Consider the following 71,233-nt stretch of genomic DNA (forward strand, 5'->3'; position numbering starts at 1 on the left):
AAATTTAACCAAAGAGGTGAAACACCTACACAGTGAAAACTTAAGACATTACTGGAAGAAATCAAAGAAGACATAAAGAAATGGAAAGATATTCTGTGCTCATGGATCAGAAGAATAAACATAGTTAAAATGTTTACATTACCTAAAGTGACCTACAGAGTCAACACAATCTCAATCAGAATCCCAATGGCATTCTTTACAAAAGTAGAACAAAGAATCCTAAAATTTACATGGAATGACAAAAGAGCTCACCTAGCCAAAGTAATCCTGAGAAAAAAGAACGAAGTTGGAGGTATCACACTCCCCTAATTCAAAATACAAATTACAAAGCTATAGTAATCTAAACAGCACGGTACTGACAGAAAAACAAACACACAGATCAATGACACAGAATCAAGAACCCAGAAATAAAACCACACATCTATAAACAGCTAATCCTCAACAAAAGATGAGAACATACAATGGAGAAAGGAGACTCTCTTCAATAAATGGTGCTGGGAAAACTGGACAGCCACGTGCAAAAGAATGAAAGTAGACCATTATTTTACACCATACACAAAAATTAACTCAAAATGGATTAAGGACTTTAATGTAAGACCTGAAACCATGAAATTTCTAGAAGAAAACATAAGCAGTAGGCTCTTTGACATCAGTCTTAGCAGTATCTTTTCGAATACCATGTCTACTCAGTCAAGGGAAACAAAAGAAAAAATAAATGAATGGGACTACATTAGACTAAAAAGCTTCTGCACAGCAAAGGAAAACATTAATGAAAAGACAACACACTAACTGGGAGAAAATATTTGCAAATCATATGTCTGACAAGAGGTTTAATTTTCAACATATATAAAGAACTCATATGACTCAACAACAAAATCAACAACTTAAGGAAAAAATGGGCAGAGGATATGAACATTTTTCCCAAAGAAGATATACAGATGGTCAACAGTTATTTGAAAAGATGTTCAAAATCATTAATTCTTTGGGAAATGCAAGTCAAAACTACAATGAGATATCACCTAACATCTGTCAGAATGGCTATAATTAACAAGACAAGAAATAACAAGTGTTGGAGAGGATGTGGAGAAAAAGGAACCCTCACACACTGCTGGTGGGAGTGCAAACTGGTTCAGTCACTGTAGAGAACAGTATGGAGATTCCTCAAAAGATTAAAAATAGAAATACCATATGATGCAGCTATTCCACTATGGGGTACTTATCCAAAAAATATTACTTCAATAATTCAAAAGGATATATGCACCCGTATGTTCATCACAGCATTATTCACAATAGCCAAGACTTGGAAGCAACCCAGGTGCCCATCAACGAATGAGTGGATAAAGATGTGGTATATATACACAATGGAATACTATTCAGCCATAGAAAAGGACAAAATCGTGCCATGTGACAACATGGGTGAACCTTGAGGTTACTATGCTAAGCAAAATAAGTCAGACAGAGAAAGGCAATCACGGTGTGATTTCACTCATATGTGGAAGATAAACACACCTGTAGATAAGGAGAACAGATTAGTGGTTACCAGAAGGGCAGAGGGTGGACAGAGGGTGAAAGGGGTCATGGGGCGTAAATGTCTGGTGATGGATAAAATCTAGAGTATTGGTACAACAATGTAAACTATTATGAACTCAATAAAAGAAAAAAAAAAAGGAAGCTAGGAGAGAGACCCGGAACAGAGCCTTCCCTAGAGCTTTCAGAGGGATCATGGCCTTGTGACAGTTTGACTCAGACTTTTGGTCTCTGGACTACGAGAGAATACATTTCTGTTATTTTATGCCAAAATAAATAAATAAATAAAATAAAATAAAAGAAGAGAAAAAACCCAACTAGACTATTGGTGGTGAACACGATGCAGTCTATACAGAAACTGAAGTATAGTAATGTACACCTGAAATTTACACAATGTTATAAGCCAGTATGACCTCGATAAAATAATTTTTTTAAAAAGCCAACAGCAACGTTCTTCATTATTATTCTGGACTTATGTTCTTTGAATTCTACTCCATGCAGACACCAGACCTCAGTGGCCCTGGCAATTTACTGGGGTTACAAATGATGGCCTCTGGGATGTCTTCCAAATGTAGTATTCAATGAGTGTATGCTTTCTAGAGAACAAAGCTAGGACCACACAAGCAGATAAGCAAAGAATGGAGACCTTTATCTGTATATATAAAGCCCCTCAAATTCTGCTCTGGAAAGAGAGCGGTGCATTGAACAGTCTAGATTAGACCATGACATCAGCAGTCTCTCACTTCACTGTTTGCTATTTTCATGAATAAGCATCAATTTTTTCTCTTTCTTTTGGCTTGGCCATTAGCAGGGGATGATGGGAGCTGGTGATCTGAGCCCTCAAAGCATCCATTGGTTCCTCCTGGAACCTGGATTCCTCCCGAGAGTCTCTCCGCCCCACCCCCGGATGTTTGCTGACGCTCAGTAGGAACCAGGGCTTGTCTCCCACTTCCCTGTGTAATGGGCCCCAGAAGTCCTCCTTTCCTTCGACGCCTTTTTTTTTTTTTTTCCATCATTTCTTACACTGTTAAACACGCGAGAGACAAATCTCACCACATTTTGTATTTTGGGCCCTTTTCCCTCAACTTAGAGATAAGTCACACCCCTTACTGCGATTAAATGTTGAGTCATCCGTTCCTCTCACCCCCTCCTTCCCAGACTTCATAAGGTTCATGTTGCAAAGGGGTTCCCGTGGAGCCTGAACAGGCTGGGTGATCTTCCAGGGCTCCCCAGCAGTGTTTTCCCAGCGTCACTGAAATGAAGTGTGAGAAACGCTGGAAGCACCTCAGGCCGTCTCCAATCTGATCCCAATACAGCTTTCTAGTCTTGTTTCCCCCACTGCTTGTCCACTTTGTAAATGTCTATCAAGCAAGTACTAGGTGCCAGGCATTGGGCTATGTTCTTAGGTGCCAGTCAGCAAAAGCAACAAAGTCTCTGCCTCATGAAGCTCACAGCCCAGTGGGAGAAACAAACACTAAACGCTGAATTACATAAATAATCGATTTCAGTGGTGAAAGTGCTATAAGAACTGTGATGTGATAAAAACGATATATGGCTTTTGTCCCAGTTTCTGCCACAGAGTTTCAAAAACTCTAGGAATTTCCTTCAGTGACAGGAGTGTTTTTGTTATGCTAATGAAGGGACTCATGGGCGGCCCCTATACAGCTTCAGGGTGGAGGCTGGTGACCAGCAAGACCAGCCACATGATCAGAGGGTTGGAACTGCCTGACGTCCAGGCAAGGGAGGGGGTCTGGAGATTGAGTTCAGTTGTCCAGCCAATGATTTAATCAGCCATGCTGTGTAATAAAACCCCAGCAAAAATTCTGGACACCAAGGCGACGAGGCTCCGTGGAGCTTCCTGGCTGGTGAACACATTGACATGCTGGCAGGGTGTGGGGGGCTGGGATTCCCAGGGGAGAGGGCAAGCTCTGCACACTCCTGCCCGCATCCTCACCCTCAGCATCTCTTCATTTGGCTGGTCCTGATATGCATCCTTTATAATAAAACTATAATTATAAGTACAGCACTCTCCTGAGTTCTGTTAGTCCTTCTAGCAAATTATGAAGCCTGAAGGGAGGTTGTGGGAGCCCCTGAATTTGTAGCCAAGTCAGACAGAAGTGCAGCTGTCCTGGGGACCGCCAAAGTGTAGCTGCCCTCTAAAGTGAGGGCAGTCCTGTTGACACTGTGTCCTTTAACTTGCGGAAGCTGATGCTAACTCCAGGTAGTCAGTGTCATAGTTAACTCAATTGCCAGACACCTAGTTGGTGTCGGAGAATTGGCATCAGGACACACCAGCATAGAACCAGAGGCACTGGCCTGATGGAGCGGTCAGGAAAGGCTTGAGATGGGGCATTTAAGTGGAGACCTGTGGATGAGCTGGGGAGGTCTGGGGATACCTACCTCCTCAGTGCTCACCCACTCAGGTGTTGCACCTGGAATTCCTATTCCCCTCCGTCTAACTCCCACCCGCCTCCCCCAGACCCAGCTCAGACTCACCTTCCACATGCTTCCCCTGGCCCAGCTTGAGCCCCAGAGTTCCCACCCTCACCTCAGCTTCCAGAGCTCTCCCTGTCTGCTTCACCCATTTGGTCCCAACAGGTTGTTGTTCCTTTGCTGATGTGTCAGTTTTGTTCAAAGGGCAAGCAACTTGGATTCGAAAGCCGTGCCTTCCACACGGTAATGATGACAACAGTTACAGCAAGATACGTGGCTAGCACATGCCGAGTGTGTAACCTGTACCAGGCCCTATCTTCTCCATTGATGGCCTCATTTCATCCACACAATAAGTTATAAGGTGGACATCAGTATTCCCATTTCAGAGGGAAGGACACTGAAGCCGGGAGAGGCTAAGTGAGCAGGTTTCCATAGCTAGTGAGAGGAAATCTCAGCTACCGGGCGCCCATGCACACTCCTGAGAGATGGGAGGGTTCTGCAGCTGTGCGCAGAGTTACTTTTCTCATCCTTGCAGCACCTTTCTTGACCACGGATGTTGCATGAAGGCAGTCAATGAAAATCTAAAACTTCTCCTTCCAGTCGACAGGTCACAGAGCTAACGGAAGAAGAAGCTGCTAAATGTCAGCCGTTCTTTTCACACAGTGAAGCCACCCGTCACAACACCAGAACCCTCTGGGCCCGATGCAGGTGTGAGTTAGCGTGCACTGGCCCCAGGGTGGGGTGACGGCCCCACACCCAGCTGCTGAAGCCTTCCTGCAACCAGCCGCTCCTCATGCAACAGGTCTGTGGTAAGGGCCTTCTGTATGCTGGGGGTGAAAACGCAGGCTAGGCAAAACACAGCCTCGGCCCATGAGAAGCTGAGGGTCTCGCAGGAGAGCAGGACAAGCGAATGAAAAACTACAGACGTAGTGGTAATTGCTACACGATGGTAATGACGGGGCACTAATGCAGGAGCCCTGAGCCCACTTGGTGCCTTCCTGTGAGCTAGGAAAAGGGACCCCTCCGAGTGGGCCCAGGGCTTGTCAGGCAGGACTTGTGGAGGGAAGAGGCCCCTTATCTTTGGGATCCTGCATCCCCTGGCCCTTCAGGACAGAACAGGGCTGAGTTAGCCCTGCTCAGGCCCTCCATGCCTGCCTTAGAGCAGAGCTCTGGTTCTACAGGAGCATGGAGGCACCCGCTGCCAGACACACCCCAGGAAGGTTTAGGGGAGAAGACAGGTCAGGGGGCTGGAGCAGGGCCCTGGACTCACAGCTGGGCTGCGGCTCCAATCCTGCTACTGTGTGACCTTGAGTGAGCAAATTCGTGACTGAGTTCATTTTTTCTTCTTCCAAAAATGAAGAAGAAAAAAGATGATGAGATAATGATGACGATAACGATATTGTCCCACTATAAGGGTTGTTTTGAGGATTAAATGAAAAAATCCTTGTAAAGCCCTTGGTACTGGTCGCATTCTTAATACACGTTAGTTCTCATTGTGTTTAATAAGCTGAGACCTGAAGAGTTGAAGACACCTGAAGGACACCCAGGAGAAGAATGGGGAGAGAGTGGAAGGGGCTCTAAGGAGCAGCCGGCCTTTCACTCCACCACCGCCCGTGGCGGCTTGCCTGTGAGCAGCCCAACTCTTCTGAGAGCCGCTTTCTGGTGCTCACCTCACACCAGGCTCTTCCAGGAAGGGCTGGAGCCACAGCGCCTGCCGTCTTGTCTTCCATGGGTCGCTGGGAAATTCATCCCTCTCCCTCTCAGCCCCAACATGACGACGGCCAGGAATCAGCCCACCCACAGACTGAGCTCAGCTGAGCTGATCCTGAGAGACCCAAAAAGCAGAGCCAAGAGCACCAGGGTAGAGAGAGCCTGCACCACCCCGTTCCTCCAGGGCCTGTCCCTCCAGCTGCCTCAGAACTCCCTCCAGGCTCCAGGGCATTTTTCTGAATTAAAAAAAAAAAACAGAGAGAAACTCCAAAACACATCTGCTGAGCATGCGTATGTCTGTGTGAGTGTATGTCTGTGTGTCTGCGTGTGTGTGTGTCCGTGTGTGTTTACAGAAAGAGCAGGGTCTGAAGTGAGGTGGGAATCATTTATTCAGACACATTTTCTCCAGCTCTTCCAGGCGTTACCATCCCTGGAGAAATAGCAAACTAACAATCCCGCGTGTGGGGGCAGGAGGAGGTGGGTGTCTTGACGAATATCGAGCAGGCCCCCCCAGCCCCAGGGTTAACAGCCCTTCAGATGAGGGCCTTCCTGCTCCTCCAGTTTCTCCTTTCCCCACATCGTGACGAAAAGAGTGCAGGAAAGAGATGGTAGTGGCTTGGACTGGCAGGTGGCAGCGAGGATGGAGGGAAGTGGATGGATGCAAGATATAATGTGAAGGTAGAATCTTCAGGATTTCGCCATGGCACGAATGTCGGGGAGGTAGAGGGGGGCGAGTGTCAAGATGGGTTCCCAAGTTTCCAGATGGAGCGCATGGGTAGTTGAAGGTGCCATTCACCAAGATGGCGATCACTGGGAAAATGAGGTTTGGAGAAGGAAAGACAAAGAGAAGCTGCTTTGGACATGTTAAGCCAGAGGAAGATGTGAAATCAAGGGAGGTGTTTGTTTCTCTTTTTTTTTGTGGTGGTGGTAAACACTCCACTGCATTTGTACGCAATAGATAGAGAGGTTGAAGAGGGTGAGAGAGGAAACAGCAAAGGGAATAAAATTGTTGAGAGACTGAGAAGGGATGGGATCAAGGACTCCAGCTCCAAAAGAATGAATGACAAGACAAGGGTGGAGGCAACAGATCTGTGGACTCAGTAGACAGAGCTGCCATCTGACCGCTTCTGTGTTTCTGGTGGACTGTGAAGCAAGGCCACCTGCCGAGGGCGGGTGTGGAGAGGTGAAGCTTGGGAGAATGCTCAGGTGAGAAATAATCATTTTGGAGAGTGGAAAAGCCAGCTTACTGGAAGAAATAGTAGGATTGTAGGGCAGGGCTGAGTATTTGATTGTGTTAATGATTATGAATGTGTAGTGATACAGTCTGCCCTGTTTTCTCCAGAAATATTCTACTGAAATAAGAGGATTAAATGAGTGGTTCATATAAAGTGCTTACAACTGTGCCGGGCTCCAAGCCAGCAATCAATGTGGATCAGCTGTCGTTGTCAGAGGAGAGTCTCGGCGGCAGGGCGGAGATACTACCACAGTAGGGCATTAGTGCAGGCAGGGAGAAGGCAGACAGCGGGGTACCCAAGCTTGAGTGACAGAGAGACAGAGGGGCAAGGGAGTTGAGAATGTTTGCAGGAAGGCAGTGATAATGATGGACCGTGGAAAAGAACTTGAATAAGAGGGTTGATGGATTGGAAGAACTCTGTAAGTCAAAAAACTGCACAAATAGAAAATCCCATCTTAAAATTTAAACGGAATCTCAAGGGACTCCGAATAGCAAAGACAACCTTGAAAAAGACCAAAGTTGAAGGTTTCACACTTCTTGATTTTAAGGCTTACAAAGCTATAGTAATTAACACATAAACACTGATACACAGATTCATGGAATAGAGAGCCCAGAGACAGACCCTCACACAGATAGTCAAATGATTCTTGACAAGGGTGCCAAGACCATTCAGTGGGGAAAGGACAATTTTTTTCAACAAATGGTGCTGAGAAAACTGAGTATTCATGCAAAAGAATGAAATTGAACCCTTACCTTACACCGTCTACAAAAATCAACTCAACATGGATTAAAGACCTAAACATAAGAGCTAAACTATAAAACTCAGAAGAAAACACAGGGGAAAAGCTTCGTGACATTGGATTTAGCAATGATTTCTTGGATATGACACCAAAAGCACAGGCAACAAAATAAAAGTAGATAACTAGGACTTGATCAAAATGAAAAATTTTGGTACATCCAAGGATACTGTCAACAAAGTGAAAAGGAACCCACAGAATGGGAGAAAATATTGAAAATCATATATCTGATAAGGGATTAATATCCACAATATATTTTTAAAAACCCTACAATCCAACAACAACAAAAAGAAACCCAATTAAAAAATAGCCAAAGAAGATATACAAGCAATGGCCAGTAAGCACATGAAAAGATGCTCAACCTCACTAGCCATTAGGGAAACGCAAATCAAAACCATTAGGGTGGCTATTATTAAAACCAGAAAAAATAAAGGGAAAATAACAAGTGTTGGTGAGGATGTGGACAGATTGGAACCCTTGTGCATTATTGGTGAGAATGCAAAATGGCTGTGTAAAAGCAGGAAAAAGTTAAACAGAAAATTTTCTTCCTCAAAAAGTTAAACATAGAATTACCATATGACCTAGCAATTCCACTCCCAGGTATGTACCCAAAATAACTGAAAGCAGAGATTCAGACAGGTACATGTACACTCACGTTCATAGGAGCATTACTCACAATAGCCAAGAAGTAGAAGCAACCCGTGTCCATCAACTGATGAATGGACAAACAAAATGGGGGTACATGCATATAATGGAATATTATTCAGCCTGAAAAAGGAAGGGAGTTCTGACACATGCTGCCACTTGGATGAACCTTGAAGACATTTTGCTAAGTGAAATAAGCCAGACGTTAAAAGGACAAACACTGTATGATTCCACTTATACGAGGTCCCTTGAGTAATCAAATTCATAGAGACAGAAAGCAGGATAGGGGTTTCCAAGGCTTGGGGCGCAGGGGCAACCGGGAGTTAGTGTTTACTGGAGACAGAGCATCAGTTTGCAAGATGAAGAGTTCTGGACGTGGTTGGTTGTGATGGTTGCACAGTAGTGTGATTATACTGAATGCTGCTGAACTTGACACCTAACAATGGTTTATTTAAAACATTCTTTCTTCTTCTTCTCCCCAAAGCCCCCCAGTACATAGTTGTATATTCTAGTTATGAGCGCCTCTGACTGTGCTATGTGGGACGCTGCCTCACCTTAGCCTGATGGGGGGTGCCATGGCCGCCCTGGGATCCGAACCAGCGAAACGCTGGGCAGCCAAAGCGGAGCACTCAAACTGCTCCGCCAGGGGGCCGGCCCCTAAATTTTTTATTGAATGGATTTGATATGTAACGTTGTGTAAGTTTAAGGCGTATAGCATGTTATTTTGATATGTTTATGCATTATATATTGTAATATGATTACCAATGTAGCGAGATTTATCACATTACATAATTATAGTACAATGTTATTGTCTATATTAACTATATAGTGCCTTAGATCTCTTTAAAATGGTTTAAATGGTAAATTTTCTGTTGTATATATTTTACGACAATAATTTTTTTTTAACAGTGAGAATCAATAAGCCAGTGAGCTAGAAAGAATAGGAGGTTGCGGCCAGATGTTGGCGTTTGGTTTTATTATTTTGGAGCTGGTACAGTTTCAGATCATTAAAGTCTAGAGTGTGGCCATGGGAATGGGTGGCTGAGGGGGCACAGAAGAAAATGTTACCGAGGGAAAGATCAAGGAGCTAAGGCTACATGGTTAACATCCACGCCAGGGAGGAGAGGAGAGGGATGCGGAGGAAGATGGACGGCCCTGGAGGACAGGCATGACCGTGGAGGGGGAGGGGAGCCAGCCTCCTCGCAGCGGGGGCGGGAGTGTAGCGTCTGCTGGAGGTAACTGCAAACCTGGGTACACACTGTAGCGGAACGAGCAGCCTCCACTGACAGGGGCGCAAGGGCTCTCTCAGGTGAGGAGGTGAAGCCGGGCAGGGGAGAGGCTGCTCTGGCCACCCATCCCGCCGGGATATCGCAGAAGACCCCGGCCACCCCGTCAGCGGAAGGAGTCCACATTCGTTTTGGGATTGAGTTCCTTGTCCTCAGTTCTGCCAGCTTTCAACGTCACGCACTCTACACTGGAACAAGAATTTGTGCCAAAGATCTGTTTCATGACTGCTCACGAGCACATTTCACAGCAAACGATCAAGAATGCAAACGTAAGAAATCTCGGCAGAGCTACCACCCATTTGAGATCACATACAATCTGGCCCCAGGAGCCACGCGCTGAGGACGGAGTCTCACCACGGCTCTCCTCCCTGTCCGGAAAGGATGGGCAAGGCCACTCCTCACACCAGCAGAGAGCCGCGCCGAAGTCCGTGTAAGTCACCCCTGCACGAACGCCTCTGCCCATCCACGGATTGAATCACCCAGGAGACAGCGGGCCTTGTCTCTCCCGCCAAACGCCGTTCACACAGCCTCCTGTTTACTAGTAACCGCCCCCCTGCACGTGCCAATTCATGGTCTTGAATAATTAATCCAGCACGTATGAATAATTAAGGCTCAGTTGAGAGCTATAACTGAGAAATCTTACAGTCATTTGGCTTTTTCATGCAGTGTGGTGGAAGGAACCAAGAATTCTTGGACAAAGATATCATGACAAGAGTAGAGAATGTTCATCCAGGTAGCCAGTCCCACAGAAGAGGCCACAGCCACCTGCTACCACCCGTTGGCTAAGTTACACAGTTCCACTCCCTTATCATTTTACAGGCCAGTCCTTCTGGAGCTGGTAGTTCATCCCGCTGTGTGGGGCTTCTGGCTTCCTGTTGCTGCAAAATTTTCTAAGTTCCATAACCTTCACTCTTTGTAAGGGGAGCAAAATTCACCAGGCTTAACAAGAAGGTGGGTACTCACAGTCCTTGGAAAGAAGAGAGAACCACGTGTCAGTGCTGTGCAAGTTTCAGTTTCCTTTCACTCATCCCTCCTGAACAATTTTGGGAAGAAGCTGGTAAACAGAAGTATGCCCAATGGCTCAGGGTCAAGCTCCTTCCTGCTCAGGGGCTTTCCTCATGCTGTTCCCTCCACGGGGCTGCTCTTCCCTACCACCCACCCCCTCATTTATCCTCCCTCCACATTTCGGCTTACCCGCCACCCACTCAGGAAAGCCCACCCAGACTCCCTGGGCCACATGGGGATTCTCCGTGGTCCATGCTTCTGCTGGACCCCAGCCCCGTTGGAATGAACGATGCGATGCTCAGCAGGCTCGGGGCATCGCCGCCTGCTGAGGCTGGCAGCCCGGCCTGGCACAGAACAGCTGCCCCCCACACGGATGGGACGACTGGACGCGGGCGGAGCGCGGATGGAACGCCTCTGTAGGACTGCGGAGCCCGGCGCTCCAGGCACAGGAGCAGCGGGAGGGTCCTTCCAAGGTCGTGAGGCAGCCAGCCACACGAGGGCTTCCTAGAAGCTAAAGTCGTAGTGTCCTCCTGAAAACTTGCAAAGGCTGCGGGCTGGAGGTGGTGGTGGTGGCGGGAGGGCTTCCCTGGCGCGCGCGCCCCACAGTCAAGCGCAGTCGTCGGGGAAATGGGTTTTTCACGAGCCCTGAGGCAAAGCTTGTCGTCCAGTCAGGGCTTCTCTAGGACAGCTCCAGGCTGTGTGTCAGGGTCAGCTGCTGGGTGGGGCCGTGACACAGAGTCCCCCTCCTCCCCTGCTCACAGACGGAGCCCTGAAGTTCTCCCATCAGAGCCTCTTCGCTTTGGTTGGAGGTTTGGATCCCTGATAGAACTTTCGATCCCCGCGGAAAGGATGGCTCCTCATGGTGTCATCTGGCTGGCACGCAGGGTAAACCAGCGGTCCCATCGGAGAGCAGGTTTCACGGGCGAAGGGGAGCGCGGAGGCTTTGTGGGGAGTGGCGGTGCCGTGAGCGGTGTGCGGGACGTGGGGCGGAGCGCAGACGGCTCCTGGGATGCACAGAAGGCGCGGCCAGCGGTCACCGCGAGGCCGTCCCCCGCCGCCGACGGCCTTTCCTGTGAGTGTGAGCAGTGATGAAGGAGGGTGTTAACCTAGGACAGAGGCCTTCACCGCCTCTCTCCACCAGTTTCCTCCTGTTCCTCGAGCACATTCCTGAGACACACGTGAGTGTTCTCGCCTGAATTACGCATGAACGCCTAAGGAACGCCCGCTCAGTCAGGGGCTGATCCATCCGGCCCCCGTCACCAGCGCAGAGCCCCGGGGACCCGCGCCCTCGGGAGGCACGTTTGTCCCATACTCAGAAACCAGCAGCCTCTTGTGCCCATGTTCTCAGCTTCCCTCTGAAACCACTTGTAGATATGCAAACCACAAATCGTTCTAACCCTTCTTATTCTCATTTACAAATATAAATTTGCATTTATAAATATGAACAGCCTACGCCATCTTTAAGGAAACAAATATGTTGTTCTAGACCAAACTCTGATATAAATTGCTCCAAAAATAAATGTCTAGGAACAGAATCTATCATCGATTAAGTACATATTATTTTCTAGACACTGCGCTAAGAGTTTCACAGCCCTTCCTTCATCTAATTCTAATAACAAACCTGTAAAGTAGTTTTTATTATCCCCGTTTCTTACTGAGTAACCTGAGGCTCAGAGAGGTCGTGTGACAGGCTCAGCATTCCGTGGCTGTTCAGGGGTGTAGCTGAGACTTGAACCCAGGTCTGTGCCGCTCCAAAGACTATACACTACTATGCTCTCCGCTCTCCTGCTGCCTTCGAACTTTATCACAGCAAATTTTACGCTTGGCGGTAGCACGTAACTATGAGCCAAGAACTATAGTAATAACTGCTTCAGCACTAAAGTATAGCAACAGTCACAAACCCCGCCTAGGTGACAATGGAAGAGCACTTGAAATAATCAGGAAGGAGAGTGAGAATAGGAGAGTGGGCCTGCCAACATTGTGTGCGAAAAGGAAGCAGGCCAGGCTCAAGAAAGAAGCGGTGGTCTCCCAGCATCAGGCTGCTCACAGATCCACCCAGACCTGCGTAAGCGTGGCCCTACTCAAAGCAAATTTTTAAAATTATCAAAAAGAGAAAGTAAATGGTGAAGTCTAATCAAGCCTCTTAGGTTTTAAGAAAAGATTTGTGAAAATAGAATTTCTTAGGGGTGTTTTATTTAATTCATCACCCAAACTGGTTTTTCCCTCAGCATGACAGAGCCAGCCGCACAGAATGGATTTTGTGGGCTCTAAGCTGTGGGTTTGGGGGCTGGGGGACACAGGTGTGTAAACAAAGCATATGAAGTAATAAATCTACTGGAAATCAGAAGCGATCAGAACTCATGGCGATGCAGGGTTGTGATTGTGGTGGAGGAGAGTCCTACAGCTGTGGGCTGTGGGGTTGCAGAGGGCAACGGGCCATGGTGTGACTTGTGGCAACAGGTGCCCGGCAGGAGAAAGGCAGGCCAGTGGGGAACCACCAGGAACAAGCTGGATTCAGGAAAGGCCCCACCTTGTCTGGACCCTGGATGTTCCAGCAAACCCCGACTGAAGTCCAGCCTCCCCATTGAACGAGTGCAGGAGGGGCTGAGCAAGCGCAGCTCCCTGGCCCATGGGTCCTCCTGGGCACCCAGTCACAGCCCACCTGCTGCTAGGGAGGAGCTCCTGATGTCCCGCTGCTCCCCCAGGAAGAGCAAGAGTTCCTTGCTTCTGATGACCCAAGAAGGCAAATGTCATCATCAAGTCCCCAGGACAGCACACCCGGGGCCCTTGTCATCCTCAGGTGCCAGACCCAACTGTTCTCCTTCAGCCGATAAGCCAGACACAAAGAAAGGATCATTTACACTTCCTCATTTTTTTCTTCTTATTTTCTTTCTGGTGAGTGAGAGGAGAAATTCTTTCTGATGAGGGACCGGTACAAGTTCCTCTCTATCCCTTCACCCCTCACTGGCACTATTGCAGATCAAGTTGAGCCAGATTCCCAGAGAGAATAAATACTCCTTGGGGACACTGTGGGTGTTTTGGGAAAAGAGATTAACTGGTTCGGGCCACAGTGACATGTTCTCTCAATATAGCATTGTTAGTGCCTTGCACGTGCACCGTGTCTTTGTGGGCTGGAATGATGGTGGCGAGCAGGACACATTAGGTCCCTGATCTCATTTAATCAGATCCCAGGGGCCCTGAAAGAGGTCCTGGGACTTTCAAACTGCTCAACTTCTGTCTGGATGCCAATCACGTACCAGGAGAGTCTAGCTCTAAAGAAAGAAGCTCCGGGCCATGTAACTCCAGCTCTCAAACCTGAGCTGGGAGCACAGGCCAGCCTAAAGGATGAAGACCACACAACCTGTGAGTCCCACCCTGCAGTCAGGAGTGGATTTAAGGCTCACGCTGGTCCGTGAGCTGACTGCTACCTGGAAGCTAACCGGAGACTGAAAGAGTCAGGGGCTCTTTCTAGAGCGGTTACAGGAAACATTCAAATGCCCTCCCTTCTCCTCCTCCGTCTCCTTTTCCTCCTTCACACTATGTTCTCTTTTGTGTTTTCATGTGCTAGCTCAGGACGGAGACAGCATCTTACACATCTCCGTACACTCAGTGCCTGGGGCAGTCCCTCGGACATAGCAGGTAAGCAATAAATGTTACTTCTCTTTCTCCCCCTCTTTCTGTTCCTGTCAAGGGCCCTCCTTGGTTTCTCAGGCCTGGATGTGGGTGACAACAGTCATGTCACATCAACACTCATGCCTCAGGGGCTGGGAAGTCATTGTCAGCTGTCTGCCTAGACTCTCAGAGGACTAATTTCATGGATTTTGTTCCAGGCTTCTCTCGCCAGAACAGCAGACTCCCAGACTGACTCAATCAAGTCAACTCCACTCATAAAGTCAAAAAAATAGATTGGGTTGGAGATAAGGGTCAATCAGACTATTCTCAACAAGTCAAAATTTCAAGTCACTGGGGAAGTTTTTAATCCAGTAATCCCACTGCTCCAGTGAGTTTCTGAAAGCCTTAGTTTTGGTGTTGTCTGTTTCCATTTAAACACATTAGCATCTGAAATTGGCAAAAATCAAACCCCTCCTACTGGGTTGTGTGGAATACCAGAGGGATACCTGTCATTAAGCTCCCTTTGAGAGAAGGAAAGCAAACTATTCATAAAATAAAAATGTATTTTCCAAACCACAAAAATTAGGTGCATCCCACGCTGGGCAGCAGCCCTGCCCCTGGGACTCAGGTGCCATCACTCTCGCTAGATCTTTCTCTCCAGAAGAAATGAACTCCCATGGAAAGAAGCTCGTCTTCTAGACCTGAAACTGTGTGACCAGCTGCTTGACACTCAATCAAGGGCGTGGAGACCATAATTTATTTACCTCCCATCCTAGCACAGAGCCTTGCTTTATCAATAGAAGGGACTAGAGCGATAATCTTAAATATTTAAAACAAAGAATTAAGATTAGCCTTTAAGGGATGTGCTAGACTGATGGCAATTGTGGCCCCAACCTGTTCATACCTCCCTGTACCCATGCCCTTGGTAGAGTCTTCCCACATTGACTCTGGGTTTAAGTCCATGGGACAGTAACAAATGTGATGGAAGCAGACTGGAAAAGTACTTGCACCTTGGGGCTTGTCCTCTTTCTGCCCTTGACTCATGAGTTGCATGTGAAAAAGCCCAGGCCAGCCAGCTGGGGGATGAGGGAGCCCGTGGAGCAGAGACAATGAGCCATCCCGCTGAGCTGTCCTATACCAGCTATACCGAGTGAGCCCAGCCAAGAACAGCCTCACCTGGTCCCAAACAGCAGAACCACCCTGTTAAGCATGATCAACATGCCTGGCCCACAGAACTGGAAGCTAAATAAATAGCTATTCAGCCTTTAGCTTTGGAGCTAGTGTTATGCAGCAAAAGCTGGTACAAAAGCTAATTTTCTTCACAAAAAGAACTCCTACACATCTTTCACATCCCAAAACTCTTCCAAATCAATAAGGACCTTAGTCTACAAATACATTCTCATTCATGAGCAATTTTGTATGCTCAGATGTATGCTTTCTTCTTCTTTTGCAATGTCACAATATTTGAACAATCTCCATGACTCCTGCTGTGCTAACACCCAGGTTCTTTTCTCCGTCGTCGCCGTACTTGATTATCAGGAACACTGGACACACTTGATCCTTTTCTGCTCCTTGAAATACTCTGTCTGGCTTCAGGACCCCACATTCTCTTGTTTCTCTCTACCTTACTGGCCCTTCTCCCTCTCCTATGCTGGTTCCTTCTCTTCTCTCTCTCTCTTAATGTTGGAGAGCTGCCAGCCTCAATTCTCAGAACGCTTTCTGTCTATACCCACTCTTGTGGTGATCGAATCCAGTCCGGCGGCTTTAAAAAAAGCTTCTCTTTTATTTTGATAATTCACAAATCTCCACCCTCAGATCTAGTCTCTCTCCTAAACTTTAAAGGTAAATAATAGTAATAATCATCTCAAATTTAATATATCCAAAACAGATTTCCTGCCCTTCCTTTCTAAAACCTCTCTGCTGTCGGCATTTCAGTTGAGGAAGACCAAATGATCTGGTGCTGAGGCCCAAAATCTTATAGTCACCCTTGAGTCCTCTCCTCTCACACCCATGGCCAATCCGACCCTGCTCACTGCTTCCCGTGTTACCACGTGGTCTTCTCTTATCGCCTGCCCACATTACTGCAACACCTCCTCACTGGTCTCCCCACTTCCGCTCTGGACCCTCAAGCCTGTTCTCCACCTGGCAGCCAGAATGAGCTTTCTATGTGTCATATCCTTTCACTCTCTGCTCAAGACCCTCCAGTGGTCCCCATCTCAGAGTAAAGCCAATGCCTTATAATGGCTTTCAAGGTTCTCATGGTCGACCCTAAGATGTCCACATGGCTTGTTCCCTCACCTTTGTTCAAATTTCACCTTCTCAGGTGCACCTGCCCGGCCACCTTCAACCACCGTCAAACTCTTCATCTCTGCTTTTTTTTTCTCCAGATTCCTTCCAGCAAACATTCTGTATAATTTACTTATTTTGTCTATCGCTGGCCCCTCTACAAGGAATTAGCTTCTTTGTTCACTGCTGTATTCCTAGCATCTAGAACAGTGGCACGTGGTAGGTGCTCAGTAAGTATTTCTTGAATGAATAGTCAGTGGGCAAATGGACCAATAATATTTTGAAATATGTGAATGGTTTACCTATGTACAAAATTAAAAGAGAAACAAAAAGAGGGGTGGTTTTATGGGGAAATTAAAGAAAAAGAAAACAGTTGCTTAGCTAAATAAATGCATTTAGGTAAAAAGAATGAGATAGCTCCATGAATAATCTCCAAACTAAATCATTAAGTGAAAAAGTCAGGTGCATACATTTAAAAAAATTATATTCATATATGCTTCTGGAGTGTATCCAAAAACCTGGTTATAATGGTTGTCCCTAGGTTGGGGAACTGGGTAGCCAGGGACAAGGGTGGGCAGCAACTGCTTCTCAAGGAGCACCCTTTTGTATTCTTTTGAATTTTGTACCATATGTAAACAATACCTGCTTAAAAAGTACAATAATAACAAAAGATAGCCACTGTGAGTTATACTCCAAAATTAACACAACTGATTAGAACTGGGTTATCCAAGTTTTCCTTGGATAAGAAGAATAGATCCCAAGACTTTGCTGTAAGTCGTGTCTGAGCGTATTAAGGTGTCTGAAGAGGGAATGCATCTGGGAGAAGGGCAGTGAGCTACAGCCTTGCAGAGCAAACTTGTTCAGTGCACCGGCCAGTGGAGAAATCTTGACCAAACCAACCAACTTTGAGTTCTTGGTCCAGTAGCAAGCGATAGTTGTTCCATCCAAAAGGACGTAGAGGATGGAAACATATGTGCCCCATCCTCCCACTAACACACTTCCTGGAGAAGGGTCCCCTGCTGAGAAAGGATGCTGCATGACCAAGAGGGTCTTTCCTCCCACAACTCAATCTGAACATTTGAGTCACAGCTGCCACTAGGCAAGGCCACCCTGACACTGGAGGTGCTCCTGCTTGGATTCCCATTGGTGAGGTCATCCCTGTTGTCTCTTCATTCATCTCTGGAGTTCCCAATAAACTCATTGTGTGTCTATAACAAGTTTTCACTTGGCCATAGAGAAATGAGAAAAACACAGAATAGTCACTTTTTTAAACTATTAATTTGTTGACTTTTTGTGCTGTCAAAATGGCTTCCATAAAATTCTAAGGCTTGGTACCAATGATATTTCTTGTGGTATTTAATCAATTCCTTCTCTTCCAATTTCCATATTCACAGAGCCTGCTTAAGAGTGTTATTTGACTTTTCCTATGCGTAAGGAGTGAATGCACCGGCCAGTCATGACATCTAAGTATTCTGATTTCTGGGTCAGTTGCTTCTATTGTAAATAAGTAAATGTTCTGGCATTGTGGTGTTTGGACATCTGCCTCAAGATCGTTTGATGTGCATATGCCCACAGGAGAGAGATTTGCTCTCAGAGTTTACCGTCCGTAAGACCAGGAGCAGCCCCCAGCTTGTGGAAAACTTACAACCCTCTGCCAACTCCACTACTCCTAGGCTCACCCCCACCCTCAAAACAGACGGGAGCAAATAATAGAAAGTCTATCACTGTGCCCAGAAGTCTAATAAAATCTACCGTGTCTAAGATATGATACGCTGCACATCAGCCAAGCCTTTACTCATTCACACTTTCTGATTAGAAGCAAAACTTAGCAAGTTTGAGCAGATCTTCTATTTCTGAAGACACATTATTATTGACCGTGAATGCTAAATTATACAGACTCCAGAAGAATTATTTTAGTCATTGTCTAAAAAGTATATGGACATATTTGTTTGGCATTTGCATAAAGAAATATTAGAGGGAAACACTAGAAACTATTCAAGCTGAGAGGGACAGGATGGGGACAGGAACAGGAGTGATACTTCCTGTGGAAAACCTTTTAAATCATTTTGGTTTTTGGACCACAGGAATATAGTTCCCATTCAAATAAGAAAATGTAACGTCTATATCTATGTGGAGAGTTGGAAGCTTTTTGCATGAGGCATTAAGAGATGCCACAGTTTTGGTTTTCTGTGTGCCCTCAGCAGGCGACAAAATCAGATCCCTGCCTAGATCAAGGAGTCCTGGGCATTAGTATTTGTAATAACCGTGTCTTCCAGTTCTGTATTTGATGCTTCAGCATCTTGGGGCCTTGCTGACCTTGGAGGGGATGCCCCTCCCAGGATTAGCCAGTTCTTGGAGATAGTAAACAACCCGCCTTTGAGTGTGCCTTTCATATGCAAACCAGCCAATCCAGAGCCCACACCCCACCACCTCCTTTATGGGTCTCACACTCTGGCCACTGTCCATCTGCCCTCATCTCTCCAGGGCCAGTAGCTGACAGCTAGGGCAGCCCCTGTGCCCCAGCACCCACTGAAATTACTCAGCCTTACCCTGCCTCATCTGTTTCTCCCCGTAGAAACCACAATAGAGGCTCTTGCCCACAGTTCCTCCCGCTCCCTCTGCTTCCTTATTGGCCCTGGTGCTTCCCCATGTGGCCCTGCATGGTGTGATGTGCCCCCTCCTCTTGAGATCTGTGAGTAACAAAGCATGTTTTCAATGGCAATCATCTCCTGACTTGCTGGCCTTGCCATACTTGAATAACAAAAAAATACACATTTTAAAACAGTATGAGCCTAGAGTAAAATACTGGTCTGCTGGAGGTACTTTAGCACAGCCAACCTGGGACAGAAATTTCACTTGCAATAAAAATGCCTGTAATTTGACAGGACACCTCCTTAAATGAAGACCAAAAATGCATTCTGTTCTCAGGAGGAGAACGTGGCAAAGGTTAGGATACTCTGCTCAGGGCAGTCTGGCTGCCAACATCCCTGCATGTATTTCTATTAATGAATGTCAGAGCCACGAGAACTGTGGGTTTGTTAATGAGCCCCCAGGCTGCTCAATTACCAGGTAGCTTGTGCTTGTCTGCTGTCCCACAATGAGGGCAAGCACCGCCCAGCAGGTCAGTTCTCCAGGCACCATCAGAGGGCAGATCTACATCAGGTCCACACTGTGCATCTTGCACTTCCAGCAAGCCTCGTATGTGAAATCCAGCATCTATTTATGAAATAATCAGAGAGGGGACAATTCCTCTGCCTACAAACAGCATTTGCCGAATGTTCCTTTCGAGTAGAAAACCTAAGCGATTTAAATTATTTGATTTGCCAAAAAAATTGTTTTGGTTGCCTACCACTTTGCAGGAGCCTGTCTAATGTAGTAAGTGAGTTTCACGACCATAGTCCTCACACAACTGTCACTAATAAAGGGGAGCGTCTGCCAAGGGTCCCCTGGTTGCCAGAGCAGCATGAGGGACATGTCACCGAGCAAATAAGGAGAGAAGCAGTTGTTCTCAAGCAGTCTCTGGAGAAACGTGCGGGCCAGCCTGCAAACTTCACGCATGCCCCGCAACTCCTCTGCTTTGGCTCTCTAGACTGATGGTCCAGGGGCTGAAGAGTCCTGATTCTCTTACTTGGTCAAGTTTCTTGTTTTGTTTTTTGCAACACTCAAAATTGGGATGTTTCCCATAAAAAGTCAGATTTCTAGCTAGTTATTGAAAAACTGGGCCATCTGGCCACAGTGGGCCCCCATTACCAGGTGAAATGACCAGCTAAACCGAGCAGCAGTAACTGCTCCCTTACACAGCACATGAGCTCACCATCTGCCTCAGTCCCCACTGCTCCATACTGGCCTTCTCACCGTGAGGCTGAGTGCTAGTGATGAATAAATAAAAAGCAATAACATATGCTGTAGAATATGAGGAAGCCATTTGATTTAAAACTAATTTAGCCTGATCTTGTTTTTCCAGAAAGGCCTGATGTAGTCTGTTGAGCATGGCTTGTACATCTGCTTTAACATTTACAGTGTCCCAAAGCCAAGAATGATGCCCTTAAAATAGGGATGTATGAACAACTAAATAAATAAAGATAATTTTGAACAGTGAAAAAAAAATGGGGATGTATGCCTCCCCCATATCATCATTTCTTTAAAGATAAGCATTTCTTCCCAGAAACTAAGGGTTAATTACTGGCCTGTTGTGCTCATCGTGTGACCATGGACCTGCCGTGCTAGGAAAGCATCTTGTGACTGGAGTAAGAGATATTCCTGTCGTATGTGATATATGTTCCTGGTTCCAGGACCGCACACCACCACTCTGTACACCCTGCTTCTTCAGAGCGCTTCCTCCCTTGAAGGTCGTTCTCTCCTGGGCTACAGTCCTCAAAACGGGCTCATATAAGAAACTCACCCCCATGTTGATTTATAGATTGATTATGGATTGTTTGTGTCGACACTAGTAACCATTTATTACTGCACTTAATGAAATATTTGTCTGTACTTATTGTTCTTTCAAATGTGGGAACATGAAGAACAGGCCTAGAAGACCATGTGTCTCCAGAGAAAAATGGAAGCTAGAGAGCGTTTTGACGTGTACTCTGGGAACGCAAACGTTCAATGACCTGACCCCTTGTTTAGAGATCCCGCCATGCAGTCATGGGACGTGAGGCTGCTCAAGTGGAAGTGAAGGGGGCCGGGAGCCCACTTTGGGTCCTGATGGGGAGACACAGCCCAAGTAGGCAGATGAGCTCGGGAAGCTGCCATCACAGCGGCCTGACAGCTGGGGAGAAGCCCCTCTGCGGAACATGGGTAATGAGGACAACCCGGGAATCCACGACAGACCTCGTATGGTAATTAACTGAACAGGGCACTGGACTCCAACCTTAGCTGCCAGGCAAGAAGCCCGATCCTGCACAGAACCCCATCTCACCCTTCGAGAGAAGAAAGGTGACTGGCCAACCCCCGTCAGCCACCTGCTGGCCTGTGTGAAGGCAGGATGCATGACACTGAACACAGCTGCAAGCAAGAAAGGAAACGCAAGATCCACGGGCACCCCAGCCATGCAGCGGGTCACAGCAGGGGTTCCTGTGGCTGCTGAGGAGGAACACAGAGACGGGAAAACCCTCAGTGAAAACAGCAGCCCAGGCTGTCTGGTCACTTTTCAGTTTGGGCAGATTACTCCCTGGAGTGAGAACAGAACACGTTCCCTAAATAACTATAAGGCAAGATGCTCAGCGCCAGCCCTGAGGGGGAGTGTCTAGTCTCCACCCCTCCCCAGCCACACCTCTATACAGGAACACCTTAGACTGACAAAAGTAGAGTAATATATTTTATTTAATTAAAATAGATTAAAAAACAGGCTGTGTAAAAGAATTAGGATTCTCAATAATTTACTATTATTTACACTAGCAAATGTGGGTCGTTAGTAGACACTGGGAGAGACAAACGGGCAGGACGCAGACCCTCCCCCAGGACCCAGGGAGCCCGCGGAGACTCAGGCTCCCTCCTGATCTGTCCTCTCGGGGCACTATGGCAGCCGCACCAGTGAAGCTGGGTGGACAGCAGAGGGGCGAGCCTCAGACGGCCCGGGGACCACTCTGGAGGCTGCAGGGATGCGGGCGGGCCAGGCAGGAATTCTGTTCCTCTTGAGGAGAATCATTGCCTCTCAGTCTGGGCTCAATGGGCCCCTGACCCCGGGGCCCCACTCCCCATTCACGACTAACCTTCTGTAAACACTCCCTTAGGCTGACACAAAGCCCAGAGTTTCCAGATAGAAGATGAAAAACAGAAACGAAAGCCACATATCCTGGTTCCCAGGGAAATCCGGATTACCTAACATGCCCTGCCCACGGGTCCAGAACCTGGCAACTCATCAAAATCGCCCCAAAGTGTTTTGTGCGCTTGTGGTGTGAGGGAACGGTGGGGAGGGAGGGGAGGCCAGCGATCCTGGGCCACGGTACCAAGAGGAAGGCTCCTCCCCAGGAAGCAGTGACAGCGAAGGAGGACCCAGGAGAGGCCCTGGGGGTCCTGCAGGCACTTGCGGCTCCACACACGGTGGGGAGCGAGTCTCAGGAACGCAGAAACAGGCTGGTTGCGCCAGTGGAGATGGAAGGCCACTCCGAAGCAGCAGGCCATGTGGGGACTCCCATGACCTGATCTGGCTACTGGAAACCTTGGGGTCAGCCCTGACCCTGGAGACCCCTGCTGTGCCACTCACAGGACACAGGACACGCGGGCCTCCTGGGTGCAGGCTGCCGGGTGCGGCCTGGGAGCAGAGCCCGGCTGGCCCCTGCAGGCACCGCCAGACCGAGGCCCGGGACAGAAGCTCTGGCCTTTGGAGCTGGTGCAGTGGACAGCAGCAGAAGCAGCAGTCGAGGGCTGCAGATGTGGGGCCCACTGGCGATTCAATCCAAAATGTCCGTCTCAAAGGGGACCAGGTGGTAATAGGACAGGTTGGTGACATAAGCTGCTGGGTCATCGCCATCCTCCAGTTCTGAGGTAAACTCACTGCCGTTCTCAAACCTGAAACGGGAAAAGACAGAGGTGAGGGCTGGAGCTGCTCACTGACCCTTGACCCCACCAAAGTGGAGAAAGAAAGGGCAAAAGGTCATTGGCAGGAGGGCACTTAGGGATCAACGCCAAGCACAACGGAAGGGCTTTCCAGGATGCGGTCACACTGCGCAGGCCCAGTGGACGCACGGTCTCGTCAGTGTGCATTTAGGAAGGACGTGATTACACGTTAGGTGAAATGAACCCAATGCCAAACTGTCATGGCTCCGGCTTCCAGGGCCTCAGAGGCTGCTCTCCATGCTCATTGCCCATCATTTACTGAGGCGCTCATTGCTTCATTCACAGGGTGATTCCTTCTCTCTAGGGGCGGCTGTGTGTCGAGTCTGGGACACACCTGAACAAGCCAGGCAGGGCCTGTCTTTGGGAGCAGACACCTCCCTGTGCTGGCCCTGCAGACAACGGCAGAGATGGGCGGGAAGCTACTGCACCCGCTCACCCCCCAACTGCCCCCTGTGCGCTGACGAGGGGGCTGGCGCAGGGGCAGGCAGAGGGCCGGCAGGGGTCAGCGGAGGGAGGGTTCCTTTGGGGGGTGGGCACCCTAGTTTGGGTCCATGTATTCAGTGAGGGGAGTTTACACGGGGGAGGGGAGGCAGGAAGAGCTCAGGGAATAACACGTACCCCAAATGTAAGGTGACACAAATATCTTCCTGGTCTTGATTCCCCCATGAACTGAAAACATCTCCACCCCGTCTAACCCAGACGTGGCCTCCTAAGCTAGAAAAGACTCCAAATTTTTAAAAATGCATAACAGAGAGAGAAATGTGCTTTTTCCGTTTTCCTTGACTGAGCATCAGTCTGAACAAAATAGGCCAGTGGGGTGGGGAAGGAACTGCTCTCCCAGGATGGGGGGAGCCCTTGGGCCCCAGCGCCCATGTTCCTGCCTTGATTCCTGGCGTTCAAAGTGTCGCTGACCAGTCAACAGTTGTCGGAGCTCAACTACACCTAGAAAGCTCTGGAGTGACGGAAAAGGACACAAACTGACCAGCAGCCCAGCAACGAGCGTCTGACTGGGCTTCCCCAGCCAGGGAGCCGCCAGAGGCAGCGCCGCCCCTGCATCAAGAGCGCACAGTGAGAATCCCACTGACTCCAAACGCGCTCCAAGGGGCACGCTTCCTCCAGGTCCAGGCTGCAGGTTCAAAGTCGAGCATGAGCTGATCACGGCTTTGAAACTGGACAGAAACGGCCAGAGGTGGGTCTCCCTTTAACTCCACAGTGAGGCGTGTGTGTGGAGATGCAGGGGCCTTGACATCTGTGCCCTCAGGAGAGAGCTCAGGGCCCAACTCCCCTCCCCATGCTCCCTGCCCTGGTGGCACCAGGTTGCCGAGAAAGACAAGGAACTGTGGACAGAAAAGTGTGTGCAGCCTGCGAGGCAGCGGGTCTCACGGAGACAAGACCAGCTCTCCAACTTTACACAGGCTGTTACATCTCTTCCCTCAGCCAGCGCTGGCCTGAAACCACAGGGGTCTCGCGGGTGTGGGGCAAGGCTCAAGGCGGGCAAGGGCCAGGCCAAATGCACCGCAGATGGCTTCCTGCCCCTGCTCCTCCTCCTGTCCTCGGATCAGATGACCCTGAGACCCTAGGGGGGAAAGGGCAGCTAGGATGCTTAGGAAACGCGTCACCAGGCTGAGTCCAGGGTCCTCATCCATCCCCCACAACCCTCGGCAGGCTTGGCAAATACCTCTGCTCCTGAGCTGTGGGGACAGTGTGGGGGCTCGCCTCAGCACTGGGGTGGACGTCTCGGAGCCTGGTGACCCCTCCAGCCAGCCAGGATCTTCCCCAGGCAGAAACCTCGCTGTCCACTGACCCATATCGCCGTCCGGCACACTCCCATTCCCCGAGTGCAGGGGGTCTGTGGTCCTGGGTGCTGGTCCCTGCCCTCCCCAGGGACAGCATGGGGACTGCCTGCTCGGCTCCGTGGCACATGTCCTGACGGCAGGCCCGAGAGCACTGAATTCACAGCCTCGAGGCCAGTTACCCTTGAGTACCTCTGAGGACAGCTGCGGCCAGGAAGTGAAGCCTCCGGCTACTTAAGGGTCATCTCTCCATGACCTGGCCCCGTCGCCTCCCCGCCCCCTCCTGACAGCCCTGAGGAGTGTGCACACAGATGGCTCCTGAAGGACAGACAGCAGCAGGCCTCGCTCGCTGCCCTCGATCAGATGCCCAGTGGGCTGCCGGCCAAGTCAGCAATCCTCTGACTGCTCCCAAGCGCGTAGGGGCGACGGGTCTCGGTGGGGCTTTCCTGGGGTCGCAGAGGTATTCCCCTGCTTGCTCTCCCGGCCTGCAGGCGGCCAGGAGCAGGCAGCTGTGCACCAAGGATGTCTCCCCGTCCACACAGAGCCCCGGCTCGAGGGGAACTTGTGCTTCCATCCCGGCTTTCTCTCCGCGTGTCTCTCAGCAAAACTGTTCACAGTGGAACTGACTTCTCAAGTCTGACCTCATGCCAGGCTGCAGAAGGCCCCTCGAGGCCTCGTGGAGAGGTAAAGGGTCTGAGAAGACTGGGAGCCAGAGCCAGGACCTGCAGCAACTGGTGACGAGGCAGAGTCTGCCTGTCTTCTCCACCAAGACCAGCAACCCCTCCCACGAGGTAAAGGACTTCTCCTTCCAGTCGCCATTTAACACACATCGACCTTGCACTGCCACGTGCCAGCCCGTGTTAGCACGGAGGACCCTTGGGTCATGAACGACTGAGCTATCTGGACACACATGACGGGTACGGCGCCACATGGAGTCACAGCAGGGCAGCATTTCAGAGGTGGGCCGGCCCTCCGCCTTGCCAGCACATCCATACACCCCCGTTTCATGACTCCTCCACTGTGAAAGCTTCTGTGCCATCCACCTAAGGGACACCTAAGAAACTGAGCAAGTGGGGGCTGCTGGCTGGGGCTCGCTCCACGGGCCGAGAGGCTCCCACCGAGCTTCAACACAGAGTGGGGTCCAGCACAGGAGGCTCGAGCTGCCTGCCGGAGCCCAGGCACACCCTGGGGTCATGCCCTGGCCCGCAGCTGACTGGCCCAGATGTGTGTCCAGGCACGTGGGTCTGTCTTCGTCCATTTTTATTTGTGGCTGATTGGGTGGCGTGGGACATGGGACTAAGGAGGCCCCTTGATCCCTGGGTTATGCTGCTCATGTGCCACAGGGAGACTGCACATTCAGAGCTGCACACTTGGCGTCTGAGTTTTTCACAAGGACCTGCAAGGGCGTCTTGGTCCCCCGTGAGGATAAGAGAAGCGGGGAGGTCAGTCACTTCCCGACGCTCACACAGCCAGCAAGAGCCCTGGGCTGGGCCTCGACAGTCACAGAAGCCGCCGTGTGACATCCCCTCAAGCTGCCGCCTGATGCCTCCCAAGGAGACGACCCGGAAGTGCCCCAAGGATGAGGGCGGCTGTGCCTCATGGGGCCTAGGGTTCGGGCTTTCCTGGAGCACTTCTCATGGTCAGAAGTGTTCCTCTCAGAGGGAGGAAGACCGGAGAAGGCAGTGGCGTGTGGCTGTCCCACCTTCACTCATCAGACACGTCCTCCCTCCCTCGAAACAGTGCAGCCCGCTGGGCCAGGCGCTGCCGTGAGCCACACGGAGCCCACCTGGGCATCAGGAGAACTTCAGCCCTGCGATGTGAGGCTGATGTGCAGGTGGCACTTCTCCCCTCCCAGGAGAACAGGCCCTTTGAGCCAGGAGGCTTGTGGCCCCCACAGCCCTCAGCGCCCGGCACAGACCAGTCCCTGAAGGCTGGCCACCTCTCCTCAAGGCCCCTTGCAGCCGTCACTCAGCCGGAGGAACTCTGCTCCCACAGGTTTAAGAATCGAGGTGTCACTCCTCTAGGAAAGGCTGACACCCTAAATCAGTATCCAAATACCGATGGGGGCTCGGCGTTCCGGCCATATCTGTCTCCTTGCTACAGAGTCCCTGAAGTGAAGCCCCTGGCACCCACCGACAGCTCGGGGTCCTTCTATAAAACTATGCAAATCACTGTACTTACAGATGCTCAGCTGGGTCCACAGCCAGGCGCTGGTCTTTTCCGTTTGGTATACTGTGGTCAATAACGATTGTTTCTGTATTTGCTAAACAAAATCCATTGGACCTCATGATTTCTGGAAACGAAAGGAGTAAGGTAACTATTCAGAAGGGGTCAGATTTTAAAGTTGTGAGGTTTGTACCGATCTCCCTACTTCCCTCTCCACTCCTGCCCCCCTGCTCCCCTACTTTAAGAGAATGCTCTGCTCCCCCAAGGCCCAGTCTGGAGTGCTGCCACACAGATTCAGGAGGCACAGGAGCCACACCTGCTGACCCATGCAGGCCGAGAGGCGCATCTCTCCCCACGGCAGGATGCTTCGGCTATCCGAGCGCCCTCCCCACACGCCCTTCCCCATGGGTTCAAAGCTGGGCTGAAAGGGTACTGGGCTCGCGTCTATCAGTCTGAGTTGCGTCTAGGTCCCTCGCACACTGCCATGGGGCTTTGCATAGGTTACCCCATCTTCTAAGCTCCCACTCGTGTCTGAGACACAGGGGATATAACACCATCGACACCCTGGGTTGCTGGGAGGATCAAATGAGATCAGCATGCATTTTAAACCAAATGGGTGACTTCACTTTTGTACTTTATATAATTCTGTATATAAACTGATAATCTAATGAAAAGCATGAATGGTGGTAATTTAAAAAGACCAACAAGAAAATGTCTTCGTATGTCTACGTGGGCTCTGTGGTGTTAGCTTTCAAGGGTGGAAGTCTGGTGCTCATGCAGTGCTGGAAGAGGTGGGACCTGGGTGCCTGAGAGTGTGGCAGCTGAAACTCCCAGGTTGGGAACTTGGACCCCGCAGCTCAGCCCAAAAAGGAGAGCCATGACCCTGGGACTCAGCATCCTCAACTGGAAAATTCCACAATTGTATGGGATTATCTCCAGGGATCCTTCCAAATCTAAAGTCCCATGACTCCCCGTTCTACCATGCCCTCTGGCCCATTTAAGTATAAGTAGCAAGTGCAGCTCGACCCACTTCTAACATCTGGTGTAGCTTTCATTTCTATTTCCCGAGCAGACGACAGACACTCCAAGAACAGATCTGGAGCCATGACACTCCTCCCAGGTGTTGCCGTTCTGCAGCTCCCTGAGAGGCTGCTCAGCTCCTGACCTCAGCTCTCAGTCAGCTCACGCTGTGACCCTTGTTTGTCCTCCCAGGTCAGGCCCTCTACTTACTCATCTTAAAAAACATGCTTAAAATACACTCCAAATTCCTGGTGCATTCTCAGATCCAAAGGATTATTACCCTTCATTCAGGGCCTGACACACGGGGACACACAGCTCACTCGAGCCCGTCCTCGCCTCCCTATGCAGATCAGGCGACAGGCACACTCCTCCCGGCCTCTCAGTGGGCATCTGACGCTACGGCAGTCTGTGGGGCTGTCTTCTTTACTTTATCTCTTACATTTTACCACAATTTAGATTATTTTATTCCCATGTATGGATTGTCATTTTTTATAATGAAATTAATCTTCTGCTTATTTTTAATCTTTCTAGGTATTTGGTTCTCAGTTCTTGGAATTTCTCTCCATATGAAGAGAATTAGGGAAATTACACAAAAATGAAGAGAGAAAAACGGAAGATTTCCTCCTCACCCCACAGGATTAAAATGACTGTTCATCAACCAAACTTGCCAAGTAACTGCTGAAATTTCCACTTGACTTTCTGGAGAAATGACAGCTCATGTTTCATTGGTCTTTCAGCTGCACCAGCCCAGTTAGTCACCCTCTGTGTGACATGAGCACACGCTGTCTCCTGCCCTGCCCTCCCTGGTGGAGCCCCCAGGCCCCTCTTCCCTGATGGAGAACCAGCACGGAGGGCCTGCTGTGACAAGAAGGAGCAGAGAACCAACGAGAAGTCAGAGCCTGGACCCTCCGGGGTGGACGACATTTCCAGTGCAAGAAAGACAAAGAGAAGATGTTCACTGAAGCCTGAGTGGACAGACAGACTCTGAAGCTGACCCACCTGAAGGGAAGAGAAAGATGCCCTCGCCTCTCGGATTAAAATGCAGGCAGCACAGAACCACTTTCTTTAATGCTGTCAAAACTGACTCAGCTCTGTCCGTCTCAGGGAGCACATTGGACCTCAGTGGACCGCAGTGCAGCCTGCCCACAGCCCCAGCCCCCTTCTCCCACCCCTTTGCCAAGGAATTAGGGGAAAACCCTACAAGTGAAAACAAATGTCAGTGCCGCCAAACATTTGTGAATGTTATGAAGAGATGCCTTACATAGCAACTTTCTAATCTTCTGTAAATGTGAAGTTTGGAGCTCTAGAAAATGGAATCTTTACCAGCCCCCAAAACAGACTCGTAACAAATCATTCCTTAATCGTCTATGCAAAGAAGCCTCTGTGCACAGAAATGTGGTCTAATGGTTTGCAAGGCCAGCTGGGCCCTCGAGGAAACTCCAGTTCTGCCATGCATGCCTGGGGAACAGGTCACTTCTGGCTCAGTTTCTTCATCTGTAAAATGAGAATAACAGTACCCATCCTGAAGAGGACAGGTGTAGATTAAATGAGATGGTCTTTGTATGGAACCTAACAAATGCAGGAAGCTCAATAAATGGTAGTTATTACTATCATTGTTGCTAATGTCTTCCTATCTGTTGCAACATGCAAATGAAAAGAACCGAAGGAAATGTTACAATGACAGAAAAACTATACCATCTGAAGCCCATTTCCAGCATACTTAAAATGTGAATTTTTAGAAGTCAGTTTAATATCTATAGGAAAAATCACTCATGAATTTATTTACTTTAATCACATACATGACTGATTCTATGAAATAGCCCATTTTCAGGCTACTTTTTTACATTCATATTTTTTTCACATGAAGAGTCCTGCTTTGCCACCTCATTTTTTTTAACTTTTTATTTTGAACTAATTTTAGAATTATAGAAAAGTTGCAAAAACAGAATAGAGTCCTCACATATCCCTCACCAGCTTCCCGTCATGTTCACATTTTACATAACCACACTACCACGAGCAAATGCAGGAAATTAACATTGGCACCACACTACCAGCTAACTCCTCCCTCCCTCCAGTCTCACCAGCTTTTCCACCACTGTCCCTTTTTCTGTTCCACACCCAACCAGGACCCCTTGTTGCATTAAGTTGTTGTGTCTCAGTCTCCTAGACCTCTGACAGTTCCTCAGTCTTTCCTCAACTCTCAGGACCTAACACTTTCGAAGAGGGCTGGTGAGTTACTTCATCAATATTTGTCTGACGTTTTCGCGTGCTTCAACTGAGGCAGGGCTCCTGCAGTGACACTGTTCGCTTGGTGCATCATATCAGGGGAGGGTATGTGACATCCACAGGCCTGACTGCAGGCATGTTGGTCTGGATCACCTGGGTAAGGCGGTATCTGCTGGGTCTCCAAAGTAAGGTTACTCTCTTTGTCTTTCTAGTTAAAAAATATCTTGGGGGAGATCTGCTGAGACCGTGCAATTCCTGTTTCTCCTCAAACTCCTGCGCACCAAGCTTAGCACCTACGGGTTGGTCTCTTCTGCAACACTCACTGCTCCGGAGTCTGCCAAGGGGTGATTTTGTGTCTTTAAACTGCAGCCGGCCCACATGCCACCGTCCCTTCAGCTCATTAATCCTTATGCTCCTTTTCTCCGCAGACGGTTAGTCCCGACCCCGGAGCATGCGCAGTGCAGCCTTCCTCCGTGTCGACCGCCCCCCTCGCATCATCTTTTCACTGTACCCCAACAGCAGGACGAAACCCAACGCAATGCCTTTTCATTGCCTGGCTAACTGAAGCGTTATCCCTGCAGGGTGAAGATTAAGGCTGAGATTGTACAGAGGCCTGGTTAATGAAAAATGAAATTATAGTTCACTTCCAGGCCCCATAAACCCAAACAATCAGAATTTTGTGGCTGATATCGATTAGTCCGAGCAGCCAGATCAAGGCTGATGTTTATTCTTCCTCTGAAACTGCACAGACACAGCCATGGGACAGAAAACTAAATGTACGTTTTCTTAGATTTGATAAGCATTTAAACTGAGATGGGACAAAGAATGCTGAAGGTTGTATTGGGCCAGGCACCACCAACCAACGAGGCCACATACTTCGGGACGGCCCTCGCTGGAGCGCCAGTGCGCAGGATCCTCACGCCGCGGGCCCCTCGCGCCATCTAGTGGCAGCAGCCTCAACGTGTGAAAGAACAGGCAGCGCGTGCAGAGGCGGACGAGTGCGAAGAGCGGCCTCTGGCAGCAAAGGGTGTCAGTCCCGTCCCCCAGGGCACCAGCTCCCTAAGCGCCACGCCAGCAGCTCAAGAAGGCATTAAGACATCTGAGGGGCGAGGAGGCGAGCTGTGAGGTCACAGCAAGCGAGGGCGTTTTCACGAAGGAATGGAACTCAGCAGGACAGGAGCGGACGTGGAGGCGGGGTTGTGTGAACAGGAAGAAGATGGGAGGCCCCACACAGGCCGAGCCCAGCCCAGAGGAGGCTGAGGGTCGGGGTGGAGGGTTCTGGGGTGATCAGACCAGAAAGCTGGAGTGAGCCAGACTCTGCTGTGCCTGGAATGCCTAGGCACTTCCGCTTTATCCTGAGTGTAAGGTTTTGAGAAATCAATGAGCCCAAGAAGTCAGAGTCCTGGATGACCGACGTTGGTACTCAGGGTCAGTCCCGGGGACAGGGGAAGGTTGACAGAAAGATGGGTGATGTCCTCAGGCCGTGGGGTGCTCTTCAGATCCTGAAGCTCAGAGCTGGGACCCCCAAATCCAGCAACATCCCAAATGTGGGACCAAGGCTGAACAACACGGCTTGCCCGCGTGTGGACTAGTTCTTCAAAGGGATGGTGGTGCCCTGGTAAATAATAGTTTCACTAAAAAATAATTTTGAATTTACCACAGTTCCTTGTCTTTCTTCACTCAGTGAATAACCAAGGACACCTTACATCTCACAGGAACACCCCTCACCACTTGCACATCTGCACACTAATTTATGTTGGGAAGCACCCATTCAGTGAGGGCTGGCTGGTGCTGGAGCAAAGACGGGAAGGGTGGGAGACTCCAAAGGGAGACCCCTAGACTTGGTGCCTAATGGATTAGAGCAGAGGAAGAGGAGGAAAGCCCGGGAGGCAGAGGAGCTCAGCTCTGGAAGGGTGCCTGAGGCTCTCCACCAGCCGGCCACCTCTGCAGGCACGCATGTGACAGGCCTCCGGCCTTTGCACCCAGGCCTGAAGCTTGAGGCAACAGATTTGCTGCAGACTTGCAATTGACGTTTACTAACCCCACTGCTGGGCAGCCCCGGCTGTTACAAAGTGTCCTGTGCTGAGCCAAAGTCGGCTGCAGTTACTTCCACACACTGCCATGTCGACGACGAGCATGACACCCAGGATGACCTGAGCTCCTGGCTGCCTCAAGGAGGTTGTGACCCCTGCCTTCCCAGGTCTGGACGCAAGGCCTCACTGATGCTCAGGTACGGTAGCCAGGTAAAGCCTCTGTCCTCAGTCCTCGCCAAAAGGCACTGAGAAAGCATTTACAACCTCAGCATGGGACTCGACGCTTATCCCTGTTAAATGTCATCTCATTACTTCCAGCCCTTTAGGATAAACACGGGGCATGTGTTCACCAAGTCACTGATAAAAACAGGACAGTAAGACAGAGGGCTGGGGATGGTCCAGGTTGTTGCATTCTAGGAGTTATTCGATCAGAAGCAACTCCATGCAGCTCGAGTCTGTCCCTTTTGCATTCTGGGGCCTCCAGGGTCAACCTGAAGCAAGAGTCTAGCTCCTGCCACCACACGAGGCCCTGAAAGGATTCTGCTGCTCTATGCTCTCATATCTGCTCAAAACAGCAAGAAATAAAGCAACACAGAAACTCCAGAGCTGGGACTCCCACTCAGGACCAAGAACAGAGGCTTGCCCGCATTCCTGTGGACAGCACGCAAAACCCAACCCAACTGACATAGGGCTCCAGAGCCCTCACTGAGCCCTGAGAGCCTCAGGTCCACGGACATCCCACCAGGATAAAGGACTGCCATCTTCCTGCCTATGGAGAGGGCTCCGGATACCACGTGCCAGCCAAGGAGGCCTCCCAAACTCCCCTGCTCTGCTTTCTGAGGACACACAGGAAGCTGTCTTGGGTAGATGTCCAAAGTGGCAGACACAGAAAGGTTCTGGAAAACCCAGCCCTCCCCCTACACCTGCCCATCACGCTCACCTGAGATTTTCACCGGACTTTGAAAGCTGGGTTGAATTTTATGTACGTTGTCATTTTTTAACACCTGATCCAGAGGAGATCTTTCAAAGAAGGTGAGCACGACTTCTGACCTAGAATACTGGGAAGAAAGACGCTCGTTACTAAAATTCAATCCTGCCGCAAGGTGGCCCGTCTGACGCCCAGCCCGAGAGTTCAGACCCCCCGCAGGGCTGACCACACAGTGGGGCTGTGATGGCCAACACTGTTCCTTTATCTGTGGCCCCATGTGGCTGAAATGCAAGGTCCGAGGGACAGACAGGAGGGGTTAATGGCAAGAGCGGCTAGTTTGTCTGAGTTCTTGGTACGTGCCAGTGTTTCGCACACATCCCCCTTCACTCTTCAATAAACTTTCCTGAATCACAGATGAGGGAGTGGAAGCTCCGGAGATAAGCAGACCCCCTCGACCCCAGTCCAGCTTCTCAGTCGATACTCCACATGAGGCCAGCAAGCTTCGTTTAAAGGCCGCCCACCTAGGTCACCGTGAATGCTGCCCTCGGCTCCCACGTGCCCTCTTCTAAAACACCCTCGGCAAGACCAGTGGCTTCTGAGCGGAGGAAGAAAGCAAAGACCACCATGGCAGACGGGCCACAGCCTCCCTGCTCCAGCCTGCCTGGCCCCTCACCTCCACCTTTTCCCCAGGGAGCAAAAGCGGAGCCACTTCCGCCACCCACAGCCTGCACCTCCAGGGAGGGGGAGCAGGTCAGTCACGTGGAAGCCACAGCACGTGCCCCCAGCTCCCAGCCCGGCAGCCCTGCGGGGACCGACCTTACACGGCATGCCGATGATGGTCTTCAGCAGCTTCTCCACCTCGTTCAGCCTGGTCTCTATATCGTGGGCCTCCTTTATGGCAACCAGTCCTAGAATTGAGACAGAAATGCCTAAGTCAGAAAAGCAGACCAGGAAATGTGCTTCTACATTAAATACAAGACAACAGGCACCCCACGACGAGGAGGGCCTCCCCCCGTGTCACCCTCCACGAAAGAGTCTGGGAACATTAACTCAGCCTCGTGTGTGCACAGCCATACTCTGGAAGCCCTGCTCACAACCTCCGCCTAAGCTTCAATAACCCGATGAACGATTTACTTGTGTGCTGGAGTGGAAGTTGTCCTTCCAAAAGGAGAGGTCTGGCAGGCTGGGTACAGCGGAATGAGTGGGGCAGGCAGGCATAAGCCATAGCTAGACCGAAAAAGCCCCCTCTGAGCAGCTCCATAAACACTGGGGACACAGCCAGAGCTCAGCTGGGGACCACTCATACCCCGCCAGTGTGGTGGCTGCAGCCAGGGGAGGTGGCCCAGGACCCAGCCACCTCCAATGATACAGCAGAAGGACTTGCTCTGCTGGCAGTGGAGCCCATATTTAGACAAGTCATTTAAATGCAGGTTTGGAAGGGAAAAAATCTGATCTTCACCCGGAGAAAACCAAAGTGGGCATGACCCAGGACGCTTTTCAGGAATCTGAGCCTCTGTCCTTGTCACAGTTACCAGAAGTCCTGGGTGGCTGCTGGAAAGGGCAGTCTTGTGTTTTTAAAATGCTCTCGCATGGAGATGCGGGGTGCGCTTCTGTCTCCCCAGGAGCAGCACAGAACGAAGATCCTCCCACCAGTTTCTACGCATTAGCTTCCAGCGATGAGAAATGAGGTCGTAAGGACCCGGCCTCTGCCCCAGACTCCATGTGGCTCAGGATGACTGTCCCTGTGAGCTGTGACCAAACCACAAAGGCTGAAATCCCACAACTATCATCAGCTGCTGAATCTAGGTTTTTCATAAGTTCTGGTTTCATTTTGTTTTACAGGAAAAAGAGTTGTTCATTTTTCAGGCAACTCACTGACTGAGTCTACATAAGCGACAAAACTAATCTCCTAAAGTCCATGACAGAAATGAAGAGGCCCAGAGCATGTGGTCCCTGGAAACCAGGGGCGCCCCCAGACACAGGGCGAGGGCATTTCTGAAGGCCTGGTTATAGCGGGTTACAGTGGGGGACCCTTCATGATGTCACCTGGAGTCGCGAACAACTTCTGGTCAAGGCCAGAAATTGTTGCCTTGACTCCCTAAAGCACAGGCCACCTTAGGGGCAGGCGACCCTGCTCGACAGTGGGGCTCCTGGGCCTGCCCGACTCCTCAGACACACAGGCCCCGGTGGCCCGTCAGCACTGTTCAGGGAGCAGGAGTTCTAAAGGTGGCTGGGTGGGCCATGGCTCACCCCAGGGAAACCCCGGGCCTCTGTCCATGAGCCCATGCACATACCTCAGCACAACGCGCTGGCTGTCACAAGGGAAAGGGACCCCGCCACCTTCTCCCCTCTCTCCCAGGTGGCCCAGGGCCCCCACACCAACCTGCAGGTTGGGGGAAGGAGGGAGAAGAAGGAAGAAAGCACCAGAGTGTCAGATCCTCTGGATGCCTCTTCCCCAGGTCCTGAATTCTTTGCCTAGAATTTCAGATACACACACACACACACACACACACACAAAGGCACGCGTGCTGCTCTTTGCACCAAAATGCTGATTTCCTGCTTGCTACAGAGATGTCTACGGAGGGAAAGAGGAGGATCAAAATCCTCTGAAAGTGGTTTTTAAAGAGAGGAGTTATACAGATCATCCCACGAGCGCTTCTTTATTCTAAGATGAGCAGAACTATTATTGCAGTCCAGCTTTACTACAGCCAGAAGATGAGTTTTAAGTCAGTCACGTCTATGACACAGCAGCTGCATTTTCATGTTCCGTACGTCCGTCTGTAGGAAGACTGGCCTTTTGCATGGTCAATGCATACGACACATTTATACCCATTTTACAGGATATAAAGCATAATTTAACAATCTCAAATGAGTATACAGGCTTATAATTCTTGTATCTTTGCTGCAATGACAGATTTTTGGTTATACCTTTGATTTAATTAATGTCCAGCCCATGGACTGGTGCATAACCTCCAAGGGTAAGACTTAGATAAATACGTTCTGCCCTATACTGATCTTTCCGGGGAGCCAGACTCAGCAAATAAAACACAGGACACCTAGCTAAAATTGCATTTCAGATAAACTATGAATATTGCAATAGTGTGGAAGGACTCACACTAAAAAATTATTCATTGTTTATCTGAAATTCAAACCCGACTTAGTGTCCTGTATTTTATCTGGCAACTCCATCTTCTACATGACTCGTTTTCCACAATGAAGTGGAGAAAGACAACTACATGTGGGCCTCAGAAACGGTACCGGTATTCTGGCTCGGTGCAGGCCCTCCCGGATGGGACCCGGCCCACCTCCCTGCACTGTGCCCTGCGACTCGGCCCACCCTCACGCCAACCCCGAGGAACTGGTCTATGCTACCCAGACCCAATCCGCTGGGGCGGCGCCGCCCACGAGGAAGGGCTCCACCAACTCCCCCGGATCCCTAAGGGTGGGCGCCGTCCACTGTGCAGCCTTCCCACACCCGGGATGGGACCAGTCTGCCTCTGGGCTCCTCCGCGCCCTTCACCGCTCGCCACTGCACCTGCTCCTTCACCTGAGGGTGGCCCCGAGTCCACAGGTGACCCTGAGGCAGAGGTGCCTCCGCTCCTCTCGCCATCACCAGTTTTCAGCACAGAGCCTGACACGAGCAGGGCATGCAGTGTTTAAAGTTGACACAGGGGCTGGCGGGTGGCGCAGCGGTTAAGTTCCCACGTTCTGCTTCGGGGGCCGGGGGTTCGTGGGCCCGGATCCCGGGTGTGGACATGGCACCGCTTGTCAAAACCCATGCTGTGGCAGGTATCCCACATATAAAGCAGAGGAAGATGGGCACGACGTTAGCTCAGGGCCAGTCTTCCTCAGCAAAAAGAGGAGGATTGGCAGTAGTTAGCTCAGGGCTGATCTTTGTCAAATAAATAAATAAATAAGTAAAATAAAGTTGACACCGGAGCACGGAGTCAAGAAGTCGCTCTCTCCGGGGGGCGCGCTCCATCCTGCCCGCAGGGTGCTGGCCCTGCTTCATGCTCCCCCGCATCACACTCAGCCAGACCCCAGCCAGAATCTTCCGCTTGGCTGGCTCTGGGTCACAGGCCGCACAGGAGAGCTGCCCGGGGACAAAGTGGCAGAAGTGTGCCGAGTCACGGGCTTGCCGGTTTGCTCCCATCCGTGGAGCAGAAGCTCACGGCTTCCTTGCGCCTGTCTCGTGTCCTGAACCGCAGCCCGCGGTACCCTAGGAAACGCGAACACGCTTCACAACCAGCGGAGGTGAGGACCTGTAAACGCGCAGGGAGGATGCTGGGACCCCTCCCTGCAAGAACAGGCATGACGGGTGATCGCTTTTCAAGCTCTGGCTTTTAGTTGGGGCACTTTTTTATCATGGACTTCCCCATCACGGGTCCCTGAGTGACGAGCTGGCGATCTGGATCAACTTTTTTGAGGTGCTGTCCTCCTTTCTCTGAGGAAACCCACCCCCGGGAACGTCCAGGATCGCTGGCCTCCTCCCTACGAGGAGCCTCAGCTAGTCAAAGGCAGAGACCGGGGAAGTGATGGGCTCAGCCGAACTTACCGAAGCCCCACAGCGGCAGGACTGGGCGGACCGATGCCGCCGCCGCGCCCCCGGACTACGAGCCCAGCGCTGGGACCATCACACACCGCAGGCCCCCGGCGCAGGCCCCCCGCGCCAGCGGAGCCCCCAGCACCCAGACGAGGGCAGGAAGGAGTCACTGCTCCCCAGGTGGCTTCCAACTGCCTGTCCCTCTTAAAACCCAACCTTCACATTTCTCTTCTCTCCTGGGCCCCGGATATCGCCCTCCTTCAATTGTTTTTAAGTGTTTCCCATGAAATGGTGGGTACATTAAATGTGTTGGGAAAATATTTTAAAAAGACAAACAAAACCAAAACTGCCGTCTGGGGCCACAGTGCAGAAGTGAAATAAAACTTCATTTTAAAATTCCTAATTGTTTCATACACTCGGGTTCCTCCGGCCAGGTTTCTCAATTTCACAACAGGTGGAAACCTTAAACTCCTGCTAGTGAACCCAAAATTATTATGATTCTCAAAAGGATAGAGCACTGAAAGGTGAAGTGTGGGCAGAACCCACATTTGGGACATTGCGCTATTTTTCAGGGACAGATGACAAGAACTATGAGTCCGCAAAGTACTGGTACCCCAAACTAATTACATGCATTAGGGTTGCTTTTTATCCTATCTTGTATTTACCCTTGGTGACCGAAGAACTTTGGCTCTTAATGGTCAGTATAGCTTTCCAAATATCAATTGTTTACAGTAAATAACAATTTTAAACCTTATTTTCAAAAATGTGCTTAAATACAATAATTTAGGATTATCTAAAACTTTTCAGTTTATATTCCCAATATTGTTGATGGAATGAGAATTCTGTGGGGATCTTGTTTGACTCATTTTTACTATCTGAGATCATAATAATAAAAACTACAAGTAGAAAATGATTGTGAATTTGCACAGTTGAACAGAAAAACTCAAACCTCTCTTGGTTATGAGACTGTCGTTCCAGGACTGACCAGCAGGGGATGCTCGCACTCTGCAGAAGCCATGGATTCGGTCCAGTCAGGACTATAGGAAGGGACAATCCTCCACTAACCACATTCAAACACTTCCATCCGGAAGTTGACTCAGAAGACTTCATTGCCCCCGGAAATTTCTCTAATTTCCAATAAAGCATAATCACTAATATAACATCAACTTTAAGAATTTCCTCTATACAACTTGTGATGTGAAAATTTTAACCAGAGTTAGCCCAAAACAGTAAAAAATTTGAAAGCAAAGGATTGATACCATGATTGTATATAAATCTCAGTGTGCCAATTTCACAGACATTTGGGGGCTAAAAATCAGCCAAGAGCAGCTGGGGTGCCCTTTCTTTCTAAACTAGTTTAGCCATGAAAACTGAGAACACAACACGTTTTTCTGTGAGTTTCAGGATCGGCTTCTTTACGCAAACACAAACACCTGGTGCCTTCCTGGAAGGCAGACTGAGCCTGCTGCTGGTGAGGGCACACAGAAACAACCACTCCCTGATCTCAGGACCCTGCGCCCAAAGCCCCTGCTGTCTGGGGGTCTGGGCTGAACACCTAGGCTCCTGTCGCAGGATGCCCCCCCAGACGGCCCGCAGTCTCAGGCTAACGTCAGTGCCTTCTGCAGCTGCAGTTCTGGAAAGGATGACAAGGTGCTGTTGGGTAGATTGGGAAGGAAGACTGTCCTTTACAAAGCGCACTGAGGAGTGTCCATTACCCAAGAACACAAGTCTCTTAAGAGGGGACTCACGCGACAGCGCCCTCGGGAAACTGTGAACTTTCAATAACAAGTCCAATAACAAGTGACATTTAAAGAATTCCTTTTCCCTGTAACACACGTGTCCATGAACACGCTCAACAGAGAAGCAGGTCGCGTGGGTGAGGTGACGGATGCGGGGTCACCTTGTAGGCAGAAGAGATACAGTCTTTAAAGTTCAAGAATAGTACAAATTTTGGAAAGAAAACATTTTAAATTTTCTAGGAAAACTTGCAATACTTACTTCCTAAGTACCTGTTTTCTAAATAGGTAGTCAACATGTAAGTAGGAGTAAGAAACGATGGGCCTGACAAAACTGAGTGGGTTATTCTCTGTACACTTAGGCACCCCAACGGCAGTCCTAACTCCCTGGAGACACAGCAGCTGTACGCCATGCAAGTCTCGCGTGCTTCCATCTGCGGGGTCCCACACAGCACTGACGGAAGAACAGAAACCCCGTCTGCCCCTCGCTCCCACCCTGTTACACACAAGGCGGTGCGCAGCGGGGTCCCGCCCCTCCATCGGCCGCCCTCGCTCAGGGATGCTCACACCACACTGTAAGAGCTGGGAATGCTGATTGACACTAATTTCTCCTCTGCATTTTCCAGGAATAAAAAGCAGGACAGGGAAAGTAGGAGGAGCCGGAAGAGGGAGAGACAAAATACTGCTTCCTGAGGACCCAAGAAGGGGCAAAGCGAAGACGGGCTTCCCACCTGTAAGATGCTCCCTTGAGTGGCTATGTTATTTTATCAGCGTGAGAAGATAAGTGTTTGACTGAAACGTCCTGATCTTTACTGCAAGCTTCCCTTACTCCTTCTCTGGGCCTCTTCTTTCTTCTCTCCCACTAAAAGCAGAATTCCCTTACTAAACTTCACACTTAACATGTCTAAGAAGCCATTCACTTAGCCAGAGGTATCACGACATACCACCCCGTTCTAGGCTCTCACAGGAAGCACTTTGCATCCACCAGTCCCCAAGTACTGCCTGCACCCCTGCCCTGTGCCAGGCACCCCATCAGCTGTTGGGGGTACCGTGGCCGACAGGACAGGCAGGACCCTGCCTCCCCAGTGCTTTCATGCTAGCCAGGAGCATGGACATGAGGCGAACACTGGCCACAAAGAGTGGGGTGTCACCTGGGAGGCTAGGAGGACTCCCAGCAGGGGACCCTCCCTCACCAGGGTAGGAGGCCTGAAGGCTGAGCAGATACAAGGGTGTGAGGGAGGGAGGAGGGGAACGGAGTGGGATCAGGAAGAGTGGGGGCCCTAAGGAGGCCTGGATGGCGAGGGCAGGGGTGGGGAGGGCTGAGATGAGCAGGGCCTTACAAACCACCTTAAGGGGTTGGCCCATGGGGGGCAGAGGGGAGTCATGGCTTCCCATGTAGGCTCTAGGCGCGAGAACTCCGCCCACTTGGCACCTCTCTCTCTTACGTAATACAAACACCAGCCCCAGGACTCCACAGTAACCTGCCCCTTGTGAAGCTGCCCCCAGCACAGTCCTTGACCCACATCAAGCACCAAATTCTAGTTTCTGGACCAGTGAAGCCACAGGCCTGGTCTGCAGGGGCCCCACTGAGGTCATGGTGGTGACCCCCTTCTCGGGCTCTCTCTGTAGCCTGGGCATGGGCTGTCACCATCCTTACCTCCCCAGGGCAGGAGGACAGCGGGCACACCTGGAGAAGGCGCTGTCAGGGGCAGCAGGCTGCACACCTGTCTGGAGGACTTTCGGTGAAGGGACTGTGTGTTCGAGAGCAAAGGGCAGGAGCTCCGGGGTCACATGGGCCTGAGCCCAAAGCCCACAGCTCCCACGTGTCCAGCACGGTGCTGGGCACTTTGTGGATATCACTGCTTCAGTACCCACAAGAGCCCGGCCATGCAGGTATCATTACTGCTATGTTATGGATCACGCACCTGGGGCCTGAGGAACTGAGCAACCAGCCTGAAGTCAGCTGGCAAGGAGCAGGTGACAGAGCCCAGATCTGAATCCTCACCTTCCACAGCCAGTGCTTTCAGCCGCTCTGCCTGACCCCTCCCACTGTGACCTTGTGTCCCCAGATGGGTCACCCAGTCTCGCAAGGCCTCATTTTTCTCCTGCGGGAAACAGGGTGGGTTTGCGGTGGGATTAGGAGATGCTGTATGTAAAAGTCTTAAATACACGTTCATTCCTTCTCTCCTCCCTTCCCAGCCTGTCCAATTGCTGCTCATCACATTTTTCCTTCTGATTCTAAGTTACACATCAGCAAAGGATGATTAAGATGTTTTGTTCTTAAAACAAGTATGAGGTAAAACTTGCCAGCAAAACGGCCCTGTGGTTGTGTCCACTGTCATGACTCCACTCAGGCAGGGGTAAGAAGCGGGGTGGACCGAGGTGTCTGGAGAATAACATCGCAGCATAAGGGTCTGCGCTCCCACGTGACACGCCTGTGCCACCTCCGAAGCCTGACCAGCAAAGAGTGGGGCACAGACCCCTCCGCCCTACTTCCTCTCTGCCCCTCCCATCAAGGAGGGGCACCGGGTGGAGGTGGGGGGACTTCTTGGGCCTGTTCTGGGACAAGAGGACCATCTTTGTAGGGGTGACAAGCAAAAGCGGCCAGCGGATACCTACTGTCACCAAGAAAGTAAAAGTGAGTGAAAATACCAACAAAAACAGATTTCAGTGGGAGAGCGCTGCCAACCACTGCTAACAGTGGACTCTCCTATTGGCTTTCTCCGCTTCGCTCCAGCAGCTGCTCCCAGAGCCAGCACTCCCGCCCGATGCTGCACGCAGATGACATGGCCTGGGGTGTGTTATTGATGCCACGTGGGTAAAATGCACATGGGGTTCATGACCCACCACTCCTCTCTTCAGCCTCCTGAATCCCACCCCGTGAGCACCGTGCGGCTTCAAGCTGTGCTTCTTGGAGAAGTGGCTAGCTTATCATGTCGCCGCCATCTGAGTAGTGTGCAGGGCTCTACCACCTTTCACCGGCACTTTGACTCCGCCCTTGACTTGACTGTTTAGATGCAGAAACACCTTTCCCTTTTGGGAAAAGGTTTGTTAAAACAGACGGAGGGAAACATGAGGCCCAGACTTCTTTTAAAACGGGAAGGAGACCCAAGTCCCAGGCCTAGTCCAGGGCAGCCAGGATGCTACCAGTGGGTTCACAGTGCCTCTGATCCAGAAGCAGAACCAAGGTTCTCCTTTGAAATTTGGCGGAAAGTAACCATGACCTAGAAGCAAGCAACTGAACCGCCTCTGTAAGGGCCCAGTTGCAGCCTCTCTGGCTGAGAGCTTGGATCAGGTCACCTGGGCCGTGTCTGTTGTACCCCCCACCCGCCCGCCTTGCACAGGGTGAGGTCTAATGGGATGAGATCACTCAACCACAAACCAAGGCATGTGGCAACTTACAAGGAAGAAGAGGACAGCAGACAGAAGGAAGAGAGAGGAAGAGCAGGCTGCACGAGGTGGACGGTCGGCACTGGACCGGACTAGCAGCACATGCTGCCCTGGGCTGTGGGAAAAGCACGGCAGCCCGGAGACCTGTACTCGTAGGAGACTCAAAAACAGATCTGCGAGTCAGAAAGAGCCCCTCAGATCCCCCTGTGAGGTGAAAACAGCCCGTTAGAAGGGGCAGGATGCCCAGAGATGATGCTACGCATTGGGGGGCCTGTGTCCGGGGTGGAGGCAGGCCCACCGGGCACCTCAGGCAGGGCCCATCAGGCAGGGCGGGCACGGGCTCTGCACCCCTCACCCGCTGCCTGGGATCCTGTGGCCTCTGCTCTTTTTTCAGCCACTTTCACTAAGAAGGTTGACTCAGCGGCTCTGTGGTTCGTCCCCCGCATCGGTGGCATCCTCCCCCTTGTTTCTTGGTAGCGCAGGGTCCGTCCACGTGGGAGCAGGTGGGCAGGCTCCGGCCTGGGAGTGAGCACGCGTCTTCCTAGAGCGGTCAGGGCAGAGGCAGCCTGGCGGCGGATCCGTGTCCAGGCCATTCTGGTGACAGCCTGGATCCCTCCCTCCCGTTCCTCGGATCTCAAACCTCAGACGGTGGGCGAGTGTGCAGGAGGATGGACATCCTCGGTGACAAAGGTGGCAGGACGTCCTCAGGTCTCGGACCTCGGACGGCGAGAGAACGCACAGGTAGACAAATGTCCTCAAAGAGAAAGGCAGACGGACAGGCCACCAGCACCACTCGTAGGCTCTCCAGGACAGTCCTTGTTTGGAGAAAAGGCTCCAACGTGGCATTCACAGCCGGGCCCCTGCACCAGCTCCTCCAGGCCCCCTCAGTGAACGGCGTCCCACGTCTCAGGCTGAAGGCCCTGCTGTCGGCCCTGACGCTCCTTTACACGCCCGTGTGGTCTCCCAGTAATCCTGTGGTCTCCCTTCCAGACACATCGGTGTCTGACCACTTCTCACGCCTGCTCAGCCACAGCTGGGGACCGCCAGTACCTCTCCCTGCTCTCCCTGCCCCTCCAGTCTTTCTCAGCATAGCAGCCAGAGTGTGCTCAGATCAAGTTACTCCTCCACTCAAAGCATCTCTGAATAAGAGCCCAAATCTGAGCCAGATCTGCCCACTCCTTGCCTCCGTGACCGTCTACTACTCATCACTTCCTTCTCGCCACAAGGGCCTCCTCACCACTTAGAGCCGCCAGGCACACGTGGCCTCAGGGCCTTTGCACTTGCTCTTGCCTCTGACTGGAAAGCTCTTTCTTCCCCAGATATCAACCTGGCTTGTTCTCCCTTCCTTCAGGTCTCTACTCAAAGGTCACTTCCTCTGAGACCTTCCCCCCACCCCCCGACAGTCAACCCCTCCCCTGGGTCCTCTGCCCCTACAAGTCACAGCCCCTTTCTTCACTTACTTTCTTTTTCTCCTGAACGTTTACCACTAACATATTTTCCACTTGTCTTGTTTATTATTGGATTTCTCCCAACCAGAACGTGAAAACCATGAGGCAAAGATTTTGGTGTCTGTTTTGTTCATTGATGTGCCCCCAGCACCTAGAACAGTGGCTGGCACATGACAGGCATTCAGCAGGTACTTGCTGAATGAATGAATGAATGAGTGAACAACCAAATGTTGATTTCACAGTAACCAAGAACCAAAGAGCAGCTGCCTACTTTGGAAACAGAACCTATTGCTGTGGTGGTGACCAGGACAGCTCAGCCCTCCCAAGGCCCGAAATAGATGCCACCAAAAAGGATCAAGACAGTCCAGGAGCCCCAAACAGTCCATGGAGAATTCTGCATGTTTATGTTTTAATGGTGGACCTTCCTGGATGTGAGAGGTGTCCTAGGTAGGAGCCCTCGGCCACGGTCTGGTCAGGAAACCCTGAGCCACGTTAAGTACCGCACCGAGGCCACTTACGTGAAAGATGGCCCCACAGGGTCTGAGTGGGGAAAAGGTAGAAAGGGGACACCTTGGTGACCCAGAGATAACATCCGCAGGAAGCAGCTATCGCCATCCCCTAGGGTTGGGCCACAAGAAAGGAAGAGGTGGGGCCATCAGATCCAGATGAAGAGGGCAGGATGAGAGGCCAGGATTCCAAGGAGAAAGCAGAGAGGACAGACTCAGGCCAAGTCCTGAGGCCGGCCTCGCCCAGACAGAAGGCCAGAGAGGTGAGCTGGGAGCACCGCGCCTCCGCCCCACATGGGGCGTAAAGGCCTCCACACAGGTGTCACTGAAGCCCACAAGACCCGGACGGCGGCCACGCCTGACAACAGCGTGTGCAGCAGGAGAAAAGCACATCGTCCCCATGCAGACGTTCTCCCACTGCAACACTCGAGGGACTAGGAAAAGGGCTCAGCACCCCTTTAACTGCCTGTACACTCAAAACGCAACAGCAGGCATGGCTTTCACCACCGAAGGCATCCGTGAGACGTTTACAGGGGCTCCCAGTCGGCTGCCAGCACGAGCAGTGACCCCAGACTTCCTCACCAGCACTCCAGTGAGACCGGGGAACACACGCCTAACCCAGCCCAGAAACATTTCAGTGAATTTAAACTGAGGGAGTCTGACAAGGATCCCATGACAAAAACTGGCATTGCCAACGCCACACACATTGGTTGCCTTTTGTATTTACAGTTCGCATATCCAACCTTCCTATGCAAATAACAAATCTGCGTGGAAATAAGGTGGAATCTTTTTGGACAGGACCGTGATGTATTTTACTTAGCAAACAATTTCCCTGGACTTAAAAGGATCTAAGAAATGAGAAGGACTTCGCCCGGGATGTACAACAAGATGCAGGTGGTGCTGGCGGAGGGACCAGTGTGCCTGTGTGCAGACAATCAAGACTAGAACCTCTGTTCTGATCAAGGTCACCCCTCCTGGGAGCGCTGGGCCGGCCCTTGCAGGAGGTCTGTGCTGCACAGGACCCCAGCCGAGACGGCGCCAATGGTTCCACCACGGGCTGCTGGAAAGTCCCTGACACCCACCCACTGGTCCTCATCCTAACCGCCCCGACACCCCTGCCACCACCACCGCGTCTAATGCCTATTTCTTGCGTCCCCCCTTGAGACACTTGAAAGCAGCCATCGTAGCCCTTCTGAGCCATCTTTTCTCCCTGGCGATGATCATCTTCCTAAACCTTCCTCACTTACAGGTGGTCCACTGTTCCGAGGCAGTCTCTGTGTGTCTACACCTCACGAATCCAGAACCGACCCAACACAACTCCCATAAGCACAGGAGGGACAGAGCCAGGGCGTGTGCAAGGCAGGCGGGTCCCGCACCTCCCTTCCGCTCCAGCTAAGGTGTGTTCACTACCATGTCCCAGAGCAACTAAAGCCAAACCCTGCTCCCCACTAGCTGTACCCGAGGCAGAAGCAGCTGATGCTGAGGGCAATCACCACAGTGAGCATTTACGGAGGGCTCACCATTGCTAGACACCCTACTGTGCATTTTAATCCTCCTATGCACAAAGGCAGGCAATCCCTACTATGTCACAGCGGAGGAGTGACACGGGGAGCTGATGCCAAGGCGTCGGGCTGGGCCCACAGCTGAGCTGGGCCAGCTGACCCGAGTGAGACCTAGATGGGAGTGGGCGCAGGCACTCCGCCAGTTCTCTGGGGCTCCAATTTTTTATGGCCCACCTTGTTCCAAAAAGGATGTAAGTCATTGAATAAAGCCCTGTTCCTTCATCTAAGCTTTCCTGATTTGGGCACTCATTTGTTACATTAAAAAAAACAACATACACGCCCAAATAGCAAATCCAAGGAAAACCGCTGCCATGCTTGAAATAATACTAAACTATCCCCAGAAAGGCTATAAACGTGAGAATCGGGATCAAAGAGAGAAGCCGGAAGGGCAGGCCTTCCCACTCAGGGCCTGCAGGCTCTCTGGCTTTGGGAGCCTTTCCAAACCATGTGTCTGCCAGAGGATGTGTCACCAGAACTGAGCTAATTATCCCTGTAATTCACACGCTGGGGTGGGGGCTATCACCAGGGGGTAGAAGAGGTTATCTCAAGACCTCAGGCAGAATGCAGCTAAGGAGACCTGCCCCGCCCCCCTCAGCTTCAGTAAATGCCCCCAAAGGGGCCGCCAAGGCTCTGCTTAGAGGCTGCAGAGAGCAAGGCTTCTCGATGAAGTGGCACCGACTCCAAGAGCTGCAGGTGGTCACACACTGCGCAGAGGGGGGAGCCTGCTCAGAAGCCCTGCAGACTTCCTGGTCCCCCCTGCCCCCACCTCTCCTCCGGCCGGCCCAGGCTCCCCACCGGGCGTCCAATCCCTCCCGTCACTCCAGCCTCTCTGGCTTCCTCCCCTCTTCCAGCCTCCTGTCTGCCGGGCCTGCAAAGGGCAGCCCGTGGGATGGGCGTCAGCTGGGCGGTAAGAAATGGGAAGCCACAGTGGTTCGCTGAAAACTCGAGTCCCCGCAAGCCAGGACCAGTCACAAGGCCACAGAGGAGGCGGCTGCAGTTAATCCAAACCGAATGTGGACCCAGCCCTGGGTGGGGACCTGGGCTCTCCCTCGGCGGCCCCTCCCGAGGAGTGACAGAAGGCTGCGTGGCATCTCGCGCTCAGGCTTCTCCGTCACCCGAGAAGATAAGAGGCACGGCTGCCAGACACGACGCGACCCCCAACCGGACGCTGTCGTTAGCTCTTCCCAAACGGTTCCCCAGTCCCCTCCTGCCGCCGTCTGGGCAGGGCGGGGAGGGAGGCGGCCACCACTCCCGAGCAGGGGCTGGTGCTGAGCGACCTGGGGGCCGCCCGGACTCTGGCCGCCGCACAGGTACTGGTCAGCGACTCGTCGTCGGTGACGGTCAGGGCGCGCGTCCCGCCGATCTCGGCCGGGAGGGCCTCGGGACTCCAGGGGCCGACTCCTCGTCCTCCCACCACCGCCGCCCTGGGCATCCCTCCTCTGGGGCGGAGGGTCCAAGTGTGTCCTGTCCCGTGCCGCAATCGTGGTTTAATCAACTTCCCCTGCGTTCCCCTCCTCCCTTTACTGCACTTCAGAACGACCTGGCAACCCTGCCTCCCCCAAGACCCCACCGGGGGCCCCCCGCCCCGGCCCCGAACCTTGCCGCAGCGGGGCGCGTGCCAGCTCGGGCCGGTCCTCGGGGAAGGCGTCGCGGAGGCGCTGCCACAGGCGGCCCAGGTCGGCGAAGCTGCGGTGCAGGTAGAGCACGCTGCGGTCCGACCACTCGGTGCGGATCTCGAAGAACTCCTCCTCGTCGCCGCGCCGGCTGACGATGAGCCTGCGGATGCCGTTCACCCAGCAGCCGCGCACGAACATGTTCACGAGCGAGGTGCCCTCAAACACCGCCGAGGCCATGCCGCGGGCCGCGCATCCCCCGCCGCGGGGCGCCCCCCGCCCCGCCCCCGCCCGCCGGCAGGAGGCGCGTCCGGCCGGGCCGGGCTCTGCCGGGGGCTGACCGGAGCCGGAGTCGGGCAGGGGCTGTCTGGAGCCGGGGCCGGGCCGGGCTCTGCCGGGGGCTGTCCGGAGCCGAGGCCGGGCCGGGCTCTGCCGGGACCGGGGCCTGTCCGCGGGCTGTCAGGGCCCGGGGTCCGTCGGGTCTGCCCCGGGCGCCGCGCACTCCGCCAAAGCGCGGCGACGAGTCGACCGGCGCGGCCGGGCGGTGGCTTTATAAGGCACTTCCCATCGCGGGCGGCGCGGCCGCCGACGTGAGGCCGCGGCCGGTCCGCCCTCCTCCCGCCTCCGGGGAGAGGACGCGCCGCCGGCCGCGCGGAGGGAGGGCCTGGCCGCCGCGCCCGGGCCCCCGCCCCCGAGCGCGCGCTGCTGGCGCCGCGGGGACCCCGGGCCGCCGGAGCGGGGCCGAAACCCGAGCGCTGGGCCCGCCTCCGCGCCCGCCCGCCCGCCGGCCTGCCGGCCCGCCGCTTCCGTCCCCCCGGCCCCGAGCCGCTGGGCCGGACTGGGCGAGACTTGGGGGAGGGGTGTGGGAGGGCGGGCCCGGGGGCTGTTTCTCCTTCCGTTTCTCCAGGCTTGGGAATCCTCCTGCGCCCCCGCCCCCGGCCCGCGACGGGGCGGACCCTGCAAGCGTCGGGCAGGGGAGGGCGGCCCGACCGCCGAGCGAGGCGCGCCCTGGTCTCCGCACCGCCGCCTGCCTACCCACCCGGGCCGGGGGGCAGGGGGGCCGGGGGCGGGGGGCCGGGGGCTGGGGGCCCGAGGCCGAGGCCGAGGCCGGCCCGCCCCGCGCGCGTCCCCCGCCCGGCGTCCCCCCGCGCATTCCAGTCGTGCCACAGCCCGGCCAAGGCCCGGCCGCCGCCGGCATGCTGGCGGGGACGCGGCGGGTCGGGCAGCAGCGGTCAGGCCTTGCCCGGGAAGGGTGTCTCCGGGGACCGCGACCCGCCCACCAGCCGAGGCCCTCCTAAGGAAGGAAGCCCCCTGCTAAGAAGCGGGCGGAGCGGGGGTGGAAAGGGGTCTCCTGGGACAGAGCGTCCCCGAGTGGGCCGGGAGCGGTTTGTGAGACGGGGCAGTGGGGACACTGTCCACGGTGAAACGAATCGCAGCGGCCGTGATTCGCAGCCTCCTGTTCCTGAGGCTGCTCCTCACGGGAAGATCATTTCATGCGAGAGTTTAAGAATTGGAAGTTGGTTCCAGAAGTGTCTCCAGTGACCTCGCATCGCCCTAGGCGCGGTAGGAGAGCCAGGACGAGGGCCCTCGGCGCTGTGCAGCGTTCTGGAAAGTCTTGAAAGCCCACTAGGGCGACAAAGGTTCGAGGCCCGAGCGCTGTTATGCAGGTCACTTGACTCAGTCCAGACGGAGATGCCCCCCGCCCCGCATCGCCGCCGCCAGGTTTTATTCAGACTTTCGGATATATCGTCAAAGTTCAACATCTGGGTTCGTGTTTACCTGCCTGTGTTGGTCTTTCTCCCGGTTTGCCCTGTGAAAAATCTAGCAGCCTCTCCCGCCCCCGGCTGTGGCAGGCTGTCAGTAGATGCTGTGCGACTGATAGTAGACTGACCGACGGACCGCAGTCCGCCCAGTGCGGGAGGGACCTGAGGGCAGAGGCTAGAGCAGAGCTGAGGTCCACCTTCCTCAGCGAGGCCTCCCCCAGCCTCATCCTCCCTGGACGCACACCCCTTTTCTCCTACTGCCTTTGGGCTGAGCGGCCTCCCCAGGACTTTAGAGGCCAGATTGAAGGTGCTGTTACGCATCCTGTTTTTCGGGCACCCTGCGCCGTGTAAAATCTTTCCTAGGAGCCATCAGGTCTCCATTCCCTTGTTGCCTAAGAGGCCTAACTCTGTGAAGCTGCCCTTCACTTTGCGTCAGGCGTTCCTGGTTCACTAAAAAGAAGAAAGTATTTTCGTATCAGTGATGTTTCTTTAAAGAGACCTGGAACTAGAGAAAACTAGATGGCCAATTAAAAATAGAAAGCCCCCAAATGCTGCTAATAATGACAGAAATTCGGATCAAAACACAATGAGCTGCCATTTTTAAATCCATTGCATTGATATAGATTTGTAAAATCTAAGAAAAAGTACCCAAAATCTGAAAACAAAGCCAAAAGAATCATCATTCTTTCAAAGTGTGTCCTTTCACTGACATTTTGAAGCATTGTTTAAAGGCCAAAGGATTACTTAATTTTCTAGGAGAATGCACCATTGTTTGATGTTGCTGTTTATTATTAATGAAAGGCTAAGACTCCGTAAGATTATATATTAACTTAGAGATTTGTGCCTGGTAGAGATGCAAATATTTTTTGTACCAAAGAAAAGATAACCTCAAAGGTTATAATTTATTGCCCTGCAGGACGTTAACCATTCTCACTTCTAGCCTAGCAATCCTATTTTAATATTTTTTAAGGACTATGTAAACCCATTTCTCCAAATGGTCTTTCAATCAGCTTTTTCATCTTACAAATTTCCTCATTAATTAGTGATTGAATAAATTTTTGACACGTGTATTCCTTATTTGTAGGAACATATTGGAAAGTCATATTTTTTAACTTGAAATTATACTTGGACAAGTCTGAGAAGAGCAAGAATTTTTCACAAGGTGTGAGGTAAGGCTCTTTAGAAGGCAGTTTGGCAGTAGTTGTTAAAACTGAAAATGTGCATGACTCGTGCCCCAACGATTCCTCTTCTAGGATTCAGTCCTAGAGAAACGTTTCCACGTAGGCACTAAGAGAAACGTATAAAGGCATTCATTGTTGCAGTCTGCCACAGTGAGAAACTGGAAATGACTTAATCCTTAGAGTGGAGTGAATAAATTAATAGCACTGGCATATGAGAGAATACTATACAGCCACAAAAAACTGAACCCATTCTGAAAGTATGGATAAACATCAGGAAGAAATGTCAGTAGAAATGACTAACTGCTATACCATGGTATATATGGCAAAACAATATGAAAGAATTTGTGAAGATACCTGCCAATCCCATAAAGGTGCCTTTGGGATGGTGGACAAGTCAAGATGGGAGGGTGTCAAGAGGGCTTTTGCATTACCTATAATGTTCTTATATACATTTCTGAATTAGCTGAATGCACATATTGTGTAATTTTTTTATCTTTTGTTTTTTGCTGAGGAAGATTAGCCCTGAGCTAACATCAGTTCCAATCTTGCCCTATTTTGTATGTGGGTCGTGGCCACAGCATGGCCCCTGACAGGTGGCATAGATGTGCGCCCAGAACCGAGCCTGCACGCCGAAGCAGAGCATATAAATGTAACCACTAGGCCACAGGGCAGGCCTCCCATGTTGTGTAGTTTTTAGAGGGCTGTGGATGCTGTGAGAGGCTGAAAGTAAATAGCCAAGGTGCCCCAGTGCTTGACTCTGGATGAGGGAATAAGCACTATGGAGATTTTCTTTTTAGTATTTTTCTGTTCTTTAAATATTTTCTGATGGTGATGAAAGAATCTCTGAAATAAATGCTAGAACCTCTGACTCCTGGTCTTGCGCAGCCACTGACTGCCTCCACCCGGGGAATCTCAAACTGCTCACCTCAACTTTCTTTGCCTGGATTTGCCTTTCTATGAATTAGGAATTTAAAGCAAACATTTTGAAAAAGCCCACGTCTGTTGTGAGGACAAATAAGATGGCACACGGCAGAAAGTGTGCTGTGAACCCCTCCGAGGCCCTGTTACATAAATGTTAGGGACAGAAACAAGGAGGGAGAGTGGTTTCAGGTTGTAAAGCCAAGCTGATCGGCTAGTTTAATGCCTGAGGCTACACAACAGCCTGTGAAATGGAGGACACAGAGGAGCTCTCTGGGTCTCCTGTGTCTCCTGTCTGTCTCCCAAGCCTGGGGTAGAATTACACAGACTAACCAGGAGCCCTGGGTGTAGATAAGAGCCTTGGAAACCCGATATTCCAATCCGATTAATAAGAGTAAATAATGGGAATCAAAGACCATGAAATTCAAGGCCTTTACTTTTGAGGTGATGTTTATTTTTCTGTTTGTCTTTCTTGTGCAGTTGTTTTGTTTTGGCTTAGTTGTGTGGTTTTTTTTTTTTTTTTAAGTTCTATCCCCTCTCCCTAGAGACAGTACAAAGGTCACCCTCTGTGTCCCCTCATTCTGCATGTGACAATGTGATAGGAAGCTGGGGGCTAAAGTCAGGAAGTGAGACTGCGGGGGGTGGGGGGCGATCCTGTCCCCAGGATGGCCCTAACCCCCCGGGTTCCACAATTTGTAATGACCCCCAGTATACCTCCAACAATAAGCAGTTATAGCTCAAGAGTCTTTTCCCGCCCTGCCTGGGCTTGGGCTGAGGTTGATGAACTCTTCATCGGCGCGCCATGCTTTCCTTGTGTTTCGCCGCACCCGACGTTGTAGACGCAGGAGGGTAATGGAGTGAGCATCCGCAGCCACAGCTCTTCTCCCTTCTCTCCAAAAGAAGAGCAGTGATGGGGCCTCACAGTTGTGAACATTCTCGGACACCTTAACTAATCTGATCCTCGCAACAGCCCCATGGCTGGTGAGGAAACTGAAGTTCCCAGGAGGGTCTGAAGAGGTCCCAAAGCCATGGCAAGCCCCAAACTGGGGGCCTCCCTGCTGACCCCACCAGCCACACTGGCCTTCCTTCACTGTCTCAAATTGCCAAGCCCCTTCCACTCTGAGCCTGCTCAGGGCCCCTCCGCCACCTGCCGTGGACTGCCGACTCCACTCCCCCTTCAGACCAGTGCTTCTCAAACCCTGCTATGCCTGAGTCCCCCGGGAGCTTGTTAAAAAGCAGGTCTTGATGCAGTAGGTCTGAGTGGGGCTGAGAGTCTGCATTTCCGACAAGTTCCCAGGAGAGGCCGGAGCTCATTATCTGCAGGCCACTCTGAGTAGCAAGGCTGATTCTAGCATAAAGCAGACAAAGTGAGTCTGGATAGTGTCAGGAGATGCTGCTGTACCATCTCACAGTACCTGCATCGGTCCATAATTGTAACTGAGCGTGAATTACGTTTTCCTGGCTAGAATGGAACCTCCGTGAGGACAGGGACTAAACTGTCTCCTCATATTTATTTACCCAACGCCTGACACAGGGCCTGGCGTGTGATCCAGCCTCACTAAATATCTGTCAAATGAATAAGTGAGGGAGGAAATGAATGACTGAATGAGCCAGAGAGCCAACACTGCTCTTCCCACCAAAATGATGTCATCCATCAATTCTGACAATTGGACATTTGGGAAGATTTTATAACCTATTGTCAAATCCAGATTTTCCTGGAGACGTAAATCCCAGGTGTTGAGCCATCTTAAAAGGGGACAGACCAAAATGTTCACAGTGATGGCCTCTCAGGAATGGGATTACAGACTTTTATTTTCTTTTGTGCACTTTTCGTGTTCTCCAAATTTAATGCAATAGGCTGGTATTACTGCAGTAATTCACAGGTAATTTAAAAGTTCATCTAAGCAGATTTTTTCTTCTACTATCTACATGGTCACTTCTCCTTTGTCACTGCAGATGCTGAGCCAGCTGTGTAGTCAATCACTTGTGCTCCTACCGTCTCAGTGTCCTGACTACTAAGGAGGGTTGGGCTACAGATGACCACTGAGACTCACTCGGGTGTGAATTCTCTCTGAATCTGTCTTTTCATGCATGTATTCCTTCTCATCCTTGTTACTCCCGAGGAACCCTAACCCAGTCCTCATGACCTCATCTCTGCATGTTCCTGCCAATCTGAACATTGTTTCATGCTGCCCCTTTGCTGAGGGTGGAATTTTGTTCCTGAAGGCCTGGGTGGTAGACTTCACCCTTAGCTGCAGCCGAGGTGTTTGCACAAATTTGAGTCACCATTTTTGAACATGACTGAAAAATCAATGAAAACTCAAGACCGTTTCCGACCATCAGCTTTAGTCGCCTCACTAACTAATCCCATTGGGAGGCGATGCTGGAGTTTTACCCTTTTCAGTTCCCAGCATTCAGTAAATATTCTTCAACACATAACTTGTGTGAGGTTTCTTAGCAATCAGCTTATAGACAGACGAAACATTTGTACCTCCTCCCCGCGTCCACGCCATTTTCCCCAATGATATGAATCCGTGAATACATGACATGATTTCACATGACTTGTTGGTTTGAAGATGACATTTTAGTTTTCACATTTATTAGCTCATTGAAACGTCCACTCAAGCTGCTTTCTGCAAGCTGCCATGAGTAGTTAAGTGAACTTGTTAAAATGAGAAAAGTTTAATGATCAAATTGAAATATTTAGGATCAACACTATAACTGGAGACTTAGTGCCTGCCCATAATATTTACATGAGAACCATTGTATATCATATATTAGGACAAACATCAGCATTCTTTTAGGACAAACATCTACATTTCCTTCTATTCTGAATAGAAATAAAGTGCGCGTGCCTGAACTTCATTCTTACCTGTTTTGAGCTAAATAGCTGCTCATATTAACCAGAAATGTTAGTCCAAGACAACTAATATAATTTTTAAATTTTTACTGCATAGATATATATCTAGCGACATAGATATGTCTTGTTAGATTCCACAAAAGATTTAAGATGACTTAATACATTTATATTGACTTATGTAGGGCTAACTATATATACATGATAAAAATGCATAAATTAAAATCAAAGGCCTAGGAAATACAGTAGAAGAGAAAAAGGAGCAGAGGAAAACAAGTGCACAGATATGCAGGCCATAGAACCTTACTCAGTTGCTAAGTGTGGACTGCAAATGCCTTCCCGCCAGTGGCTTCCCATCTTGGAGGTAAACTCCAGAAGGGCAGCCTGGCTTCCAAGACTTCTACGGGACCTGCCATGTCACCCCTCAGCCCAGCCCCTCACCCCCTACCACCCTCCCACTCCCACAGTCTGCTCCTCTGCAGATACGCTGGGCAGGTCCCACCCCGGGGCTTTGTGGTCACGGTTGCCTCAGCCTGAAGCTGCCTTGTGTCCTTGCCGATGGCCCCCTCCTTGCTCTCTGCTCAAGTCTAGCACCTTATCAGTGAGGCCCTCCCAGACCACTCTTCTGACACGAGCGTGCTCCTGCCTGTCACCGTCTCCTTCCTGTCCAGAGGACACGACATTGTACATGCTTTTGAGCCATCTGTCCCCTCACTAGCATGTGAAGCCTGTGAGAGCAGCAAATAGCTAAGGTGCTAGACTCGGGCCAGGGGCAGACTGCAGGTATTTCACACGAAAGAATATCCATCCCACAGTGTGAGGGTTCAGTCATTTCTTTTAAAGGGCACGGATATGCCCTCAATCAACAAAACAGAATTCTTGTCTGGATCTGATTAATCCTCACAACAACAATGTCTGAGGAGCATCCAGCTCTCGTGGTGATGGCACAAGGAGAATCTGCAGCTGAAATTTCCTGCAGCCTGGGAGCGGCTCTACTGCGTGAGCAAAAGAACAGTCAAGACCCCAGCGTTGTCCACCCTAAAGCTGGCCCATGTGATCTGGGTCTTGTCTTGGGAAAGTGTCAAAGTAAGATTTACTAATTGATGCTGCATGTCTTTGTGTATAGACAAGTAACCAACACAGATTCCTGGTGATCCCACCAGGCTGACTTCACTATCAAATAAAATACGCCTTCAAGGAACTGAGTTTGGCAGCACATTTACCAAAAATTAGACTTTTGGTATTAGAACAATCTCTTAAGCCATGCTTTCTGACAATGGTTAGAGTGAAACCAAATAAGGTCACCCTAGTACATAAAAATAAAAACATATCAATGAGCATAAAGAATAACTCCTAGGCACTGGGAAAAACTATAAACAGTATAATCAATGGTATTTCAGAATTTTTGTTTGTTTTCTTAAATGTAGTAATGGTATTTTGTAATGAAAATGTCCTTGTTTTTGGACTTTGCATACCAAAGTCCTTAGTAATGAAGTGTTGTAATGTTAAAAACCGTCTTTCAATTGGCTCCACAATAGAGAGAGAGAGATAGATAGACAGGCAGATAGATGAAGTCAATATAGCCAAATGTTAATAATTGTTGAATCTAAGAGAAGGGATGCAGGCATTTATTATACTATTCTATTTTTTCAACTTTTTTAATATTTGAAAATTTTCACAAAAAAAACAGGGGCGGGAGAATACTATTTTTATTTCTACTCCTTTATAGTATCCAGAGAATCTAAACGATGTCAAGTGAATCACCCATAAATTAACGAGAAGAGAGGGGAAAGGTCCTGTCACTTGCCTTGAGAAACCACTTATTTCAGCTGACTTTCTCACAGTGATATTAAGGCTCAGGTTCTATATAAGCAACAGCAGCCAAGGACTTTTACCAAGCACATTAAAATTATTCCCAAACTGGTTACTACTCACTGAGTTAAAGGTCAAGGAAAAAGCAAAATCAATCAACACTGCATCTTGTGTATAATTCATAGAGTTCTGCACAAGGTGACGAAGAATTTAAGGCTCCTTGGTCCTGAAATGCCTAGGCTTCTTGCACACCACCGTCACCACATAACACAAGAATCCCAGCAAATTAAGTCTGCCATATTGCATTTTATACCCAAATTCCCCAAGTTAGATATTCAACTAGACTTTTATTTATTTATATTTTTTTGCTGAGGAAGATTCACGTTGAGCTAACATCCATGCCAATCTTCCTCTATTTTTAGTACATGGGCCGCCAACACAGCATGGCCGCTAACAGAGCAGTATAGGTCTGTGCCCGGGAACCAAACTCAGGCCACCGAAGTAGAGTGCACCAAACTTAACCAGTAGGCCACTGGGGCTGGCCCCAACTAAACTTTAATAGAATCATTTCACATGCTGGCTAAAAAGTCTTTAATGGTCATTTAGCTGTAGTGAATATTATCGTAAAGCTACTAATGCTCCTGAGGGTAGAGATATTGTCCTGAGTGTATTTGCATTAGTTGTGTCACCCAACATGGAGACTCTAGATGGGCACCCAGGAAACATTTTCTCCTATGAGTGAATAAAAAGGAGACTGAGGAACTTCAGGCCTGTTTGAGAAATTGTGTGGGGAATCTGGGTCTGTGTTTACTTCGTTTGATATCTGCTCATATCTATATGCCCAACAGCTTGTCCCTTTAGTGCAGTCTCATTCTAACCACATCACCAGGCATTTAGCACAAGGGGAGCAAGAGCTCTCAAAGGAGAAGACCAAGGTTGAATTCCATTGCCCCTCACTTTATGGAGTACATATATTTCTGAAAAGAAAATGTGGATCGACTAAATTTCTGTAAATTTGATTAGAAGGAGCAGGAGTTTCTAGTCAGGGGGTGTGTTTGGCCACTCAGCCTCACCCACATGCAGGGGCTTGGATCTGTCCCCAACAGCATCACCGAGTAGCAAGGACCTACTCTGTTTTGGGGGGATTTATATGATTCAGGCCATCCAAGGGAGGAAATTTGAGGCAGTTCTGGGCTCAGCAAGTGTTTGGAGAGACGAGCACCCTGTCCACAGGCAGTGGGCAGGCATGGGTCCATGAGGGTCCTGGCCCAGTGAGGACAGGAAGACCAGCTCCTCACCACCTGCAACACCGTGATCCCCAGCAGTGGCTTGGCTTCCATGCAGCAGCGTGTGCTGGCTGCCAGGTGGTCCTCTCCATTTCCATTTCCTTCCCCTGAACCTCCAAGGGCACCCCTGCCACCACGTTCCCTGCTATACACCCAAGGAGACTTAATTCTTCCTTTCCTCTCTTTCTGGGGCACAAACTCTTGTTTCCTGCCCCCCTTTGACCTTCCTTTTGGAATCTCAAGAGTATCATTCTAGGGTGGGAAACCCTTGCTTGTTTCTCTTTGCCTTCTTGACACAAGAATTCCAGTACTTCTTGAGGGTCAGTCTAAAGAAATGGGGGGAAATTTACATCAAGACAATTTTAAAGATATCTTACTATAAGTCGAGAGAACTTTAAGGCGTCTCAGGTGACCCTCCTTTCTACAGCAAATATTCACATCCTGATTTCCTTTTTGGCTTTTGTGTATATTTATACTTTCATCTCCAGATTTGCTCAATGCAGCTATGGTCATATTAATGAAAGCCTCTAATTTTACCCTTGTCTCTTTCCCTCTAGTTGGCCTGAATGTTTACTTCCAAGTAGCAGCCCAAATTACTTAGCTTAGTTCTCTGCACATCCCAAGAATTTCAGCTAATTGTCAAATTTCTGCTATACATTTCTCCTGCCTGTGACGGCCTCACCAATGGGGCGTAAATTCTGCCCAGGCACAAAGGGTTCAGTGAACTGAAGCCAGAAAAAAGCTCAGGGCAATGGAGCACATGCCAGTGTCTTGGTCCAAGGAGCTGACTTTTACAGAAGTGAGTACATTTGTATTAGCTGTCATGATGGATTGTTCTGACATTACCCAGACAGGAACATAATTGAAGTTTCTTTTCCCAGGGGCCCTTTAACTCAAACATTCAAAACGACCTGGCCTCAGTTAGCCCAGAGCAGAAGTCATAAGACTGAAAAAATAAGTAAATAAGTTTTTAAAGGGATGGAGAAAGCACTGCCTTCCAAAAACATGCGATTTCGGCCAATGATTGAAGAGGAGCTAAGAATAGCTGGAATGTTTGCTTCCTCCTCACTTAAATTTTTTTTTTAATTTGCTTACATTGTACCTCTGAGGGAGGAGAGTACGCATGGGTGGAAAGATTATGCTTGAGGGACTTTCTTTCCACCACCAGTCCCCAGAAATGTATGTATATCTTCTAGAAAACCAGCGCTAGTTCTGATCACCAACTTGGGCTACAGCAGTAGTTTAGAAGCTAAACAATTGCGGACTACTCTGGCCGGTTTTGCTTTCTGTTAACAACCTATTTTAAAGTTCAGCAGACTGGCATCTCCTTTGATTCTGATTATACTCCCAAAACTCCACTCCAAGTACAGCGTCAGCAGATCCCAGGCTGACGGTAAGTGAGATGGCTTTCTGGTGCACTGCGTTGGAAAGACAGGCTCAACGTAAGAGCAGCTGCCACGACGGTGGAGCCCACGCAGCCCCTCAGACCACACTGGAAGACGGTTTGACTTAGAGGCAGCCTCTCTGAGATAGCTGGTCTGTGCCAGGCGGCTGTGCGGGCATGCTTTGGGCAAACGGCCAAGGTTTACTTGCTATCCACGTACTTCACACCCGTGACCACACCCTCCCGTAGTGTAAGCACTGTCTAGTCTTCAGAAGCCTTTACATAATTGTGTTTCCAATGATAATAGCTCTGGGTGATTAATTTTGCTGCTTTTGGTCACTTTCAGGGAAACAGGGTTTGACATGTTGTCAGTTTTAAATTGAGAGAAAATGGTATTGAGGAGTGTTTCCAAATTAATTCCAACGATTTTAAGTCCCACCTTAGAAGAAATGTAATTCTTCCTAGAACACAACCACACACACACTATTCAATTATTTATTATAACTATTTCATTCCAAAAAGGGTTTGAAGTGGCTTTCAAAACAGTGAATAAAAGAATGAAATTAATAGCTAAGGATATTGGGCAGAAACTGAACATATCCAAATTCTTTCACTTCCCTATTGCTCTGGCTGTTCATCTCACTTCACGAGGTCCACGAAATGAGGAAGGGCGATTGGCCAGGGGAAAATGACGCTGAGGCTGGGAATACCCCGTTCAAGTCATAGGCTTACAGGAAAACCAATAGGCCTAAGTGTATTATTTTGCCCATTTTTTCACCCTTCGACCGTTACATACAAATATAGAATTAAAAGCATTTTATTAAGGTGGGTAAAAATATTTACACATATTCCAAATTATCCCAGATTAGATGCTCCATGGTACAGGACGCTTGCACTACCTTCTCGCATCCTGTCCACCTCCTCCTGCCGGCCAGGTTTGTTTACTCATAGCTGGACTCTTCCTCTGAATTGGCTCCGAGCTTGGAGGAATAGTCAGTTTTCAAACAAAAGGCGCTTGTAGGAACTCTTACGTCAAAGGAAGGACGAATCCAGAGTTCTTTTAGCTGGGGGAGTGGGCAGGAGGGAGGCGAAAGTGGCAGGGGACTTTTACATCTCCTTGCGACTCCCTACTTGGTGGTCCCCGGGTTCTTCAGTGGAACCACAACACGGCCGGAAAACACTTGCAGTTTCTATGACAACGTGGGATGAATGAGCACTTCCTAAGGAAATGAAACTCCTAAATGCTCTGTAACTTTACTGGGGATCTCAAGAGGAGGTTTTTAGGTTTTTTTTCAGTTCACTGATTATAAATCCAGGTTCAAAACCTATGACTGTTTACCCAATTAACCAGTTATTTTTTTTACATGTGTAGATTTTTTTCGCCCCTCCAATTTTTTCAAATCTATTCATCCAACACTTTCTTTCCCTCCCTGTAGAAGTCTCTCTTTGTCCACTTTGCCGTCCTTTCACCACTCATTCATTCATTCATTCAACAGATTTTTATTGCCAGGTGGTAAATCAAGTGAGAACAGCACCAATAGGAGTGGAGAATTCTGTGCTTTTGGCTGCTGCTTTAGAAAAGACAACAATCTCTCTGGGCATAGGGGAGTAAGCAGGTGGTCAGGGTTTTCACTTATCCTTTCTAAATTCAGATTTGTTCGCGTGGGAGATCACGAATTACCAGCTCTTGGGGACTGTGAGGAAGGAAAGACGGTCATCCAGACGCTGATCATCTGGTACCTCTGATAAGTTCATATATCAATTTTTAATTCCGCAATGGTTTAATTTTCAAAGAAGGAACTTGGAGCATAACATAAGCAATAGCTGTGGCAGCCCTGACCGTAGTCCCGTGAGCTCTGTAGGACTTTGCTGGCGTTTCGTGGGTGGCCGTGCTCTCCACACCTCCTGTAGAATGCTGCCTGCACAATAAGGCTTCGGGCTTTTCTACACACGCAGACATCAGACCCTTGATTTCTGCACCAGTTTCCTCACCCATTTTAAGGGGCATTTTCTCCATGGTAATGAGCTCACTTAGAGTTTGAGTGTAGACTTTGAGAGGCCCCTGTTTTGGACCTCTCTAGTAAATGCAGGCCAGTACATTAGATTTGTCATAGCAAATATCTCATATTCTCTTTATAAAATTCACATGCACCCTTCTTGTTCTGGATGTAGTTAGTCTATGGACTAGGGGAAAAAAACCATCAAAGAGGGAAGCTGTGGATGCGTAACTTTGTGAACAGGAATGTCCCAAACTTCCAGTTTCATTCTTCTGATGAAAAGAATTATCACCGTGTGTCATACTTCTGCTGTAAGAAATTTTGCTGAAATATGCTAATAGTTTCCGGCAGTTAAGAGCATTGTGTCTGAAGGAAGGTAGAGATATGGAAATGCAATCAGCTCTAACAATAGACTGAGAGTAACCATGCCTAACCACAAGGGATGAAGATGAAAACCATCATTTCATTCTTTCCCTCCTCTTCTCTTTAGTGCTCTGTTCTGGCTGCATCCTCAGCAGCAGGCGGGGTTTGTTTGCATGTGTCTTCCCAGAGCTGCCCCTCCACATTCTGCAGAGGCAGCCAGGGGCCCAGAGAGGAGGCACCTTCTCAGGGGGCACTTCTGAACCCGCCACATCTCTTTTTTAAGGAAAAGAAAGGTCTCAAGATTACTGTCTTTCTAGTTTTTACCACTTCCCTCACTAATACAGATGCGCCGTATTTGCATAACATATTTTTGGTCCACAGTGGGACCCCCGTCTCCAGCTTCCTCAGTACATATTTTATTCTGTGTGATGTCTGAGAGCTGAGCCTGTAATCTCATTACCAGCCCGTATGCTTCAAGTGAGTTATTCTACAGTCTTTAGAATTGCACTTCCAATTTGTAAGCCTAGCTAACAATTATATTTTCATCTCTGAACGACGTTAAATGAAAGAATGCTTTGTGGTGAGAATTAGATCAAAGACTCAGTGCGTGCAGACCCCACCCCCAGCCTGGCTTCCTTGCTTGCTCAATAGTGGTTGGCATTATAAAACTCCTTTTCTGGGCCAGCCCAGAGGCGCAGCGATTAAGTGCGCACGTTCTGCTTCGGCGGCCTGGGGTTCGCCGGTTCGGATCCCAGGTGCGAACATGGCACTGTTGGCAAGCCAAGCTGTGGCAGGTGTCCCACATATAAAGTAGAGGAAGGTGAGCGCGGATGGTAGCTCTGGGCCAGTCTTCCTCAGCAAAAAGAGGAGGATTGGCAGCAGTTAGCTTAGGGCTAATCTTCCTCAAAAAAAAAAACAACTCCTTTTCTTTAGAACACTCATCCTCACCTAGAGAACCTTGCAGAAACTACGTTCAAAACAGAGCACTGTTGGGGCTGGCCCCGTGGCCGAGTGGTTAAGTTCGCGCACTCCGCAGCAGGCGGCCCAGTGTTTCGTTAGTTCGAATCCTGGGCGCGGACATGGCACTGCTCATCAGACCACGCTGAGGCAGCGTCCCACATGCCACAAATAAAAGAATACACAACTATGTACCAGGGGGCTTTGGGGAGAAAAAGGAAAAAATAAAAAATCTTTAAAAAAAAACAAAAAACAGAGCACTGTTGGGGCTGGCCCCGTGCCTGAGTCGTTAAGTTCGCACACTCCACTTCGGTGGCCCAGGGCTTCGCTGGTTCAGATCCTGGGCACAGACCTAGCACCACTCATCAGGCCATGCTGAGGCAGTGTCCCACACAGTACAACCAGAGGTGCTCACAGCTAGAATATACAACTATGTACGGGGGGCTTTGGGGAGAAGAATTAAAAAAAAAGAAGATTGGCAACAGTTGTTAGCTCAGGTGCCAATCTTTAAAAAAAATGTATCTACAACTAGAAGGACTCACAACTAAAAACACAGAGCTGTGTACCAGGGGGGTTTGGGGAGAAAAAGGAAAAATAAAATCTTTTTAAAAAAATGTATTAAAAAAACCCAGAGCACTGTTTAACTTTCTTCCCCCAATGCTCTAACTTCCTCACCAGAGAATGATCATTTCCAGGCTCGGAGATAGTGTTCGATGACTGAAGTGCCAGCAGGGAAATGGCCTGGGGTCCCAGATTGGTGGGATTGATGAATAAACTGTCCGTCTCTTAAAAAATATACAATAGCTGAATTACAATTTCAAAAAATATAATAATTTTGCTGAGATAGGGCAAAGGCAGAGTCAGAATTGCTCTTCTAAGTGTCTCCACCCTCTCTTTGCGTCCCCACTTCCGTTTAGCTGCTTTGGGGCTGAACACTTTGCTAGAGGATTTCTTCCAGCACTACCACAATCCTAAAAGGCTGAGGTTTTTAATCCTCATTACACAGGTGAGGAACCGGCGGCGAGCGGCTGTCCCTCGGGCCACTCAGATCTGGCCGCTTTCTGCTAATGTGCTCTTTTGCCAGCTCACACACTTGCTCTTCGGGCTTCCCTTTGCTTTGAGGACCTGCTCTCTGACAAGATGAGGGTTTCCCAGATGAGGCTCATCATCAGAATCAGCTGGGCGCTATTAAAGCCAGAGGGGCCCCAGCGTCTCCTGGAAACGCTGACTCATGCACCTGGCAGGCAGGGGTGTGTGAGGGGTGAACCAGAAGTCTCCTTGTTTAACAAACTCCATGAGTGATTCTGACAAATAGTCAAGTTGGGGAAGAGATGCCATTTCCCAAAAGTTTTTGACTCATGCTCCTCTTTCATGTAATGTACAATCTGAAAAGCTCCTTGAAAATAAAAAAAAAAAATTTATCATTTTTACATGACATTGACCAAAATTTATTTTAATTTTATTTTATTTCAGATCAATGTGATATCAAAAGATGTCATGAAGTATTTCTAATGCAATATTAATGATGATCATGATCTGTAAGCTGCATTTTTACTTTTTCCTCACCTAAGGAGTAGCTGGTGCTATTTAACAAAGTTTAATTTTATACGAAAAAGCACAATTTGTTGACAAACCAATTTTTAAATGACCTGTTATATTGTGTTTGGGCAAATGACAAATATTAAAATACAGCTTGAAATTGACTATGTTAAGACATCAAAAGTGGACCATGGACTTAAGTTTTTTCATAACTTTTATGTTTTGTTTCAAAATGATAAGATAAGGGAGACGGAATGTCTTTCGTTCGATTTATTTTCAATAAATGGAAAAGTGAGTGGATGAAATAAGTGTTGTATTTGCTCTTTTAGACAACGGTTTGAGATGCTGGACACTGATGTCCTTTGAGAATTCCGATTCAATAAATGTAACTGGTAGAAGTTTGGAGGCTTATTTGAGGAACGATTATGTTATTTTCTTCACAAACTTGTATTTAAATGTCAGTTCTCCAAATGCCTTGTCCGTTTAACCGAGGCCCATTATGGGCACGAGTCAGACCACGTAGACTGAGGTGAAGAATCACGTGGAGTCTGCGGCTGGCAGGAGCGCCAGTGTGGACAGCTGTCCTCAGCACACAGAGCCACAAACGGCGAGGGCCCCGCCCCCACCGTGCTCCACCACGTGGGCTCGCTCCCTGAGTACTCAGAGGTGCAAGCTTAGAGGTACAACTTTAGGTTGTAAAGGGGGAAATCCCCGCATAATTATTTTATTCATTTATTATTTTAAAGTGAAAACAGAAGTAGGTGCCATTAGCACTTTCAATGGCATGAACCCTCTTGGAACCCTTTCACTGATGCTGGCTGGGCACTGAGAAGCGGGTGGTGAAATTCTGTGGCTCCTGGTGTGTTAGCAAAGCTTCTCAATCCTGATGGCCGGTTAGAATCATCTGGGCACCTTGTCAAAAATGGCTGTCCGGGTCCACCCAGACCATTAACCCAGAACCTCTGGTGGAAGCTTCCAGCATCAGGACTAAGCTCCCAGGTGATTCTAATGTGTGACCAGGTTGGGAACCACAGCCACAACCCAAAGGGTTCCACCAGGCACTATGACAAGCTTAGTAGGGGAAGATATTTGGGGGAAATTAGGTCTTTCTAAGGCCTGAAATCCCATCACAGGATCCTGGCCCTCTCCCCTAGGCCTGCCCCTGCCTGGTGTCCTGGGGGAGTCCACAGTGGTGTGCATTGGCTTAAGGAAACCAGCACACCCAAAAAACATTTTGCCTGAAAGATTTTGGAAATTTACCTGCAAGTTCTTTTTAAAGATTAGAAAGTTGCAAATACAAGTTTATGGAGGCTCACACCCAGATCGCTGAGCCCTACCATGCCCTGCCTCCCCCACCCACCCCAGTAGAGGTGCCCCCCAGACCCTGTTTCAGCCTGGAGATTGTAGGGGCTCCAAGCCCTGCTCGCACTTATTTCTGAGAGCTGGCCCTGCGCTGACCATTGTGAACACAGAGATGAAGACATGCCCCCGCCCCCAAGGAAGTTCCATCCAGTTGGGGACAGATAAGCAAGTCAGGGATTACAGCCTGCTGTGGTAAGAGCTGCGACAGGGACGCCAACCGTGAGCTAGTGGATCAGCCACTGAATCCTACGGAATCTCAGCCCTGCCTCTGCTCCAAGAGGTACAAGGGTGGAGAGCCAGCATTTGAACAAGGTCTCCTCCTTCATAGACACAGATATGGTAATATATAAATATGCATTTCTCGTATGTGTCTATTTGTGTGTGAGGATGTATATATATATATATATATCTTTTGTCTTCTACAGAACAGATAAACAACCATAAAATATCCCATTGAAAACTTCTTTCCACTGCAAGTGATGAGCTTATTTCAAATAGTCCCTAAATGTGCCATCTTTGGTGCAGGGGGCTAGTGAGAGAAAAGATTACATAAGTAGGTTGGAGTCAACTGTGGCAGCTTCGCATGCAGGCTGGGCACTGTTTAGAAGTGTTATTCTGAAGATTATGAAGAGGTGTGTGTGAGTTGTGGGTGTGTTTTTTGCGTGTGTGTGTTGGGTATGTGTGTGTATTGGATATGTGTGGGTTGGTAGATGTGTTGGGTGTTTGTGTATAGGGTGTGTTTTGGGTGTGTGTTGGGTGTGTGTGTGCACGTGCACAGGCACGTGTGTGTTGCGGGTGTATGTGACAGGAGCAGACCTGTCCTGGTGGATAACTGGTAGAGGTATGTAGGAGGCATTGTTGGGAGACAACCTGTAGTGGGGTGTAGGAGGCATTGTGGGGGATGGCCTGTGTGGGGTGTAGGAGGCATTGTGGGGGACGGCCTGTGTGGGGTGTAGGAGGCATTGTGGGGGACGGCCTGTGTGGGGTGTAGGAGGCATTGTGGGGGACAGCCTGTAGTGGGCTGTAGGAGGCATTGTGGGGGACGGCCTGTAGTGGGGTGTAGGAGGCATTGTGGGGAACAGCCTGTAGTGGGGTGTAGGACGCATTGTGGGGGATAGCCTATAGTGGGGTGTAGGAGGTATTGTGGGGGACAGCCTGTAGTGGGGTGTAGGACGCATTGTGGGGGACAGCCTGTAGTGGGGTGTAGGAAGTATTGTGGGGGACAGCCTGTAGTGGGGTGTAGGAGGCATTGTGGGGGACGGCCTGTGTGGGGTGTAGGAGGCATTGTGGGGGACAGCCTGTAGTGGGGTGTAGGAGGCATTGTGGGGACGGATGGCCTGTGTGGGGTGTAGGAGGCATTGTGGGGGACGGCCTGTAGTGGGGTGTAGGAGGCATTGTGGGGGACAGGCTCTGGCTGGGAGCAGGGAGAGGAAGTAGGAGGCTGTTGACGGGAAAGTACCAGTGGAGACAGAAGGAAAGGAGTGGGACAGGGAACATGGAAAGGACGGATGGCAGGGTTCGGTGCTCACTAGATGTGGGCCGGGAGAGGATGACAGGGCTGTGAGCTGCACCGCCCCAGTCAATAGTGCCTCTGACCGGGCGTGGCACAGGAGGGCCCAGAGAGGCCCTGAGCCGGCTGTGGCTCCCTGAGTGCAAGGCACTGTGCTTGTTTGCCTCTGGGACCTTGAGACTCAAGAGCCAGTTAACTCCTGTCTGAGGGAGGCCCCGGGAGGAGATGTCCGGTGGCCGGGTGCAGACAGGCTGACCAGCCGCGGAGGAGCGCCCCGAGCAGCTGCCCGCGCTCCCAGGCGAACGTCCGTCCTTTGAATGTGGACGCACTTGTCCTCAGGACTTGGAAATGGCCAAGAAACTCTGAGGAGAAAACGAAGAGTTGCCAAAGGTCCCTGAGAACCCCCGGGGACAATATGGAACCGCATACCCAACAGCCTCCCCACTGTGGGTCCCTGTTGGAGAGGTTTTCTCCGGGGGTCCGTGAAAACACCGGGACCGTGAGTCAGGCTGTGGAATCGTGCTGCATTGGGGTCCTTCCTCCTCGGTGCTCCTGGCGGTGGAAGCCCGTTTTCAAGGGCCCGCGGGAGGCTGACGAGACCGGCACTGCACACAGCGGCCCACCCCCACAGTGGGATTTGTTTTATTGAACAGCACAGAATTTGGGAGAGAGTGTCTTTTGTCAACTATTTTCTCCTCCGAACAAGTAATCAATAAGTTGACAACTGCCAGCAAAGCAGGAAGGAGCCGTTTCAGACTCCCTAGGACCTCTCTCCTACTGAGAGCGAGACAAGAAAGCTGCTTTTTTGGGTTTGTTTCTTCTTCCCACCACTAACATGTAATTTTCATGCAGCAGCCTGAAGTTCCATCCAAGAAAACAAAATGAGATGAAATCAGCAAGGATGTGTAACTACACGCTCGGCTAAATGCTGGAGACGACACCCATGCCAGAGCCCAGCTCATCTCATCCGAGGCTGCCTGCCGGGGGTGGAAGCAGCCCCTTCTTCACAGTAAGGTCACCTCAACTTCCGTTCCCTCTCAGACTGAAGTCCTAGTCTACTTTTGAAACCATGTGCACATTAATTTACCGTTTTATAGAACATCAAGGCATGAAGCCTCCATAATCTCGCTGTGTGTGTGTGTGTGTGTGTGTGTGTGTGTGTGGCTCATTCCTCGTTCATCCAAGGACGCTTTACCTCTCAAGCTTTCCATGGCTGTGGACACCGCAGTCCCGTCATGCTGAACGAGCTGAGCCTTGGGTATCAATCTCAGGCGCGTGTCCTCCGACGGGCTGCAGCACTCATCGCTGGGTATGATGTTTTCCTCTCACCTCAGCAGTGGTTCCCAGGCCCCAGTCACCTCTGCTGTGTAAAACTTAGCAAGGAAGTCAATATTGCAGTATTTGACAAATTGCGCTGATTCGTGTTCTAATTAATCCTGTAAACGACCTTTACTGCTCTCTGCTTGAAATCCGGCATGTCCAGACCTGCCTGAAGTTACTCAGGGTGTCTGCGTTTGAAGGTAAAAAGCAATGATCTCCTTCTTTAAACACTAAGTATGGATCATTTCTTTGCTGCCGGGAAAAAAATCCCTCCATGTGGATATTACCTAAGAAAATGCTGCGTGCGATAGAGCCTGCCTCCGCAGGGCCAGCAAAGATGGGACGACTGCCCGAGCCCCTTGCCACGCTGGGTCCAGCTGCACTTGTCAGCACCATCCTGGGTGGGTGTTGGGCAGAGAGCTTTCCACAGCCACGTGTGACCCATTCCCTGCTGTCACCGAGCCAACAGCACTTTCGTGCCCAGGAGGCTGTGCCCACGCTTTGCTTCTTGCCCACGCGGTCCTACCCGTCTCATGGGAGGGAGCAGCTGAGCATCTGGAGCTTATCTGCCAGGGCCCAGGGCCGAGTGGTAGAATGGGCCCTGAGAGGCTAGGCCAGTGTGTTCTAAGCCTGTGGGTCTCCTGGCAGAATTATCTTTTCTTCTGTTGTTCTTACCTGAAACTATCAATACCCATGGAACCTTTACCACAAAATAGAGAACACCACACAAGGCTGGGCACCGACCAGTCCAAATGGGCTGAGGGAGGTGACAGAGGCCTCTGCTGTGCTGGGGTTACCCTTTGGATGCTGGCTCGTGGAGACATGTAGGGTGCTGAGGGACAGACCAGGAGGCCAGGGCACAGCAGTGGGCACAGGGGTGGGGGCACATGACTAATTCCCAACCAGTCTGAAGGCCCTGCAATGTTTCAACAACCACGGGGGCCTTACTGGAACATGGTGGGAAATTCCAGCCCTGACTGTCAATCAGGTCCCTGTTCCCTTCACTCCCTAACCCACCTCCATTCAAACGATGTTTGCTGAGCAGCTGAAATGACCCAGGAGCTCTGCACAGTGATAGAAGACACAGAGATGAATGAGCACGCCCTCACCTGCACACAGGTCAGCTGGAGGGGGCACTCTCCACTCATACAGCAGGCACTGGGTGCTGACCATAGGCCGGGTCATGAGGTCGTGGCTCCGCCCCGGGAGTGATGGCCACGTGGTAGGCAAAGACACTGCACAGTTCCTTGCAGCTGAAACCCAGGGGCAGTGACAGCAGCTGGAACAGTTTCCTGGAACGGATCATTTGAACGGGCCTTGGAGCATGGGTGAGGCCAGCAGGTGAGAAATGGAAGGAGGAGCATTTCAGAGAGTAGAATTTTCCCAGAGCAGGGAAGGTAAAGGGCCCATTACACAATGGCTGGTAAGCCCAGGGGCTTGGAGTGGGAGGTGGGTGCGGTGGAGGGCAATGAGACTGAGGACGTGGGCTGGGGACAACTCAGGAAGGGCCTGAGTATATTAGAGACTTTTTTCCCAATTTTTTTGTTATGGTAAAATACACATATAAAGTGTAGCATCATAACTGTTTTGACTGTACAGTTCAGCAGTATCAAATACATTCACATTGTTGTGGAACCATCACCACTATCCATCACCAGAATTCTTTTCTTCTTCCCCAACTGAAACTCCATCCCCATTAAACCCTAACTCCCCATCCCCTCCCCCAGGCCCTGGAACCCGCCAGTCTACTCTCTGTCTCTATAAATCTGATTCCTCTAGAGGCCTCATACAAGGGGAATGATCCAGTAGTTGTCCATTTGTGTCTGGCTTATTTCACTGAGCATCATGACCTCCAGGTTCATCCATGTTGTAGCACATGACAGAATTTCCTTCCTTTTTAAGGCTGAATAATATTCCATTGTATGTATACCCCACATTTTGTTTATTCGTTCATCTGTCAATGGACACAAGTTGCTTCCATGTTTTAGCTATTGTGAATAACACTGCTGTGAACATAGGTGTACAAATATCTGCTCGAGAGCCTGCTTTCAGTTCTTTGGGGTATATATCCAGAAGTGGAATTGCTGGATCATGTGGTAATTCTATCCTTAATTTTTTTTTAGCTGAAGAAAATATGAGTCACCCTGAGCTAACATCTGTGCCAGTCTTCCTCCATTTTGTATGTGGGTCATCGCCACAATGTGGCTACCAACAAGTGGTGTAGGTCTGCTCCCGAGATCTGAACGTGGGCCGCCAGAGCAGAGCAGGCTGAACTGAACCACTAGGCCATGAGGCTGGCCCCCATCCTTAATTTTTTGAGGAATCATTTTATATTCCCACTAATAGTACACAAGTGTCCCAATTACCCCAAACCCTAGCCAACTCTAGTTATTTTCTGTTTTTTTGATGCTGACCATCCTAATGGGTGTGAGGTGGCATCTCACTGTGATTTTAATTTGCATTTCCCTATTGATTAGTGGAGAGACTTTTTAACTCTACCCCGTTTTATTAATTTACAAACATACAGGAGAGCTGAGAAAGTAACATGAACACCTAGATTCAACAACCATTGGTTTGCTGAGTGCGAGTTACGGCCACTGAGACACCTCCCCTCTGAACACTTCAGCATGCGTCATTCTGGAGAACTGGAGGCTTGGGTCAAAAATACTGCAGTGGAGAGAGATTTGCGGTGGGAGAGCAGCTAAGAGCCTACTGAGACAGCCAGGAAAGACGTGCTGAGGGCTGCCTAGGGTCACGTGCCCCAGAAGCAGACCCTGAGACAAGGATTCATGAGCAAGAGGTTTGCTAAGGAAGTGGTCTTGGGAAGACCTGTGAGGGGCGGGGCAGGGGGGGGGTGGGGGACAGGCCAGGGAGGAGGCAGGCCTCCCAAGGCTGCCATCTCGGACAGAAGTCCTGCAGACAGA

General features: G+C 50.3%; 1 protein-coding gene and 1 long non-coding RNA gene across 2 annotated transcripts; one reads left to right on the forward strand and one right to left on the reverse strand.

Moving 5' to 3' along the window:
- Window positions 1-21,842: 21,842 nt before the first annotated feature.
- PXDC1 (PX domain containing 1) lies at window positions 21,843-48,586 on the reverse strand. Its single transcript, XM_008540279.2, has 5 exons — window positions 48,045-48,586; window positions 34,079-34,170; window positions 33,275-33,392; window positions 27,071-27,182; window positions 21,843-23,048 (listed from the first exon to the last, which is right to left on the reverse strand). Exons 1-5 carry the CDS (start codon window positions 48,298-48,300, stop codon window positions 22,931-22,933), a joined length of 696 nt encoding a protein of 231 aa, XP_008538501.2. The 5' UTR covers window positions 48,301-48,586; the 3' UTR covers window positions 21,843-22,930.
- Window positions 48,587-49,243: 657 nt separating this feature from the next.
- LOC139077218 (uncharacterized) lies at window positions 49,244-54,013 on the forward strand. Its single transcript, XR_011529543.1, has 3 exons — window positions 49,244-49,827; window positions 50,908-50,992; window positions 53,879-54,013. It is a non-coding gene; the product is annotated as an uncharacterized lncRNA (long non-coding RNA).
- The last annotated feature ends 17,220 nt before the right edge of the window (window positions 54,014-71,233 follow it).

The sequence above is a fragment of the Equus przewalskii genome, chromosome 19 (genome assembly GCF_037783145.1).
Source record: "Equus przewalskii isolate Varuska chromosome 19, EquPr2, whole genome shotgun sequence".
Classification (NCBI taxonomy): Eukaryota; Metazoa; Chordata; class Mammalia; order Perissodactyla; family Equidae; genus Equus; species Equus przewalskii.

Bases quoted from the DNA above. Each gene is read 5' to 3' on its own strand.
- PXDC1 (XM_008540279.2), bottom strand. From the start codon at position 48,300: ATGGCCTCGGCGGTGTTTGAGGGCACCTCGCTCGTGAACATGTTCGTG. The intron at 33,393-34,078 runs GTCGGTCCCCGC...CTTTCTTCCCAG, and splicing joins TCATCGGCATGCCGTGTAAG to TATTCTAGGTCAGAAGTCGT. The intron at 27,183-33,274 runs GTGAGCGTGATG...TTTCGTTTCCAG, and splicing joins AAGTCCGGTGAAAATCTCAG to AAATCATGAGGTCCAATGGA.